Here is a 71,747-nt window from a genome sequence, read left to right as displayed (position 1 = left end):
AGGGACAGAGCACCGATTTGGAAGGTGGGGGGCAAGCAACTGCACGCTATACTAGGTTTGGCATGGAACGCAGACTAGGTATTGTTTTGAAATACTCAGGGCTCCCCGGGCACCATGCCCAGTCCTAAAGACTGCCCTGCATTCTCATGAAATATGAGCAAGCCAGGAAGGCATCTGAATTTGGTGTTTAAAGTAAGTCAACGGGGCCTGCACTATCCATATTGTTGTGGGGTTTCGGAGTCCGCCTGGGTGATACCCCTTCCCAGCCTTGGGGACCTGTACCCAGGGAGGGTTAATAATCTAATGGAGGAAATTTCTAAACAAGTCAGACAAGTTTATTGGTAAGACAAAGATTTTGGCTGGCACGTTAGTGCTCTCATCTGCATCCTGAATGAATGAGCAATGTAGTCTTGGAAGCAGGCTGGAAGCTGGAGACACAGAGGCATGCTTACTCTGTGCAGGATCCAAAGCTAGAGAAGCAGGATCTGCTGAGGTGTCCCTCCATCTTATGCTCAGGTTGCATATATGTGTAAATAAAACCATAGATCCTAAAGACACCACAGTCTCCTTTATTCCAAGGAAACTGAACCCTGGGTAAGAGCTTGGAACCCCTGGAGCAGGGGTCAGCAACCTTTTTCAGCTGTGGGCTGGACTATATATTTTTTTTTGGGGGGGATGAATGCATTCCTATGCCCCACAAATAACCCAGAGATGCATTTTAAATAAAAGCACACATTCTACTCATGTAAAAACACCAGGCAGGCCCCAGAAATAACCCAGAGATGCATTTTAAATAAGAGGACACATTCTACTCATGTAAAAACACGCTGATTCCCGGACCGTCCATGGGCCAGATTGAGAAGGCAAATGGGCCGCATCCAGCCCCCGGGCCTTAGGTTGCCTACCCCTTCCCTGGAGTCTCTCAGCCCATGGAAATTGAGGTGGCATGTAACCCCATTTTGTACCAGTTTTCGGACTTCCCAAGCTGGCGCATGTGATCTTTGGGACCCAGGGCCCAAGCCCGTCTCCTCAGCAGTAAACTTCCCACTGACTTTTAAAGGGAGCTCGCTTCCGTCTTAGTACGCTAAGGGTCACAAGTTTTGATCGCCAAGCCTTCCGATTTGCATATAGATTACACACACATATGTATGTATATCTCAAGGATTCACGTTGCACACTCTTAATGCTGGGCTATATATTTGTCTCTGTTGATAGACAAGCAAAACGGGCGCAGCATGGCAAATCAGTATTCCGCGTCGGGTCTGGGGATCATCGCAGGCTGTATTGTCACTAAAGCTCAGCAAGTGTGAAGCTGATCGGTGCCTGGTTGGGAAAATACCAAGCACTCCACAGGAGCTTTTTAAAGGAAGCATAATCAAGCTCTGTTTTATACACTCATAACCGTAAACACTTTCTCCCAGTGTGGATATTAATGTAGCCCAAACAGTGGCACCCATTCACTGACAGAGGGCACCAGCAGTCTGGAGGCAAACCCGACATTTTGCAGAAGTACACAAGAATCTTGGGGTGCGGAGCATAAAACCCTAAGGGAGGGGGGCCAAAACAGTTCAATAAGGACTGGGCATGCTCCATGGGAACAGCATGCTAGCTTATCTCTTGAGAGGATGGGAAGCCTGAGGGCTCCTGGATGGCTCAGTTGGTTAGAGTATGGCGCTGGTAATGCCCAAGATTCAGGTTTGATCCCCATATGCAACAGCTGCATAGTCCCTGTTTGATTATTGAAATATACTCTGAGTCGAGTGTGGATTTCATGCTCTTTATTCAGCTCATAGTAGTGAGGAATGAATGTTCCCCCCAAATATCTGCTTTAGATACATTATTTACATAATGGGCCGCACGTGATTGGATAATTCTGGGATTCTCCCGTGGGCCAATCAGGCTGCGTATTCACTTCCACCTGGAGCTGGATAGGGTGGCTCCTGTGGACCAATCAGACTGCTGCATTGTTCTAGGACCAATCAGACTGCTGCATTCTGAATCCTATTGTTCTAGGACCAATCAGACTGCTGCCTTTTGGATCCTATTCAACTCAGTACATAACAGTGATCAATTACTCATTTTGGGGAGCAGCCACAAAACGTGGGGTTTGCGGCACAAAACCTTGGCACTTATTTGTAGTCAATTGGACAAGGTAGGATTTTTTGGCATTAACCTGTGACCCCGATTAGCTGTGTCCATTTGGGGGGGGCATGAAACGTTGGGGTCGCAGCACAAAACAACACTAAACTAGCACTAAACTTTGGCATCAGTTTTGGGGTGGTGATCCAGAATTTCGGGCTCACACATTAATGAAGGTCCAGTTAGGGAAGCTGCTGGCCCCTCTGACACTCTCCGATGGCCCCTTTGCCTTTGCGTCTGAAAATTATGATTGCTGCAGGACAGGCTTCCTCAAACTTGACCCTCCAAATGTTTTTGGTCTACAACTCCCATGATCCCTAGCTAGCAGACTAGTGGTCAGGGATGATGGGAACTGTAGTCTCAAAACATCTGGAGAGCCGAGTTTGAATAAGCCCGCTGTAGGGTGTCAGAAAGAGACCTCGCTTCTCCCAAACAGCCAGCCCTGTACCTTTAAAGGGTAAGGCCAGCTACCCCACTTTTAGCTGTTGCTTGCTGATGTGCTGCAACAAAACTGTCAGGTCCGGGATGTGTGTGGAAAGCCTCCCTGTGGCCTGCAGCTGGCAGCTGGCCCCCTCGAAACTGATTGAAAGTCTGACTGACTCAGCACACACCGGCATGCATTCCTGCAGCTCGGGCACGAAAACCCAGCATCTGTTCTCCAAGCTGCCACAGAAAGCAAGGGCTGGGATGTTGCCATGCAAATGGAATGACATGAGGCTCTCAGCGGAAAGGCCACCTGCCCCATCAGAGGCGGCACCTTGGAAATGCAGTCGTAAAGCAGGGCTGGGGAAGGAGAGAGGAGGTTGCCTTCCTTTATTCCAGTGCTCCTTTATTCCACAGAGCACAAATTTGGAGCTTCAGACAGATGCAGTAAGAAGGTGCCTTATAATGAGTTGAACCATTGGTCCATCAAGCTCAGTGTAAATGTCGGTGGAGTCGCTTCAGTAACACAGATGGAGTCCAGGGAGAAAAGAAATTGATAATACTTTACTGGGTAAACTGTACCAAAAATGTATATAATTCGAGGGTTTTGTCTTTTAGGGCTGGCCTTGTTTGTAGCAGGGAGATATTCAGCAACACGTACAGGGGGAAATGACCTGAAAAACAGCCAGTCATGGAGGGAGTTACCTTGCCAAGGATCATGCCAGCCTGACTAGTTGCTAGGTAACAACTCCTCTACTACTTGGCTGTCTGGCTGTCAACAGGATTAACCCTTAGATGGCTAACTGAATGATCCCTGCTATTGTACTTCCAACAATACCTTCCTATTGTCTCTCAGTGGTTCTGAATCTGTGAGACTGTGTTTGTTATTAGAGTAAATAATGCTTACATTTTCTCAGCGCAGGTATGGTGCAATGGTTAGAGTGTGAGAGTAGACTGGAGAAAGCCACTTACTTCGGTCAGCATGAAACTCTCTGGTCTCTTTGGCTCCGTCATTGCGCTTTTCTTTCTTAGAGGAAGAACAGGGTACAAAGGTAGATAGATAGATGATAGATAGATAGATAGATAGATAGATAGATAGATAGATAGAGATAGATGATAGATTTGAGAATCTAGGCCAGGATAGTCTTGCAAAGAAGGACTATGGAGGAAAATACTCTAGGAATGACACCCCTTTACACACACACACACTTCATTGAATGACAAATTATAGCAAAAACAGATATTATCACATTGATGCAAAGAATGATCTCCATTATATTGATGCGTCAATCTGCATTATACTGATGTGTCAATCCAACTAGACCCATTCAATCCCTGCATTTCATTATCAAGATAATAAAAACAACAATTAATTACAACTTCAAAATGTTGCTCTCAATCTACCGGAATGCTCCATTGTTCTCTTCAAAGTGTTAATATTTCCAAAGGTACCTTTGTGATTAAATTTGAGAAGGCTGTGAATCAGTTCCAATTTTCATAATATGTTCTTAGCTTATTTAGACTTCCCTTCCTTTGTGAAATCATCCTACCAAATAAATAAGCTATACCATATTAGGAGGGTTCCAGGAGGCTGCCACAGAGAAGATAGAGCAAGCTTGTTCTGGGCTACACCAGAGGGGAGGACTCAAACTAATGGACTCAAATGACAAGGAGATTCCAACACAACATTAGGAAGAACTTTCTGACAGTAACAGCTGTTTGACAGAGGCAACGGACTCCCTTGAAAGATGATGGGACTCACCTTCCTTGGAGGTTAGATGGCCATCTGCCATGGATGCTTTAGTAGTTATTCCTGCCTTGCAGGGCATTGGGATAGATGACTCTCTGGGGTCCCTTCCAACTCTAAAATTCAATGATTCTATGAGATATGGTTTTATTTACACATTTATATACAGGCTAAGCCTAAAATGAGAGGACTCACAGCATTAACACTCCAACAGACCTCGTTCCTCCATTAGCTTTGTAGGGTCAAAACCATAGCCTTGCATTCAGTACAAGTCAGGCTAGGGACATGGGTGGCGCTGTGGTCTAAACCACTGAGCCTCTTGGGCTTGCTGATCAGGAGGTCAGCGGTTCGAATCCCCACGATGGGGTGAGCTCCCATTGCTCTGACCCAGCTTCTGCCAACCTAGAAGTTCAAAAGCACAGTAGTGCAAGTAGATAAACAAGTACCACTGTGATGGGAAGGTAAAAGCTGTTTCGGTGTGCTCTGGCTTCTGTCATGGTCCTCCATGCACTGCAGGGGGTGAATTAGATGACCCTCTACAATTCATGCTGGGTACATGACCCGGAAAGCTGTCTGTAGACAAACGCCGGCTCCCTCGACCTGAAAAGCAAGATGAGTGCAACAACCGCATAGTCGCCTTTGACTTGACTTAACCATCCAGGGGTCCTTTACTTTTTACCTTACCTTACAAGCCAAGCTTCTTTGCCTCTTCTCAGCCCCAGCTAAGAGGACCCCTGATCAATTGCTCTTTTACACTCATATTTACATGCACTTCCAGTCAAGGGAGGGCGGGAAAACCTCCCCCCTTTCGCCTAAGTTAGCTGGCTCCAGCTAGTACTTTCTGGAGCAATCCGTCACCTACACAGTCATGTGAAGAGATGCTTAACACACCTTTGGCTGGAGACACTAACTTAACAAGGAGATGAGTCTGACTACTGTTGCAGACTTTTTCTCGACAGACTCTTATCTTACTGATATGAAATCACATGCATGGAAGGGACCCGAAAAAAGTCAAGAATGCTACCATTTAACCATATAAGAATATTATTGGATAAGCCAAAACCCACCCCTACCCCAATTCTATGGGCTGTGGAAGTTCATAGAATTGTAGAGTTGAAGGGGACCACGGGGGTCATCTAGTTCAACCCCCTGCAATGAAGGAATCATTTGCCCAGAGTGGGGCTTGAACCCCCATACCCGAGATTAAGAGTCTTATGCTCTACCGACTGAGTTAAGTGGGACCAGGGAAGTTTCCTTAAGCTGTTTGCTTATGTATTTCATACCATTTCCAGATACTGTGGTACCTCGGGTTACATATGCTTCAGGTTACATATGCTTCAGGTTACAGACTCTACTAACCCAGAAATAGGTTAAGAACTTTGGTTCAGGATGAGAACAGAAATTGTGCTCCGGCGGCAAGGCAGCAGCAGGAGGCCCCATTAGCTAAAGTGGTGCTTCAGGTTAAGAACAGTTTCAGGTTAAGTACAGACCTCCGGAACAAATTAAGTACTTAATCCGAGGTAAATTGATTCACAACTTACATCTAAAATACATACTAGGGTTGGAATTGGTGATCCTGGACTCCCGGCTCCAGAAGGTGGCCACACAGAGAGAAAGCTGCAGATGGACCCAAGGTGATGGTTGATAGGTTAAGGTGCCCACTGACCCACAAAACCACCCCATTCATTGATCTGAGGACCCATCGTTCTTTCGACTTCACCCTTTGAAGCTGGGATGGTTGCATCCTTAATGAGATGCTAACCCAGCTTCACTTGGGCTCTGAAGTTAACGCAAGCTGTCAAACAAATCCTTCTCGGAGCCATTTCGGTTTATAGCGGCATGAATGCAGGCGGGTGATGGAAGCCCTCCATCGCTCTTCCACGACAGCACCCATTTCCCCCCACATCGCGAAGATCTTAATACAATTAGTGCATCCATTTTCAATTAGGAGGCCATAATGCAGCTCATCTCCATCTATTTGATGCATGGTAATGCAGATTCTCGAGAGACAATGCCGCCACTTTACGGAGTGCCTGCGAATGAAAAGGGAACATTAATTGAATATTCTGTTGAAACCACCTTCAATTAGTGCCTCGGAATTTTTGCGCGACACATTCATCATTGCGGCAATTCCAGACCTGCGCGCAGTATGTTTTGGGGGCTCTGCGGTGTGCACGCATCCCATTCGCACGCATCATTACTCTGAATGCAGCAAATTTATTTGCTAATGAGGCATTAGCATTGTTCAAGGAACCGAGATCTGCAAAGATGGGCCGTAGAATTACAATGCAAAAACAGGGGAGTGAGTGAGGCACTGTGGTCTGATTTCCCCTTTATCAAAAAATAAATAAAAGTCTGGAAGACTAGCAGTGATAATAATCATAGCTTAGTGGCATTGGGAGACCACGTGATGCAGAAGGGCCCTGTTTCAAGTACCAGCACTGCCTAATAACAACAACAATAATAATAATGGAGCTTGGGCTGTTTCATGCAGGCAGGTGAAAAATACATTTGTTTATTTATTTATTCAGTTTGTGTCCCGCCTTTCCCCTAAGGAGCTCAAGGTGCTGTACATAGTTCCCCTCCTCCCCATTTTATCCACACAACAACCCTGTTAAGAAGGCTAGGCTGAGTGAGTGAGTGAGTGACTTGCCCAGTGAGTTTCCTGGCTGAGTGGGGATTTGAACCCTAGTCTTCCAGGTCCTAGTCCAACACTCTCACCACTACCCCACATTTCCACTTTGTGGCAATGGAAAGTTTCCCAGGAAGACACTGGTCTCTCTTCTGAACGTGGGCTACGGTGAATTGAAATGCAGTTGGTGGGTCTTTGTTGTTGTTGTTGTTTTAAAAAAAGAACACCACCTAAACAAAACGATGCTTGCACTTCTATTTCCTCTCTGTTGTGCCTCAATTGCTTTTTAACCTAGCAGGCCTCCACTCTTCGAGGCTCATGTCACAGTTTATTAAACCATAAACCCTTCACGAGAGGGGATTAGTAGCACAGGATCTGATCAACGAAATGTGGTTATGCCCCTGCTGCTATTATGATCTGCATAATTCTCCATTCACTGGGCTAATGAATTGCAAGCGGGTGCATTGCTGGCAAACTTGAACACAGAGGAGCTCTCCAGAAGCCAAAATCTGACACAGAGGCTGCCATTACTATTCATTGCTTTCGTTATTGATTGCGTGGGAAGAGAGATACATATAAACACACACACAAACACACGCACCAGCACAAAAACAGAATATGGCATAACACCATTATGAGATTAGGGGAATTACTCTGAATAAAAACCCTGGCCTGTTGTGCAGGCTGCAGCAGATGCGTACATGGGGGTTTCTGTTTGCAAATAACATCTAAGGAACACACTCCTAATCCCCAGCTCAGGGTTATCAATGGGGCTGAAGTGCCTCTCAGCTAGTCAGCTGGGAAACATCCTCTGCACCCCCAGAATCCATAGGGGTGGATTTCACTTCCCATCCCAATTAAGATTGCTTTGTAAATTAACCATTTTCAAAGCAGTAGGGATGCTAGTCTCTTTGCTGCAAGAAGCGACCAAGAGTCTTGTAAGGTGGAGTGTTTAGCCTGGAGAAGAGAAGACTAAGAGGTGATAGGATATCTGTTAAGTTGTGGGCGTACATATCAGACGACACAGTGATTCTTCAAACAGCTCTTGTTTATTCACAGGCCAGAACAGAACTGGGCTGAAGGGTTCAGCCAACCTGCTTATATAGAGCTCAACTACAAGCAACAGTAACAACTTTCTGTAACGATCCCATTACTGAACGTCACTTTCAATTCCTTATTTGCATATGTGGACCTGAGTGAAAACTATCTACAGTATCCCAGGGTGAGAACTTCAGTACATAACAATATCCATCTTCAAATACTCAAAGGGCTGCCACATGGAAGACAGAGCAAGCTTGTTTTCCGCTGCTTCCGAGAGGAGGGTCCAAGCCAACAGATTAAAATTACAAGAAAGGAGATTCCAACTAAACTTTAGGAAGAACTTCCAACTGACTCCCCGCACCCCCAATTGAGTGCAAGCCTGCAGGCATGAAAGCTGTGCCTTTAAAGATCTCCATCCATCTCCAGGGGCAGGGAGAATCTGGGATATGAAGGCTCAGTTCTGCTCCAGGTGTTAATCATAGAACTGTAGAGTTCGAAGGGACCTCAAGGGTTATCTAGTGCAACCCCCTGCAATGTAGGAATCAAGGATGGAACAAGCTGGGTCCAATTGTTCTAGGGGGAGGGTTAAAGCTCAGTAGCAGAGCTTCTGCTTTGCATCCAAAAGGCCCCAAGTTTGATTCCAGCCATCTCCAGTTAGGGATAAGGGGGGGGTGACGTTAACATATGAGAGTGCTGGAGGTGAAATAGTTAAACAGGTTACCCAATCAGAACCCGGGGGTGGAGTCAGAGGGACTATAAAACCAGCTCTGGGAGGGGCGGAGGAGAAAGTTCTTTGGGAGGTTGGTTGGAGTTAGTGTAGCAAAATAAGCTGAGTCAGGAACAGTTAGGGGCTAGGAAAACAAGTAAATGGTAGTTTAGTGAGTGAGAGCAGGCAGCAAAAGTTATAGATATGGATAAGCAACCCATGATTGTAATGGACCGATACCCTTTATGAAACCACGCACTTGTTAAACTGCAATAAATAAACAGAAGTTTATGTTCCAATTTAACCCTGACTGGACTCAGTATTGTACCAGGTAGGGCCTGGGTGGTGGCAGCGGGAAATAAAGTGATGGCACAGGGATCAATAGACTGTGAGACGTCCGGGGACCCTGTGTGATCACCACAGGGGGCTCCCATCTAAAATCCTGGAGATGCTGCCCTTAAATATAGACCGGGGATGAGGAACCTTTTGAGCAAGGAGAGGGGGGTCCACATTTCCTTTTGGGCAACTTTCTGGGTCCACATGCCAGTGGTGAGTAGGGTTTGAAGCAAAAGTAGGAGGAGCAAAAAAAAATGTGAATGTTACCATTGGATAGTAGTTTCTACATAATGCTCCTCTCTAGCCTCCACTCAGGAAAGCAGAAAGCAAGTTCAGGAACATATCCGAGATAAGCAGAAACTCTCAAGGAGGGTGCAAAGCGGGCTTGGTGAAGGGTATGGCCTAGGGGGAGTCTCAAGGGCCAAAAAGACAGACCTGAAGCGCCATATTTACCTTCCAGTTGTGGATCTGTCCCAATTCACTATTCCTGTTGCTTTCAGTCTGCAAATGATACCCAACCGCATTGTGTTTCCTTTGCATCATAATGAATGGCCTTTGCTGTGCAGTGAACAGGGTGGAATGACAACCTAATGTACGAGTTACAGAGAGGTAGCCGTGTTGGTCTGCCATAGTCAAAATAAAAAAATTCGTTCCAGTAGCACCTTAAAGACCAACTAAGTTAGTTCTTGGTATGAGCTTTCGTGTGCATGCACACATGCACACATATGTGTATCTGAAGAAGTGTGCATGCACACAAAAGCTCATACCAAGAACTAACTTAGTTGGTCTTTAAGGTGCTACTGGAAGGAATTTTTTTATTTTAACCTAATGTACGGTAATTAATTGTGCAAAATTTTGCTACAGCACTAAGCAAGAAACAGTGAAGGATTTTGTGTGTGCAGAAAATGAACTGCAGCAGAATGGAAGCAGGACTGCATGTGATGTGGGGTTTAATTAAGTGTGGGGTTTTCCCCCACCTTCATCTACTGAAAGCAAAGTTTCCATCAAACTTCCCGCAGAGTTCTCCTTTCTATTTGCTTCCTTTCCTTTTTGCCAGACTCCGTTCTGCAGCCCGGCAGACATAGCTGTGCTTAACTAAGGATGGTGTCAATATTTAAATAGCCCATTAATTCCTACATCCAATGCTGATTGCCTGTTCCCATTCACTATTTAGTATGTCTGGGATTCACAAGTTTGCTTTTTCATCTTGCGGCGAGTTGCTGTGATTTGAGCCCCAGTTCCCACTCGCTTTGCTTAACTGTCTCCCCAGTGCTCCATAAAGAAGTCTCTTTTCATTAATACCCAAACTCACCGCATCATCGTTATTATTTTTAATCAGAGCCCCATCTCTGGGGAGTGTGATTTGTCAGCATGGAGCCTGCGGCTTTGGCAAGCAGCCTGTCATCTTCGTTTGATAAGCCAACTTCTAGAAATCAATCAGTGCTCATTTGGAAACTGGGGGGAAAACACTTTCCATGGAATCCAAAAGGGTAGCAACAAGCCAGCTGGTACCTAAGGCAGAAGCAGCCCAAGTGGTTCCCTCTAGAAGTTGTTGGACCACAACTCCAATCAGTCCAAGCCAATACAACCAATGGCCAGAGATGATGGGAACTGTAATTTCCAGTCAGCCCAAGCCAATATAACCAGTGACCAGGGCCAAAGGAAGTCACTGTCCAAGAAAACCTGGAGTGCACCACACTGGCTGATGTAAGATCAGAAGCTGGCAACCCAGAAACACCAACTCTTGTTCAGGATCATCTCATGCTGCCTGCAGCACTCTCCCCAACTGCAAGGTCCCTCCTGACCCCAGTGAATTTCTCGGTTGCTTTGTCCCCTGTGAATTCAGGCAGAGGATAAGCCCCCTTTGAGACCCACCCTGGTGTAGCGGTGGCAGCAGCAAAAGTGGGGAACCTGTAACCCTCTAAATGCTAGAACTCTTAACTCCCATCACCACTGAACACAGGGCCATGATGGCTGTGCCTTCATGGTCCTGATGAGGCCAATCACACATCCCTGGAGAGGGAGTTGTGTAAGCAAGTGGTGGCCATTGACAAGGCCTGACAACCTAACTGATCTTAAGGGCACGCAAACAAGCAGATGCAATCCAAGCACTGTTGCCAAGCTTAAGGAGCTCAAGCTGATGTGTATGGTAAGTTCCCTCCTCATTTTTCCTCACAGATGTTAGATGTGCAGCAGCATGGATCATTCCATTTGCAACCAATGGAGCCAGTTCTGTTCCCAGGGTATTCAGCCACCCAAAAGACGGTTGGTAGAGGTGTTGCTTAGCAACCACTCAGAATGGCATGATCTTTGCTGAGGTAGAATGTGGTCTGATTGGCTGTATAGTTCTGATGGAAATTTTCTATCTATATATCTTTGGTTGAAGGTCTTCCTGCTGCGTACAAAGCTTGGCCTAAGAAAGACAAATACCTCTCTGTTCCTTTCTCCTCAGCTTATGAGGAGAAATTTGCTTGGTAGCAGGTTTCTTTTCTCTCTGGACTTCCTGTGTTATTTAAGTGACTTTGCTAAGAACAACCCAGTGAGGTGGATTAGGTCGAAAGGTAGTGGCTGGCCCAAGCTCACACACTGACCTTCTTATCTGAACTCTTGTTTCCCAGGTCCTAATTGAACACTCTAACCACTAAAGCATGCTGCCTCTTAAATTGGCCTGATAGTGGCTATATATGTCGTATCTCGCCTGTGCCAGTAAACCAGGTGTTCCTCAGCTGACATAGCACTCTCAACACAGAACAGCTCCCCGCTTATTAATTCATAACCAGATGTCAACTTTGTGGTTTGCCATGGTTACATATTAATCTCTCTTTAATTGGCCTGATTTCCAGACACTTGTACAACTGATGGCTCCCAGCAGGTTTTTGAAACTTCGTTCTGGCATGGGGGTGGGGGGGAGAAACAAAGTCGCCTTGCGATTAACTAATCCACCATCTTCTTCCACTCCTTCCTCTTCTCTCTCATCCAGCAGTTAAAAACATTTGAGCCTCCTCCTGAGTACAAAAATGAAGTCATTTGTCAGTTCAGGTGTCAAGAGCAAAATGACTTTTCAAATCTCTTGGCATTTGATTCCACGTCCTTCTGTTCTCTCTGGCTGAAATAACTTTTAACATGAGAAACGGCTGCTCAGTCAATGTATTAAAAAAAAAAACAAAAAACGAGACATGCAGAAGCTCACCTCTCCTTGCAAGAGACATTTCTTTTAAAATAAAATAGCTCCGGGGAGAATGATGGTTGAGACATGCCATCCATCGAGGATCCCTTGTGGCGCTCCAATCCACTCCGAAGAGCTTCTGGTGGTGTCAGATTCCCTCTCTCTGAGATATATAGCTCTGGCACCACAACCTCCCCTCCCCGTCCCCCCCCCGTACTTCTCCGTAATCTTTGGGGTAATCGCTGCAGAGTCTCCGAAAACATTTTGCACCCCTCCTCTGGATCCCATTGACAAGGCAGTTAAACACCCAGACAGTTCCATTCATTACTGCCAAGATATCCTCAGCTTCCCACCTAGGTGCAAGCAGAACTGAATGAAGCCCTCTGTGTACTCCTTCCCTCCAGATCTAGTAATTTTGAGGTCCAACAGGCGCTGGAACCACTTTGCATTTCAGCTTCCTTGAAAAGGATGAGCCGCCAGGACAAATGAAGGAGAGAGTCTTCAAGTCCAGAACGATGCGATGGAGATGAGGAGGAGCTGCATTGGTGATTCGTAACACAAATGTAGAAACCCTCAGGCTCTGTGGGCTAAAGGCGGCCCCCAAAGCCTCTTCATCTGACCCTCAGGACTGCTCCCCCAGGCCATTCATCCTCCCTAGCCACATCCATTCCCAACCCTGCTTTGCAGCCTCATTGAGTGCTTTTGCTTGGCTGGGATGGGATGTGTGCTTTAACTCCTGACCTACACATAAGAACATGAGAAGAGCCTCCTGGATGGATCAGGCCAACCAGATAGCCTTTATAGCAACCCACAAACAGGAATGGAGCAATTCTCCCCTTCTGCGGTTTTCAGCAACGGGCACTTCCAATGAATGGTTGAGCCTCGCAATATGAACAGCATTAAGAGGCATTTAGAGATTTATAGTGGCACTAAAACTTGCCCACAAGTCCCAAGAGGAGGCTTGATGCTGTTCTGTGTTACCTTCGCCATCAAGAGAGCATCTCTATATTCATAAAGCTTTTTTCAAAGTACACAGGGAAATGTGACATTTTCAAACCTTATCCATTGTTGTTCATCTTTGTCCTTTGACTGGCCTGATCCAATAATAATAATAATAATAATAATAATAATAATAATTAATTAATAATAATTAATAATAATAGTTTATTATTTATACCCCCACCCATCTGGCTGGGTTTCCCCAGCCACTCTGGGCAGCTCCCAACAGAATATTAAAAACACAATAAAACAACAAACATTAAAAGCTGCCCTAAACAGGGCTGCCTTCAGATGTCTTCTGAAAACCAGACAGTTGTTTATTTCCTTGACATATGATGAGAGGGTGTTCCACAGGGCGGGCGTTACAACCGAGAAGGCCCTTTGTTTGGTTCCCTGTAGCTTCACTTCTCACAGTGAGGGAACCGCCAGAAGGCCCTTGGAGCTGGACCTCAGTGTCTGGGCTGAATGATGGGGTGGAGATGCTCCTTCAGTAAAACCAAGCCAAACCATGGCTTAATGCTAAGTCAAACCAAAAGTTGTGCCTGCTTCACTCCTGCTTCTGTCCTGTTTATGCTGCACTGCCCGCAGCTAAAGCTATGCTTTGGTGTGGTGTTACCTCCAAACCTGGGATCATGGTTTGTCTCACTCCAGAGAGAAACCATGTGCTATAGCCAGGGTTCGTTCTTGGCTTAACACTTGTGGGTTGTCGGTGGGGCAGATATTATGCAAACCGGGTCACCAGGTCTGTTCCTCTTTGGAGGAAAGGAGAAACAGAACTGTAATAAATAAACTGGGTGAAAAATTCTGTGCTGGACACAAGCTTGAAAGTGCCACACATTTTGTACTTGCCTTGTAGAGATTCTCCCAAGCCATCTTTGCTCAGAGCAAAGGGCAGCTGCTGTCTTTCGGGAAGTGTAAATGCTACCAGGAGAGGAGCTATATCACATCTCAAACTCCCAACATGAGTAGCATTAACACCTCCTGGAAAGAAAAGAGGACCTTTCCCTCCTTTGTTCCCTTGGGCCTTGCAGAGGTTTAGAGTGGGAAACAACTTTGCGTCTTTATTTCGATGGCACAGCAACCATTCCTGGAGTCAGTGAGTGTTGACAGAAATGGGCAAATCTGTCATTTTAGGTTTCCCCAGTGCTTTTTTTCTTTAAAAATGTTTAGGGGTACTCTCATTTTGACTCAAGAAAACCAGCATTTCATAGTTCAGATTGGGAAAAATAAATACAGTAAATGGACAAAAGTACAAAGATTCACAAAATGTTTAGGGGTATGCGTCCCCCTGCATCCCCCCAGAAAAAAACAACACTGGGTTTCCCTCATTGTATTGCCCCCCCAATCTTAAGTGCAGTTCTCCACATTTTCCTAAGTTCTCCACATCAGTTTGTGATTTATTTTTAAAAGACCTCATGAAAACTGTTGAGCATTTCAGCACAAATTTCTCCTACTACACGGATGGGGGGGCAATTTTGCCTAAAATACCCATTTCTGCAGGGACACGGGTGGCGCTGTGGGTTAAACCACAGAGCCTAGGACTTGCTGATCAGAAGGTTGGCGGTTTGAATCCCCGAGACGGGGATTCAGCTCCTGCTCGGTCTCAGCTCCTGCCAACCTAGCAGTTTGAAAGCACGTCAAAGTGCAAGTAGATAAATAGGTACCACTCCGGTGGGAAGGTAAACGGCATTTCCATGCGCTGCTCTGGTTTGCAACATCTGGAGAAGTACAACATGCTAAAGGACAACTGTGCTTTGGTTTTGTTTGTGAGTTGCGTTGGACAGTGCAAATCAGGTTCAGTTTGCCTTTCGACATGAACTGAATCACATCCCTAAGTGCAAACAATACCGAGCTGTTTGGACTAGTGGTCTAACTTAGAATCAGGCCTTCATTCTTATGCTCAAGAGGCAAATTCCTTCTGTTTAACTGCAGGGGAAGCTGCCTAGGCTGAGTCCAGTTGTTGTTCCATCCAGCTCAGGAATGCCTACATAGACTGGCAGCAATGGCAATCCAGGGTTTCAGGAAATGGATATTATCAACTCTACCTGGAGATGCCTGTTGGGATGTGAATAGAGGAGAGGATATCTATCTTTATTAGATACTAGCCTTCCCTACGTTTTTGAGTTCAGCAGAGTGCTATCCCTTTGCAGCTTAAAAGGGAAGCTTAGACAGGCTGGTTTTAGCCTTTTATTTTCTGTAATCCAGGATGCTTTAAGGCAGACTGAATTCGCCTGTTATTTCCACCTTTTAAACCATAATCACACAAACAGTCTTGTAAAAGGTAAAAAAGATAGCATTTACACACTCAGAATACTTGTGGAAGAGTAACAGATACAGCAGCTTTGTTCAGGCAGGCTTAAAAGAAGGAGAAGGAGAAGAATTTATTTCTACCCCGCCCATCGGGCTGGGTTTTTAAATGGTAATTCATTTACAAATACGTACTTAAATCTAGTTTAAGATGGAACGGCTGTCCTACCTCGCAGGGTCGGTGCTACCCCAGGAACCTCCTGACTCTGGGCAGAGTTGGAAAGCCATAATGGTGGAATGCTTATGTTGGTTCTGGGTGGGCATCTGACCTGTGCTTCTGGAACCGCATCAGCTTCCTCAATGCCAGGGCCTGAACCTGCAACCTTCTGCATGCAAAGCCGATGCACTCCCACCGAGCTGTGGCCCATTCCCAAGAAAATGTACAGTACCTTTTCCCAGGCAGAACAGCACAGGTTCTTGTTCTTCTGTCCCTAGTCTAATAGTGCTGGGGTGATTTTTCCTGATGTTCTTTTGGTGCTTAGAATCCTTCCTGGAACTGCCCGTCAGTGCGCTGCATACAGCGATGTGGAAACCCTGAGACAGCTTTAATAGGTGCAAACCATTAAAAAAAAATCCCCCTGGAAATCCCCTTCTTGCCCCTGAGTAACAAAAGTGCCCTCTTTAACTCCATCCCTCTACCCCACCCCAATTCCAGCCTTCTTTCCTAAAATTCACAGGTAGTTTTCCAGCAAAAGGAAAGGGCTTTCCCCCCTCCTGGCTAGGAATAGCCTCCCTTGGGGAGGATGAGGCTGGGGGATTTTCACACTTGATGTGCTCTGGCACTGACTTTCCAGGGAGTTTCCGCACAAGATTGTATAACACGTTCAGCTGAATTGCTGTTGCTAGCTCCCACCCCCGGCCACCCAAAAATAAAATAAAATAATCATCTTAACAAGCTCCTAGGAGAGGCAGTGGCGGTCTGTGCAGCATTTTGGAGCAGGAGTGATAAGTCTGGAAGTCCCCAGTCTCAAATCTCACCCCAGCTGCATCATTAAAGGGCCTTAAGGAAGTTTGCGGCAGGTGCAACTTCTCATGCGCAGCCAAGCGAGATTCGCTCTTGCTGGATCTGCAACTTGCAAAGAAGCCGACATTCGGGCAGGAAGCTGTGTCCTCGTGTCTCAAGGCACAATAAGTCAAAGGCTGTGGCTGCTCACGGGAGAAGGCGCTCTGTACATGCTCAAGGGTGCTTTTTAAATCAACGCTTCCTCGTTTATAAGGACTGAACTCTGCAACTCAAAATGGGCTGGGACACGACCAGATAAGATGGTGGGAATGCCTGGGTTTTCTAAGGGGATAAAGGCAAGGGCTGTCCTCTGCTTTAGATCAGTGCTGCTGTGTTCAAGGACAAAGGGGAGTGAAACAGCCAGAGGACCACCAAATCCAGCATTGGCCCAAGACACCAGGTGCTTGGAAGGTCCCCTCGCTGCCCTGACCTGGCCATACCACCATTCACTGCCAGGCCTCCCTCCAGAGGCTTTTCATGTCTGGCTCATTTAAGACTCTATAGAATCTTTATTCCCAATACAGTACTGATGATGGGACTAATTGATTGGAGAATACTTTTATTTATTTATTAAGTCTTATTATTTGTAAAGGGAACCTTTGTATGAATTAATACTATATTATCCCTCTGGATCTGTGCTGTATCTTTGTACTTTTGTCCTTCCAGGCTGCTGCGCTTTTTTACATTTTTTATTAGTTGTTTCCTTTCTTTTGTTACACTTGCACTTTATTGTTGATGTTAGCAAATCAATAAAATACTTCCAGGCTGTGATGCTATATGGTTTAATTTTTTAATTCTTTGTTTTTGTTATGTTTGCACGTTTTGTTCCTTTGTTAACAAATCAGTAAAAGGTGGTGCTTTTCTTGTAATGATCTCTGTTTTAATAGATCCCACCCACCCATCCTCTCGCATTGCTTTGATTACTCTTACAGTGGTACCTCGGGTTAAGAACTTAATTCATTATGGATGTCTGTTCTTAACCTGAAACTGTTCTTAACCTGAAGCACCACTTTAGCTAATGGGGCCTCCTGCTGCCGCTGCGCCACTGGAGCACGATTTCTGTTCTCATCCTGAAGCAAAGTTCTTAACCCGAGGTACTATTTCTGGGTTAGCGGAGTCTGTAACCTGAAGTGTATGTAACCTGAAGCGTATGTAACCCGAGGTACCACTGTAATGTATTTTAAAGATTCCACACACACACACCTCAATGTTTTTAGAAGTTTCTATCTTATATGTGAGCCGCATTGAGTCTTGCAAGGGAAAAGGTGTGATATATGCATGGGTGAGGCCAGGATTTTGGGTGGGGGGGGCAGGCATTATGTTGAGGGGGAGGAAGAACCGAGTTATCTGCAACACAATTGGTCAGTTAGTTAAGTATTTATATTTTTTTTTACTTGATGGGGGGGGAAGCACCTGCCTACACACATATCCCAGCTGGGATAGCTCACTCTGTAGAGCATGAGATTCTTAATCTCAGGGTCTTGGGTTAGAGCCCCACCTGGGTGTGAAAGATTCATGCACTGCAGGGGGTGAATTAGATGACCCTCTACAATTCATGCTGGCCACATGACCCGGGAAGCTGTCCGTGGACAAACGCCACTTCCCTCGGCCTGAAAAGCAAGATGAGTGCCACAACCCCATAGTCGCCTTTGACTGGACTTAACCGTCCAGGAGTCCTTTACCTTACCTAACAAGCCAAGCTTCTTTGCCTCTTCTCAGCCCCAGCTAAGAGGATCCCTGGTTTATTGCTCTTTTATACTCATATTTACATGCACCTCCAGTCAAGGGAGGGCAAAAAACCTGCCCCCTTTTGCCTAACTTAGCTGACTCCAGCTAGTACTCTCTGGGGCAACCCGTCACCTCCTGCACTCTTTAGTCTTGCAAAGAGATGCTTAACACACCTTTGGTTGGAAACACTAACTTAACAAGGAGATGAGCCTCACTACTTTTGCAGGCTCTTTCTCAACAGAATCTCATCTTACCGATATGAAATTAAATGCATATAATATTATATATGCAATTTTACAATTCACACACACACAAAAAAGTCTTCTATTCTTTTTTCTTTTCTTTTTTCTTCCCCCCCCCCCGCCCCTCTTCTATTCTATTCTAAGCCGAAGGACAGGTCTCCTCCAAACCATCCATATTTATGGATACACACACGCGCGTGCGCGCGCGTACAGTATTTGAATGAAAAATGTGGCTGGTTTGGAGCGGACCTTCCCAGCGTCGGGCGTCGGTCGCCAGATGGCACTGCTGCCGCCTCCGCCGTGGCTCTGCCGCTCCGCCTCGCTGTCCGGACGCCTCTTTAGCAGCGAGACCCAGGAAGCGCCCGGAAGCCCGGCCGGGACTCGGAGCCTTCCTGCGCCGCCCTGCCTGCGCCGCCTTGACCCGGGCGGGCCGGCGCGGCGAGAAGCTGGGCGCGCGCTTTGGGGAGCCCCCGGGACTGACCTGCCGCGCGCCAGGGACAGGCTCTGCGCGCTGCAAAGCGAAGCGGGGAGGGAGAGGCGGCGTTGAACGTCTAGCTGCGCAGGAAAGCAGCCTCGTCGGTCTTCGCGAAAACCAGCAGCCCTCCCATCGCCACCTTCCCCGGGGTTGCTTCAAGGGGGGAAAGAAGTTCGGGGATTTCTTTCTACCAGAGCCGTTTACTACCTCGCAAATACCGAGCGCGGGAGAGGACGCTTTGCATTTGCAGCTTGCGTGCTTCTTCTTGTCCTTTTTCTTTGCCTTGCAACTTTCCCCCGTGCTCCGATTGGCTTGTCAGCCTTTCCAGGCAGCTTAAATAAGGCTTTGCCCTGAAGCCGGATGGCACTTGCAGGCTCCCTGCTGCTTTAAATCTATTAGCGAATATAACAACAATAATAATCGAAAGAAATGCTTCTTTAAATCCAGCTTGGGTGAGCTTTCTTTGATAGCAATGCTTTATTCACTGGAAAGAAGTGGCTGAACTAATAAGCCTTTGCTCTGGCAATCGCAGCATCCATGCTGCTGTAAATATGTGAGCACTAATGTTGAAAATAATAAGCATGCCTATTTCAATCCAAGCCTTCGCTAGCCAAGAGAGAGCCATGCTATTTTATTAAATAGGAAGAAGTTGGGGGTGAGACAGAAAATGCTAAGGATCCGCGATCCGGGTGCTGGCTTAGGCGACATGACGGGCAGCCGGAAGCTGCTAGCCGTGGGGGCCGTTCTGGGATGGCTGCTGGTCGTCCACTTGCTGGTCAATGTCTGGTTGCTTTGCATCCTCTCGGGGCTGCTGGCGGTGCTGGGTGGCTGGCTGGGCTCCCAGGCGGTGATTGGGACCACCAGCAGAGTCCACCTGGAGAGGTTCCTCCTCCTCGAGAGCAGCCCTCCGAACCCCGACGCAGAGCAGCAGCTGGACAAGGAGATTGAGGGCATGATTGGGAAGATCGTTCGGGATTTCGTGTCCTCCTGGTATCGGTCGGTGACCAGCGAGCGGGGCTTCGAGGACGAGGTGAAAAAGGCCATGATGGGCCTGGCTGTGGAGCTCAAGAGGCGGATGGCCTTGATAGACAAACAGGCTCTGACCCAGAAGCTGCTCCTGCTTGGAGGTTGCCACCTTCAGACTTACAAGAAAGCCCGGGAGAAAGTGGAGATGGGGCAGAGCTCTGGAGACCCTGCCCAGAGGGCCGATCACCTATGGCGAGCGTATTCAGAACTGTCAGACCCCCACATGGCTGTCCAGAGCCCCGCCAGCGAGGTGGATTATGCTCGGCGCATCGTGGACTTGCTCCTGCGTGTTCTGGTGCCTGAGCCGCACCTGGAGACCAGGACTGGGCGCTTTGTGGTGGTGGAGCTGGTGACTTGCAACGTGCTGCTGCCCATGATCAACAAGATGGCGGACCCTGACTGGCTCAACCTGCTGCTGATTGGGATTTTCTCCAAGATCAAAGCCGCGGGAGGGAATGAGAAGCCGGAGACAGCGCCAGCCCTTTCTTCATGCCAGCCTGCGGTACCCAGTTCATTGCCACTGGCCTTTCTGTCGGAAGCCACCCCAGAGAACAGGGCAGTTTCCCCGAGGAATTCCGAGCCGTCGATCGGAGACGCGCTTGACGGCTTGGAGTGGAGGGAGCCTTTCAGCAGAGAGCTGAGTGCTGACTTGGATAGTAGGAGAGTTAGCACCTCTTCCGTGCCCTGCCTCCAGCCTGATACCCTGGAGTCCTTCTTCCCCTGCGAAGACCTGGAAGTTGAGTCTCCAGTGTCGGAAGTAGGAAAGGACTCTGCAGGGCTCATGCCCCGGGAGGAATTCCTTGTGGAGTCCCTTGCTGCCCTGGAGGGACCTGAGAGCTTGTTTCAAGACGATGGCCTGGGCGCCAAGGGCAGGTACTCAGAGTATGCTGCCGGATCCAGCTCCGAAATGAGGCCCCGAATCCCCTCCTTGAGCCCCTGCCCCGATATCCAGATCGAGGCTGCCGAGGAGAAGGAGGAGACCTTGGCTTCGCTGACGGCTCTTTTGGAGGACTCGGAGAAGACCTTCCTCAGGCGGCCGACCTACCTGAACAAGGAGCTGGTGGCGTCTGAAAGCCTGGCCCACAGCCCTCAAGACCTTGCCCAGCTGCCGGGGCTGCTGTCTTCATCCCCCACCGCCCCCTTGGGCACCTTCAGCTTTGAGCCACTCAGCAGCCCCGATGGGCCTGTCGTCATCCAAAACCTGCGCATAACTGGCACCATCACTACCCGAGAGCACAGCGGGACAGGATTCCACCCCTACACCTTGTATACTGTGAAGGTAACTCAGTCGCTCCTCTCTTCGTGGTATCATACAATCCTAAGAGTTGGAAGGGAACCACGAGGGTCATCTAGTCCAACCCCCTGCAATGCAGGAATCTTTGGGCCAAGATTAAGAGTCTCCTGGTGTACTGACTGAGCTGTTCCACAGAGCCAGTAAACCGAATCTGATGCACCTGCATGCTGGTCGCAAGCATTATTCTAATGTTTTTGTAAGTCTTGAAAGGTCTGTTCTCTAGAGCAGGCCTTGCGTTCCCTGATGTTGTTGGGCTCATAGCTCCCATTGTCCATCCCGCCTGGGAACAGTGGAGGCCGTAGTCCAAGAACATATGGGGAACCAAGATTGGAGAGAGCTGAAAGAGGAAAAGTTGCTTTATCCAGGGACATTGGTAAGCCTATTCCTACCTCTTTTTTCTCAACGGTGACACAGACTATTCATAACTCTGAGCAGGGCAGTGGGGTGGGATAAGTGAAGACAAGCTGCAATAATTATAGTGTTCTTCGCTGCTCCTCTAATGAGCCATTTGGGGTCTAGCTTACATATCTGAGTTTCTAACACTGATGGGGAGTTGGGGGGGGGGAATACAGATTGGGTTGTTTGGATCCAGCTCGCCACCCCTGCTTTCCTTCTGGACCCTCATGTCTCCTGTGTTTTCATGTAGAAAGTATCCAGTGGCATGAAAATTCTTACGTCTAGTCTTTGGCTACGTGTGGTTTCCTTTGGTGACGTGTGGTCTTCTCTTTCCCCCGCAGTATGAGACGACTTTGGACAGTGAAAATGCCAGTGGCCTCCAGCAGGTAGCTTACCACACCGTGAACCGGAGATATCGAGAGTTCTTGAACCTACAAACGAGGCTGGAGGAGAAGCCAGACCTGCGGAAGTTCATTAAAAGTTAGTGCTGAGTCTTGCTTTCTGCAGGAGCTCTTTCATAGGGTGGCCCTAGGCAAGTCTCCTGTTTAATTTCAGTTGAGTGCATATAACGTTGCGGCCTTGACCTGCGCCTCCATGGACAGCTGTGAGTCCAAAATGACTCCCAAGCTCCTAATGAGGACCCACCAACCTTTTCTGGTCACTGAAACATTCTTATTTCTGCTTTGTGCTTTGGGACCAGCAGGGATTGGTCACCACTCCTGTACCAATCTGCTACTCAAAGGCATGCACAAAGTGTTATTGCTGACCATCCTTTTACTTAGGAAACTGTCCTATGCTGAGTCCATCTAGCTCAATAATCTTTTGCAATTCTCTTCTCCTGGAGACTCTCCAGAGCCTGATTCTGTGTATCTTCTAGAAGGCGGTATAGCACCTAAAAATAATAATCAAGCTGTCTCGTGATAACAAGGGATAAAGTAGTACAATTAGCATCATGTTATCCACCCAAGGTGTTGAAATGTGGCAGGATGTAAGTTCAAATGGAGAAAATAAATTCTGCACTTCTGCAAAATCTCATGTCACGGACTGAGAGTGATGGATAATGTTAATTAACCACCAAAGATGGAATTTGAACTCTCGCCCGCAAAACTCACACATACCAGTTGCCTGCCACACCTCTCTTCCTCCCTTCACTGTTTCCCCCCTCCCCAAAAGAAAATAACCAGCTTCCTTATTTATCTTTACTATTAGTAACCAGAGCTGTAAGGCCTTTGCTTGATAAAACTTCTTTTGGTATCGTTTTTTGGTTTTTTTGTGGCTGTTCCTCTGTTGTGTTTGAGTTACGTTCTTTAAAATCTTCAGTTGCGTTTTTGTTGTTGTAAATTGCTTTTCCTTGGAAAAGCAGCACACCAATATTTAAATAAATAAATGCAACAAATAAGCTAATAGGATTAATGTTGCATTGCAATAAGGTGTTTTTTCCCCTTCTTCATTTTTTTCCTCTACCTTCCAGATATTAAAGGTCCAAAGAAGATCTTTCCCGACCTTCCTTTTGGTAACATGGACACAGATAAAGTAGAAGCCAGGAAAAGCCTCTTGGAGTCATTCTTGAAGGTGAAGGCTCTTCTCTCCTCTCCTGCCACGTAATTTCTCTTAGCAGGTTTATTTTACTTTTTAAATAAACCTTGCCAAGGAGACTGGGTAGGGTCACGGTTCAGTCATTTTAAACCAGGGGTCAGCAACCTTTTTCATGTCCCTCAGACCATGTGGTGGGCCGGACTATTTTTTTTTGGGGGGGGGGATGAACGAATTCCTATGCCCCACAAATAACCCATTTTAAATAAAAGCACACATTCTACTCACGTAAAACACGCTGATTCCCAGACCGTCCGCAGGCCGGATTGAGAAGGCGATTAGGCCACATCCGGCCCACGGGCCTTAGGTTGCCTACCCCTATTTTAAACAGTGGGGTTTCCAGACCGTTGCTTGGTTCCCACAACATAGTAAGGCAAACCATGGTTTACTGGGGGCCACGCAGAGGGGAACCAAGGTTTGCTCTTCCCCCATCTCATAGTTAGTGAGGAGAGTACCCAGCCACAAGCCTGTATCTGATCTAAACCTTGGCTCAGCTCAGTTTGGCACAGCAGCAAAACTACTAAGGAGGAGCAAAGTGGCCATGATCTCCCTGGGAGCTTGTTCTAAACTATGGTTTGGCTTACTGTGTTGTGCAAACCAGATCATTCAAGCAAGGGTGGTGAGTGGAGTGAGCCCTGCCACCGTAGTAAGGCTAGGAGAGACCTATGACTGCGGCTGCTTTCACACGGCAGTTTATTCAATTTCCCAACATTTCCCAAACTTTCCGCATCATGTTATATCCACACGGCGTAAAACCCACTTACAAAAACCTAATGGAACATAGCACATGCTAATGGCTCATTTCCATGTTGTCGGATTCCAAAAAAAATCTGTTCACAGCCCCTTTAGCCTGGAAAACCATGGCAAAGTGTCAGAGTTTGGGGTTGTACACCAGCATGCAGCTTTCCCCTGTTGTTTTCATGGGGTCATCATGGTGGAAAAACAAGCAGGCATTTGTGGAAAGGGTTAGGGGGCCAGGGACGTGGCCTGCGTAAATGAAATTTAGCACAGTGTGCCAGTGTATCGGCGAAAAAGCCACAATTCCAAGATGCAACAGGTCCTGCAGTGGCATGTTTTCAAACAGAGGTTGGATGGCCATCTGCCAGGGATTCTTCAGCCGTGATTTCTGCATTTGCAGGGGGTTGCACTAGATGACCTTTGGGGGTCCCTTCCATCTCTACAATTCTATGGAAAGAGCATTAGGAAACGGGGTAAAAGCGCACTAGCATTACAGTCAGGAAAGCTAGTGCAATATTCCCACATGTAAACCAGGTAGTGTAGGACTGAGGCACCATCTGCTGTTTTACATTACATTTACAATAGAGCAGTGTTTAGGGACCTTCTACTTGTTTCCAGCGCTGGTTGTGGCTATGGCTAACCCTGGTTAAAGCCCAAGCGTGCTTCTAAACTGACCGCGAGAGCGTTCTTCTTCTTCTTCCAGCAACTGTGCGCTATTCCTGAGATTGCCAACAGCGAGGAAATGCAAGAATTCCTGGCCCTGAACACAGACGCCAGGATCGCCTTCGTTAAAAAGCCCTTTGTGGTCTCCAGGATTGACAAGGTAAGGGTGCTCAAAGCACATGCAAAACATTAAAAAGAGCAATAAATCCCGTTCAAATAACCCAAGATTGGCTCCATACATTTAAACCAGGGCTCAGCAAACTTTTTCAGCAGGGGGCCAGTCCACTGCCCCTCAGACCTTGTGGGGAGCGGGACTATATTTTGAAAAAAATATGAACGAATTCCTATGCCCCACAAATAACCCAGAGATGCATTTTAGATAAAAGCACACATTCTACTCGTGTAAAAACACCAGGCAGGCCCCACAAATAACCCAGAGACACATTTTAAATAAAAGGACACATTCTACTGATGTAAAAGCATGCTGATTCCTGGACTGTCTGCGGGCCAGATTTAGAAGGCGATTGGCCCGGATCCAGCCCCCAGGCCTTAGTTTGCCAACCTATGATTTAAACCATTTTGTGTGAAAATGGAGAGAGCAGAACTTTGGCCCTGGCAATGTCGAAAGGTCTCCTGCAATCCCTTTTTTAGCTGAATGCCCCTCTCCTCTTTTCCCCACCCTTCTTGCAGATTGTGATGAACGCCATTGTGGACACTTTGAAAACGGCCTTCCCCCGGTCTGAGCCGCAGAGCCCGACAGAAGAGCTCAGTGAAGCAGAGGTGGACGGGAAGCCCCAGAACGAAGGGAAGAAGGCTAGCAAGTAAGGGTGCCACTGGGGGGCCAATCCTCCCATTAGCTTTGAACATTGACCTTCTTTCTGAGTGGATATTCCTTTAGTCGCTCCTTTAGATGTCACTAGATAAGCACGACCAAGAGAGTTCGTGTGAGAAAACTGCTAAGCATTTTCAAGTTCATCTCTAGTTTTAACACTTCAGACCACAGAGGTATGGGGTGGAATTGCCTGCATGGGAACTCGAGGAGAAAGCAGGCCCCAGAGATGAGATGATGCCCCCAGAATTTTTAGGTCACACATCATACTGAGCCAAACCATGGAGTGGACCATATAACACCGGTCCTGAGAGATCTGCATTGGCTCCCAGGACGTTTCCGAGCACAATTCAAAGTGTTGGTGCTGACCTTTAAAGCCCTAAATGGCCTCAGTCCTGTATACCTGAAGGAGCGTCTCCACCCCCATCGTTCAGCCCGGACACTGAGATCCAGCGCCGATGGCCTTCTGGCGGTTCCCTCATTGCGAGAAGTGAGGCTACAGGGAACCAGACAGAGGGCCTTCTCGGTAGTGGCGCCCACCCTGTGGAATGCCCTCCCTTCAGATGTGAAAGAAATAAGTAGCTATCTCATCTTTAAAAGACATCTGAAGACAGCCCTGTTTAGGGAAGTTTTTAATATTTAATGCTGTATTATTTTTAACACTCGATTGGGAGCCACCCAGAGTGGCTGGGGAAACTCAGCCAGATGGGCGGGGTATAAATAAATTATTATTATTATTATTATTATTATTATTATTATTATTATTATTATTATTGTTGTTGTTGTTGTTGTTGTTGTTATTGTTATTGTTATTATTGTTATTATTGTTATTATTGTTATTATTGTTATTATTGTTATTTAGGGTGGACTCCCTTGGGATGGGAGCCAGTTTGCTCCCCTGCAGCCATTGTGCTGCTTTGCCACCCCAAGGGAAACCGTAGCTTGGCCTAGCATGCCGTCTGAACCTGGACTTGCAGCTTAGTTCCATAAGGTACCGAAAAGAGTATGTCCACCCCCACAGCCCTCCCTCCCTCAGTCCCAAAGCTGTCCCAAAGTGCTCACTAGGCTTTGGGAAGAAGGCTGGAGGACTCTGGGACACTGTTAGAGGCCTCATGCTTCCTTCCCAAAGCCAAGTACCACTTTAAACCAGCTTTAGGAAAACAGTGGAAGGGCTGGGGGGCTGCATCAAATGTTGCCCAAGGCCACCAGAAAGACACTGAGGGCCGCATATAGTCCTTGGGCCACGCATTGGACCACCCTGCATCCAGGAATGTCTTTAGCACTTGACTTGGCTGAATGATTAAACTGGCACTTGTTGAGTGCAGAAACCAAGCTGTGCAAGGTTATATTTTTGGCCACACAAAAGGATCCTATCCTGAGTTTTCCACCGAGCGCCACATGTTGTTCGGAGGCAACCAGTCGTGAAAGCCAGCGGACACTCGGCTCCTTTATCTGGAGGAGTAGCTGGTTAGTTGGCAGTCAGTGTTTGCCGTTACTGAACACGTGCAGGTCGATTGAGGCCGTCTCTGAGCCTTTGCTGGAATTAGGAGTGTTGTCATCCCTGTGCTGGTATCTGTAGCATTTTTTTATTCCTGGAAAGAGATTTCGCTTCAGGAAAGCAATCCAATGGGGAGAATTGCATTCTTCCAAAACTAGAGAAATCTTGGCAGGAAAGAACATTCCTTAGCAATCATCAGACTTCTTGCTTTGTCTAGGAAGCCAGTAGACCCCTTCCAAATAAATCAAGTTTCCCCACAGCCATAGACTTGACAGCAGATTTTGCAGTTATCAGATGTGTGTCTGGGTGTTTGGGAATCCTGTTTTTAAATTGCCCTTCCAAAAGCTGTGCAGTGTGTATAATTCAGTGTCATTGGGAAGGAGCTCCCACCTGTATATCTGCTGTATTTTGAATGAAGCTCTGGACACCCCCATACCAGAAAGCATATTTCGCAGATGGAAACAGGTGCAGAAAATGCAAAATGAATATATCAGGGGGCTGAAATTGTTTCCTTGCAGATTGCAGTGTTAGCTAGGCTGGTTCTGGGTCCACACAAAAGCCTTATGTTTGAAGGCAGCACCTGTTTCAAAATCTTTCCAGTTTAGTTTAAAGATAACCCTGAAAACAGAGAGTTTTCAAGAATGGTTATGATAGTGTGCTGAGTTCCGTTTTCTATCTTTTAAACTATTGTAAGTCACCTTGGGGCTATTTTGGGGTCTGCTAAATTAAATCTATCATAGTTGGGAATTTGCTCATCTGGTGCTAGTACCTGAACAGCAGATTGAGCAAGCAGGTCATGGGTCATGCAAAAAACTATTTTGAATAATACTTTTTATAAGGTAGGGTAGGGGGCACTGGGAATGAGTTTATGGAACCAAAGGTCCCTGGAAAAACTACTGATTTAAATTATAGTAAAGATTTCAGCTACGTTTTCCTCTGTACATATCAATCAGTGTCCTATTGCTTGTTTGTTTTGGTGGTGCTTGTATGTATGTTTGTTTGTTTGTTTTGGTGACCACCCTACATGATGCCACAATTGGGAATAGACCCTATTTTTCTGGCCTTTGGTCAATACCCCCGGCTTGTTCCTGTTGCTGCCTTTTGCAGGTGCCTCGCTAACATTTCGTTAGCAGGGTTTTTCTATGATTCTTGAAGGTTCAGCTCAATAGTAATGAGGTGTATGTACCTTTTCCCTAGAGCACATCAATGTAAGTGCACACATATGACTGCTCAATTTGCCAATCTTGTGGTTGTGTCCTTATAAAACGCATTAAAATCCTTAGGCGCTGTACACAGATTTTTTAAAGAAAACCAAATCAGTCTTTGTTTTTGGACCTACAATCTAGGAGACATAATCAAATCACAGAACTGTCAAGTTGGAAGGGACCCTAAGGATCATTTAGTCCAACCCCCTGCAATGCTGGAATACGCAGCTGTCCCATAGGGGGATCGAACCCGCAACCTTGGTATTATCAGCACCACACTCTAAGCAGCTAAACTATCCATGCCGTACTAGAACTTGGGATTGCCCAATGAAATTAATTGCTAGGAGATTCAGGACAGGTAAAGCATTCCTTCACTCAGGGCATGTGGAAATATTTGTGTGAAAGTGAATGTTGTTGGTCACTGGGTTAAATGACTTAAAAAGGGGACTAAGTGCATTGGAATATATTTTATGCTAGTCATTCTTTTTTAAAGCTTTATTATTATTATCTTGTATTTTTGCGCCTCTTGCCTTTATGACGTTATGTAAAATAACTTTGGGTACAGTGGAGTTCACGCATTCAGCTACCAATAGTTAAGTCAAGGAACCTGCCTGTGTGAGCCAGCCTTGAGCTCTTTGGGGGGAAAACAGGTTATAACAGGTAAATAACAATTCTGGGGTTTTCTCTTTCGCAGGCCTAGGCTGAGATTTGCATCCAGCAAAATTGCTCCGGTCCTGAACGTGCCTGGAACGCAGGAGAAGATTGCATATTCTTTCAAGGAAGGCACCGCTGTAAGTGTGCACACATGCCCGAGAAAATCTGAATCATAGAAGGGTAGAGTTTAGAAGGGACCCTAGGGATCGTCCAATCCAACCCCTTGCAATGCAGGAATACGCAGTTGTCCCTTACGCAGATCGAACCTGCAACCTTGGTGTTATCAGCACCATGCTGTAACCAACTGAGCTATCCATGAATCCGGGCTCCCCGCAGGAGCCACCCCACTGAGTTGCTTCAGCAGGCAGTCCAGGACTGAGTTGTTCCCATTGTTCTTCATTTAATTTACAATGGTACCTCGGGTTAAGTACTTAATTCATTCCGGAGGTCGGTACTTAACCTGAAACTGTTCTTAACCTGAAGCACCACTTTAGCTAATGGGGCCTCCTGCTGCTGCCATGCTGCCGGAGCACGATTTCTGTTCTCATCCTGAAGCAAAGTTCTTAACCTGAAGCACTATTTCTGGATTAGCAGAGACTGTAACATGAAGCATATGTAACCTGAAGCGTATGTAACCCGAGGTACCACTGTATTTTTATTTACTTAATTTCAATGTTTGGTAATTTTATTGAGTTTTCCATTTTAATAGTCCAATAAGAACCACATTAAAACATTCCAAATTACAATAAAAAAACCCGGATATGTTGCCAAATTATATATCTTTGGGTGACTTCCCATGCTCTGAATTTTGCGGAGTGCTAACCATCTAATATCACATTGCATTTCTTAATTAGTCAATAAACCATTCCGATGTTAATCCTTCACCTAATTTTCATTTATGTTTACAACCACTGGTCTGTTCAAACTTTTGTCTTCATAGTTCTGTGTGAAATATTTCCCCCTGTTGCTATCCACATTCCAGCAATTTCATTTTCGATTTCTATCCTGCCCTGACTCTCAAAGGAGCCCCGTTGTTATGATTTGCTACATTTCTCTCCTGCCTTCCCCCTAAGGAGCTCCAAGTGGGGCATGTGGTTCACTCCTTCCTGTGTTTATCCTCACAACAACCCTGAGAGGTAGGCAGAGAGGCAGCGACGCTGGCAGTGACCTTCTCCTTCTTCTCTCAGGTCTCAGAGTTCCTGTCTCTGGCAAGGATGGAGTCCTTCATCCAGAAGCAGGAGAAGCTGATGGAGGCCGTGTTTGACGAGAGCCCAGAGGGTGAGGGAGACCGAGATCCTAATGCCTTTAGACGTGCATCCAGTTTGGACATTGGGAAGCCCATGAAGGCGCCACAGCAGCCAGCAGAGGGCAGCAGCAATCCTGGTAAAAATTCTAACCTGTGCGCTGTTCCTGTTTCGCCTCTTACTATTGTTAACCAGCCACCCCAATCCCTGCCAAGCTATGCATGGCATTCTAGTAATCTTGACCCTCCGCCAAGGTCTGTGCTGCTTTGCAGTGAAGACTTGTAGCTTTAAGAAATATGATTTATTCACCTATTTACACCTTCAGTCTGCATGGAGGGTGTTCAAATCTTGCAGCACGGTCGTCTCAAGCAGGGCTTATTCCCCACGGCAGTGCAGCTGGACTGGGAGTCCAAGGCATCACAAACACCTTGCCTTCGGCCAGCCTGCCCAAGATGGATCTCAGTCTTTTTTCCTCTCCCCTCTTCTTCCCAGCACAACTTACTAAAGAATCTCTTTTCCTGTTACTTCACATCCAGTTACCTTGGTAACCTTCTGTCTGCTCAGGCCCAAGAATTCCTCTCAGATGGGTCATCAACACCTTTAATCATTTTAATGCCTCTATTCCAGGTGAGGCCCAGGCTTGGAAAGGAAACTTAGCCTGTCTTTTTCCACTGGCCTGTAATCTTCCCTTCAATACTCCAATTAATCAAAATCCTACCATTTAATAATTTCTAGGGTTTAGAGGATCCCCCCCCCCAACTTAGAACACTATTATTACTGAATTGCTTTCCAGGCAATGTACAAATTACAAAAAAACAGCTTTAACAACACAAAAAATGACAACAGATACATTTAAAAACCATGTGAAGCGGACACCCATGGCAGAGGCCCATTCATCTGGCTGGGAAATCCTGTCAGAGCAAAAATGTCCTCAGTTGTTTGCAGAAGCAACGGAGAGCAGGGACCTGTTGTATATCTCAACAGGGATGCTGTTCCGCAGAACAGGGGCAGCCACATTAAAGGCCCTGCTCTCCTGAGTTAAAAGTGGAGCATGTAAGAATCATAAAATTGTAGAGTTGGAAGGGACCCTGAGAGTTATCTAGTCCAGGCCCCCTACAATGCAAGAATCTCAACTAAAGCACCTGGGACACATGGCCATCCAAGCTTTGCTTAGAGACCTACAAGGAAGGAGAGTCCACAACATTCCATGGGAGTCCGTTCCCCTGACAAACAGGTCATCAGGGTTAGAATATTCTGGAGGGGAAGGCTCTTCTGGAGAAATGCCTGGGATGTGGTTTTCCAGAGATGTCCGGAATGTGAACCTGTTTTCTGCTGACCTTTTGGAGTGGCCTAGTGGGCGGGGGAGAGGAGAGTCAATGCAGGGTAATTGAAGCCAAAACGTAGAGATGGATCCCAGTTGGACGCTGCTTCTCGGGAGGCCTGGCCTTCTGTTCCTCCAACATTCAACCATTTCCCCAAATCCCTTCCCATCCTGAAATCGACTTACGCTGTGATGAGCAACAGAGTCATTAAAACAGAGCTGTTTGCTCTGTGGATGATGGTCTCCACTGCTGACTCAGGATGCTACCACAAGGTGGCAGTGGACCACCATGAATTAAAGGAACAGAGGCAATGGGGAATAGGCAGCCATAGCAAATTAATGGCATAGTTTGAACAGTGACTTAAGGCTGCTCAATAGCCAGTCCCCCTGTCCCTCCAAGAAATGCTGGGAGCTGTAGTCATGCCCCTCATTGGCCCTGCTCCATATCCTCCTCCTGGCTGGAATGTGCCCTTGAGCTGTGATGGGGCTGCTTGCTGGAGTGGATGGATGGAGAGGGGAAATTTCTTTCATTTGCATGGTTGCAATGGGTAGATAAGCATTGGATCTGTTGCGCTGCTCACCTTTGCTTCTGGGTCCACCCGTTGCTGACAGGTGACTCACAATAGCCTGAGAGCTGGTACAGAGCTGTCCTGATGGTGGCTTACTTAGAGTCTGGCCATTGGTCCATCTAGCTCAATATTGTCTACACTGGCTGGCCGCCCCCAGAAGGTTGCCCCCGAGAGGTGTACACACACACCTCGCCTGTGAGAAGGGGAACACAAAGATGCATATCCTTGGTTGGGCTCGATAAAAAAATGCTTCTCCACTCCTGCACTGAAGCATAATTTAGCTTGATGAGAGCAAGTTTGTGTGAGCTGCAGTCTCCCTATGGCCATAGCTAAAAGTGGTTCAGAAGCTTTCACTTGCAGTTTCAGCTAGCCATGGTTTACTGCGTTGTCCCAATCCTGAAAGGTACTGAACGTTAACTATGATTTGTCGAAACAAGCTAGGTTCATATCAACTAGGTCAACTTGTTTCGGGCATAGTTAAGTCAGGTTTGGACAACACAAAAGCTGGCCTTAACTCAAACTGGAAGTTTATGAAGTTCCCCCAGCTGAGCAGAAGTGAGGGGAAGGGAGTGTTAAAGCTGGACACTTGCTGCAGCTGATACTTGTCACAGTAAACTGTGGTTTAGCACAGGGATGGGGAACCTATGGCCCTCTAGATGTTGTTGGACTCCCAGCTCCCAACAAGTCCCACCAGCTTGGCCATTGGTTGGGGATGAGGGGAGTTGTAGCCCTGCAGTACCTGGAGGGCCACAGGTTTCCCCATCCCTAGTCTGGATGGGTGGACAAACGACCTCACCTGGTGCAAGGCAGTTTCCTTACCTTACCTTTGTGTCACCTTGACTTTGGCAGAGTCGGAGACAATACTGGCGGATGTTGCCTTGGACCTCCTCCACCTGGTTATGGTGGATCACTGGAGCTGGCTGTGCACGGAGAACATGCAGAAGGTCCTGCAACTGCTCTTTGGGAGCCTGGTCCAGAGGTAAGTCATGCAACTGGAGGAGGAGGATTTGAACTCGGTGCTGAGAGTGGTCAGGCCATTCAGCTCTCTGTAGGCTTTGCCTGTAGAACAGGAGTGGGGCTGCCATCATCCCTGATGGCTGGAACACATGGGGACTTGGAGCCAACAACATCTGAGGGTGCAGAAGGTTCTCCACCCCTTGCCTACGCGTTTCTGCATTATATAGTAGAGTCCTCTCCACAAAGTCAGCTATTTCGACCAGGCATATGGAACCCAGGCTTTTCCAGGTGTTACTGGAGTACAGCTCTGATTGTTGGCCATGATAGTTGGATCTGGCAAGAGCCCAGCATCAACCGAAAGGCCACAGGTTGCCCATCCCTGCTGATAAGAGTCAGATGCGCACTGTTAGCCGGCCATGAATCTCCATCCAGGAGTAATCATAGCTTTATGAAAGAGACTTCAGCCTGGTCTACTTCACGGGGTTGTTGTGAGAATATAGACAGGGAAGAGAAGCACATATGCCACCTGGAGCTCTGTAGAGGAAAGGAGAAATAAAAATGTAAGGAATAATAAAAGAGACTGATGTTTAAGAAAACCTTTCTTGGTTGTTCTTACATTACAGTGGTACCTCGGGTTACGTACACTTCAGGTTACATATGCTTCAGGTTACAGACTCCGCTAACCCAGAAATAGTGCTTCAGGTTAAGAACTTTGCTTCAGGATGAGAACAGAAATCGCGCTCTGGCAGCGCGGCAACAGCAGGAGGCCCCATTAGGTAAAGTGGTGCTTCAGGTTAAGAGCAGTTTCAGGTTAAGTACGGACCTCCGGAACAAGCTAAGTTCTTAACCTGAGGTACCACTTTACACAGATTCTTAAGTGTGATGCAGGCCATCTTGTTCCAGTCTGTACAGATTAAGTAAATTCAAGCACACTTGTGATGGAATGACAGTCTGAATTGAATGTAAGCAGTACTTAACCCGAGGTACCACTGTATAAGCAACAACACCTTGTCCCAATGCTGAAAAGATCTGAGTTTAGAGGCCCTTGGGAGAGAATTCCATCAAAGTGAGAGACCCTACAGAGAAGGCCTTTTCCCCAGATGAAACATCCCTGCCCTAAGGTATCTGACCTAGCTAGGGATGATGGGAGTTGTGGTCCAAAAGCAGCTGGAGAAGCACGTTTGGGAAGCACTGGTGCCGGCAGTACTGAGCTGGACGGACCGATAGTCTGGCGCAGGAACATAAGCTGCATTTTCCTGTGTGCATTCACTGGATCAATCAACACAAGCTTTAGTTGATTCGCCTACTGTTTGGGCCTTGGGCGCTGGACCTTCTCTGATGCTCAGCGACCCACCAGCCCTCCTCCTGCAGCAGACAGCCCCAGAGGACAACTGTCTGGGGTAGACGAAGGACAGCGTGTTAGCGGTCTGGCTTATTTGAGCTCCTTTGAGGCGTAGGTTGCCAAGAACCGCAGAGGTCAAGGGGATGCTGACAGGTGCTGGAATGCCCGTTTTCTTTTTAAAGAAAATCGGGTCAGGAAGAGTGAGTCGCATCTCCTAAATGGGCTTCTTAAAAGTAGATGGACCAGGCTGGAAACTGATACCCAGAGAGAGACGAGGCACAAGGGCTTTGAGAGGAATGTCATTGCCTGCTAATACGCTGGGTAGCCTGGGGCTCAGGTCATGTGGACTTGGTATTTATTTATTTTTTAAGAGAGAAGGAGTCACACGCTAAGTTCCTGCCTCGGCTTGGAATCTCAAGGGGGGCTCAGCAGAGAAAATGTCCCTTGCGAGGCCGTATTAGGCAAGGAACTGCAAAGCCAGCAGCCTTTGGTTTCTGCAGCTGCGAAACGGGTCGGGAGCAGGGTGGCACTTTTTCCAGCATGGTTTGGGTGCTCAACTTGGGTGCTTTTTGCAGCATGGTTTGGGTGCCCACCAGCACCTCTGCTTTTCACCTGCAACATGGAACTTGAATGATAGGAGAGTTGCAGAGGGAAGGGTGTGCGTGAAAAGGCAGGGGTGGAATTTTGCCGCAGTTCCCACTTGTTGCTTATAGAGCACCTCAGAATCTTCCAGGCTCTCTCCGCAAGAAAGTTTTGAACAGGTGAGACACTCTGTTCACAGTCTGAAGAGAAGAAGGTGGCAGGATGCTGGGAGGGGGCTTTGATGCAGAGAGATGTTCAGAACAGGATCGGGTGAGAAGGGTAGCTTGGCAGGTATTGTGCGTGAGTCAAGGCAGGAGGATTGCTGCGGCTTCTCTCAGGAACTCGCCGCAACTTGGAGACCTTTCGAACTGAGCTGCAATTTTTTTTAAGCCTTCGATGATAACCTCTCTACCCGAAAGCTGCAGCTGCTGCCTCATACAACAGTACAGTCATACCTCGGGTTGAATGTGCTTCAGGTTGAGCACTTTTAGGTTGCGCTCTGTGGCAACCCAGAAGTAACGGAGTGTGTTACTTCCGGTTTTCGCCACTTGTGCATGCGCAGACACTCAAAATGACGTCACCTGCATGCATGGAAGCGGCAAAACGCGACCCGTGCATGCGCAGACGTGCCGTCGCATCTTATGTTCTATTCAGGATGTGAACGGGGCTCTGGAACGGATCCCATTCGCATCCCGAGGTACCACTGTATATAAATGAAGAAATAACAAAACAAATAGCCATGATAGGCCCTGGCATTGAATGACGACACCCTCTTGCCCTGCAGGGAACATTTTCTATCCTACATTTTTTCCCCCTCCAAGGATCTCAAGGTAGCATATGTAGTTCCCCATCTCATCATTTAATCCCCACGACAACCCTGTGAGGTAGACCAAGCCGGGAAGCAGTGACTGGACCCCCCAAGGTCATTCCCAGTGAGCTTTGTGGCCGAGTGGGGGATTTGAACTCCGGTCTCTCAGGTCCTAGTCCTCATTTAACCCCCACAACAACCCTGCGAGGTAGGCTAGGCTGGGAGGCAGCAACTGGCCCCCCAGGTCATAACAGTGAGGGGGATTCGAACCCAGGTCCTAGTCTGGCACCCCAACCCACGGCACCACCACCACCGTCTCTCTCGCCTCTCACTTTCGTCTTCCTTCCCAATGTTGGGAAGGGAATCTTGCCTTCTAAATTTCTCCTGGTGATTAGTTTTGTGTCGGTGGCCGAGGGAGAAGAAAACTAGATGCCCGAAAAAGGTATTGCTCAGGAAGGCAAGCAGCCCCCACCTCCACCCCTGCCCAAAGCGTGTGTGAGGCTGATCCAATTATGCAACGGTGGAACGAGCCTTTTTTTGGTGGCTGGACGGGGAGATGGGGGGGGGGTCGGCTAAGAGATGAGATCATCCGGAGCTGAGAAAAGATTCCCCGCTTGGGTGGTCTCTTAAACTCAGCCCGTAAACAAATCCCTTCGGGACCAATGCAGGCATTTCAGTACTACGGCTAGCAAAGCATGTTTGTGTAAGAATCTGCTGTAAAAAGAGCAGCCGAGGGGGGTGGGAGCAAAGCGGGAAGGGACCGCAGAGGGTCATCTAGAGCAGCCCCCTGCAATGCAGGAATTGCACCTTCAGAACTCCTGTGGGGTCCCCTCCCCACACAACAGTTTGCCCCTTTTTCTTCCTTCCTGGAAGTCAGCTATGGATGTGCTAGCAAGACACCATTGGGGTGCGTGAATGGGCTAAGCCTCCTGAATAGCTCAATTGGTTAGAGCGTGGTGCTGATATCTCCAGGGCTGCAGGTTTGATCCCTGTATGGGGCAGCTGGATATTCCTGCATTGCAACAGGTTGCACTTGATCAGTGTTTCCCCAACTTGGGTCTCCAGCTGTTTTTGAACTACAATTCCCATCATCCCTTACCGCTGGTCTTGCTAGGTAGGGAGGATGGGAGTTGTAGTCCCAAAACAGCTGGGGACCCAAGTTTGGGGAACACTGGTGCTGGCAGTTTGGAAAACACCAGAGTAGATGATCCTGAGGGTTCTATCCAACTCTACTATCCTATGATCCTGACAGTTAAGATGCAAGCCCTCTTTTCATGGTGCATCTGCATAAACCCACCCCTCAATCTGCATATCTTTTACCCTGGATTCCACGTCCTGGATGCAGTGCTGGGAATGCATGTGATGCACACACTCCCAGTGGCAGCCGGCGTTGCATTACCCCCAAATGTGCTTGGACTCCCAATATGCGTCAGTTCCAGCCAGCATGACTATAGGAACATAAGGAGCCTGGCTGCTGGATCAGACCAGTGGCCCATTCGCCCAGCATCCTGCTCTCACAGCGGCCGATCAGATGCCCACTGGGGAGGCAGAGTATAGCCATTGCGGCTAGTAGCCATCAATAGCCTTAACCTCCAGGCCCAGGGTTTGAATGTGCCCCCAAACCTCCCTCTCTGGCCCTCTTTTGCTTGGCCCTGCTTCATGTCCTCCTTGAGTGTTTCTGCCTGCCTGGAAAGTGTCCTTGGACTCCAGTAAGGTTTCTTGCTTCTATGGATTAGAGCAACGTTTCCCAAACTTGTGTCTCCAGCTGTTGTTGGACTACAACTCCCATTGTCCCTAGCTAGCAGGACCAGTGGTCAGGGATGATGGGAACTGTAGTCCCAAAACAGCTGGAGACCCAAGATGGGGAACACTGGGTTATAGAAGGTAGAAAGGCGTGTAGCAGTGTCTGTAAAAACGTGACTATTGTACAGAGGTAGAATTGGCACCGTTGCCCCAGCCACCTTTGCCTCTGGGCCCAATCCACCACCGGTCAGTGGCCCTCGGAAGATTGCCCTGAGAGGAGTACGGCCCTCTGGTTGACAAAAGGTTCCCTCTCCCTGGTGCAGAAAGTGAGAGCATTATCCTTCTCCGCTAGCGTTTTGTAGGATATTCTTCTCTTTGCATTGGCGAAAGGACTGATAGTTTTGGGAAGGGCGGGGGGCTGAAATTCAAGGACTTTGAGAGAGAGCTGCCTGCGAAGGAGGAACGAGCAACAGTGTGTCCTGGCTATTAATGGCTTTTGGTGTCATTAGGTGAGAGGACAGTGAGCATCCCAGCTATCTTGATCCCTTTCTTTGATCCTGTGAGTCAGCGGTGGGATAAAAATACGGCGCGAGACATCTGCACCCTGCCCTCAGGCTGTCCTCTTTGGCACTGGGTGCTAGTGTGTCAGAGGGACAGGTAATGCTAGCCCGTCAGTTGGTGTCGAGCACCAAGACAAAATGATGTTTTTGGCCCACCTGGCTTCTGCCAAAGCAGACCTGTTGAGATGCACAGAATCACAGAGTTGCAGAGGATTGTCTAGTCCAAACCCCCTGCAATGCAGGAATCTTTTTCCCAATGTGGGGCTCGAACCCTTGGCCCTGAGATTAAGAATCTCAGGCTCTACCTGCTGAGCTGCCCCACCTTTTGTTGAGGTGGTATGTGGATTCCCACGCGGATGAATCCAGACCCATAGAAGGCAGCCCTGTGGAACTCGAGGGGCAGCCCACAGAAGCCCAACTGATAAAGCAGACCGAGACGTGATTTGGAGAGGGAGGAGGAATCATGGGTGGGGATATGTGTAAGTCTGTGAGGAACACGACACCAATTGGCAGGTCTCTTTGAAGGCCAGAGATAGGGCTTTGGAGCTGAGGGCACGGCTCGGCCGCATCCCTTGGCACAATGCCTCCACAGTCCTGCGAGGCGACTGCTCTTGAGAACTAGCCACTTTAAATAGGCTTCCCGGAAGAATAAACATTCCTGACAGGCTGTGGGGGGAAAGGCACTAATCCCATTTTTGGAGAAACTTGCTTGTGACTATCAGTTACATTTGCGCAGTCTGGAGGAGAGGGAGTGTAGCTCAGTGAGAGAGCATGTACCTGGACTGCAAAAGGGAGCCAGGTCCAGCCGCTGCCTTTTCCAGTTTTAAAAAAACACAAAAACACATAGCTGGAGATGAGGAAGAGCATCTTCCAAAGATGATGGGGAGCCCTTGCCAATCAGAGCAGGCAGCACTAGACCAGGTGGACAAAAAGCATCACCTGGTAGAAGTCACTTTCTTAGATTCCATAGAATTGTAGACTTGGAAGGGACCCAAAGGGTCATCTTGGGTAGAAGGGGGGAAACCCCTGAGTGTATTGCTTGATTGCCAGTTTCCAAGCTTTTCTGGATGCCCATAAAACCCTGGACCAAAGATAGCAAGGCAGATGTAGAATTGTAGAGTTGGAAGTGATCTAGCTGCATTGGAGGATGTTGGACCAGATGAGCCTTGGCGATCCTTAGATTCCATGGTTCTAATACAGTGATATGCAGCTGTCCCATACAGGGATCGAACCTGCAACCTTGGCATGACCAGCACCACACTATAACAGTGTAACTGCACTCCAGCTGCCATCAGCCCCAGCCATCATGGTCAGGGGCGATGACAGTTGTACTTCAGCCACATCAGGAAGGCACCATATTGGCTACCCCGACTTAGGAGGTAAGAAGAACTCTATAAGTAGGCAGCCAAAGGGAAGCCCCCAAGGAGGAGCTGAGTGCCAGACCACTCCTCATCAGCAGCTGGTTCTCAGAGGCTATCATATACTATCATGGCTACTGTATGCAGATACGTATTTGTCTGATCCCCTTTGAAGACCATCAAAGTTTGTGGCCATTACCACATAGCCTAGCAGCAAATTCCACAGTTCTATTTGCTCCGTGAAAGAACTAGGAGCCCCTCTAAACTCTGTTCCCATAGTAGGGAACAGCCGCAAAGACTTCTAGAGCCCTGGCATTGCCTTCTGTTGCAGTAGAAAGTTATGCTTTCATTGGAAGTATAATGAAAGTCCCCTGGGAACTTCTGTGTTGTTGTTGTTTTTCTGTTTCTCACAAATGAATTTGCTTTCTTTCCATTTTTGCTGGAAATTCTTTTTTGAAACCAAGAGCCTTTAAAGATGTTCCTGAGCAGGGTGGCAGCTGCATAGGTGGAGTGGAATGTCTGGTAAAGGTAAAGGGACCCCTGACCATTAGGTCCAGTCGTGACCGACTCTGGGGTTGCGGCGCTCATCTCGCTTTATTGGCCGAGGAAGCCAGAGTACAGCTTCCGGGTCATGTAGCCAGCATGACTAAGCCGCTTCTGGCGAACCAGAGCAGCGCACGGAAACGCCATTTGCCTTCCGGCCGGAGCGGTACCTATTTATCTACTTGCACTTTGACGTGCTTTCGAACTGCTAGATTGGCAGGAGCAGGGACCGAGCAACAGGGATTCGAACCGCCGACCTTCTGATCGGCAAGTCCTAGGCTCTGTGGTTTAACCCACAGCACCACCCGCATCCCGGGGTGTCTGGAATTCAGCCCAAATAAATGTAGGTGGTGGTGGGGAGAGAAATACCACCTTTTCTCCTCTGCAGGCTGCTCTTATGAGATCCCACCTGGGCTCTGCTTCTGCTGTTTGTAAGAGTTCCTTCGAGAGAGGCTGCACCCTTTTTGCAAGTCCACCTCCCTGGTATCATTTGAGACCCACGCTCTGCAAACTGTTAATCCAAAGATAAAGAGAGTGCCTCTCATCGCATCCTGGCTGTCTGTACTTTGGAAACCCAAGCCGGGCTCGAGTGGGGTGGCTTCTGGTACTGGGTGGAGGAGGGCTCGGAGGAGCTCCATGCGCTCTAAAGGGACGTTTAGGCACATGCACCGAGCGAGGTTGGTGTTGGGTTCCAGAGCGGGAGTTAAAATAAATGAGAAGCATCTTCAACTTGGTCACTGGCAAGTTGAGCATCACCTGGCCCTGCCCTGACTCCCTTCCCAAATTCCCACCCTGTGATCCTTTGGTGTGGCACAGGGCAGTATGCAGCCTTGGCACAGAATGATGCAAAGGACTTGCCTCTGTGCCTCTGCAGCTGTGGCACACAGACCTAAAACAGGCCTGGAACCACAGAGCCATCCTTTCCCCCCTTCCAGCAAGGTTTTGTCTTCCTCAGTGGCCATGGTAGAAATCAGCACTTCACACCCACAAAACAGGGCTCAGTGTCCATCTCTACGATTCTACTTTGGCCAGGGCTCCTTCTCATAAAGTAGCAGGTGGGGAAGAAAATAAAGTTTCCCCACTGCAGTCAGTGCTGGAGAAGTCCCCCATCAGGCAGACTCTTTTTTTCCCTGATCCGCTCACATTTTGGCCAATTTGAATTCTGCATTTCACAGAAGAAAAGGATTCTGGCAGGCAGGCAGGCATTTTTTATTCCACCTTTCCCTCCAGGGTTCTCTCCCCTCATTTACACACACAACAGCAACCATGTAAGGTACGGTAGGCCAAGAGGCAATGACCAGCCCAAGGTTACGCCTAGGTCAAGTGGGGGATTTGAACCCTGGTCTCTCTCCCAGGCCCTACTCTTGACACTTTAACCCAGTGCTTCTGAAACTTTGGAGTCCCCAGCTGTTGCTGGACTACAACTCCCATCATCCCTGACTACTGGTCCTGCTAGCTAGAGATGATGAGGGTGGTAGTCCAGCAACAGCTGGGGACCCAAGTTTCAGAAGCGCTGCTCTAACCACTACACTGCCACTGGCTGTCTTAAAGGGGAGATATGTGCCCCTTTTTCAGCTTCTACTGACATGGAAATTCCCACTTCTAGGCACAAGAGGGCACTGCTGGCTACCTTTTCCCCTGCCTTCTCCTCTTCCTCCAGCCGCTGGTTCTAGTTCAGAAGAAGGAGATGTACCAGTGATGCAGCTCAGAGCATCAGAACTGAGGTGCAACCAGAGACTTTAAAAAGAGGCTGCCGGCATGTTTCGCCAGCCGACTCTGGGAAGGAGCGAGCGGACGCTGCTCCACTTCCAGTTCACCCAGTGGTTGGGCTTGGCTTAGTCTTGCTCACTTTGTCTTGGAAGTGGGTCATGCCAGCCCTGAGAGCTGCTATTACTGCTTAAGAGATGTTGCTTTGGATCCTACAGGCTTTGTAGGATACAGGAACACCCCACCCCCTTTTCTTCTCCTTTTGCATCAATACTGGCTTGAGAAATAAGGATCAGGGCCGTTTCCGCCCCAAGCAGCTGCTCTGCATAAGAACGGCAAGCTGGATCAGGCCCATGGCCCTTCAAGTCCAGCATCTTGTCCAGCTCAGGGGCCACTGAGATGCCTGTAGAATACCTGCAACATGAAATTGCCTAATCCTCTTTTGAAGCCTTCCAAGTTGGTGGCCATCACTGCCTCCTGAGGAAGCGAGTTCCGTAGTTTAACTCTGCATGGAGAAGAAGTAGACTCATAGAATTTTACAGCTGGAAGAGTCATCTAGTCCTACCCCTTGCAATTCAGGAATCTCAGCTGAAGCATCCATGACGGATGGGCCACTCAACCTCTGCTTAAAAGCCTCCAATGAAGGAGAGTCCATGACCTCCCAAGGGAGACCATTCCACTGCCTAACACAATTGTCAGAAAGTTCTTTCTGATGTTTAGTTGGAATCTCCTTTCTTGTAACTTGAATCATCTGCCTTGAAATCTTCCGGTGTTGGAAGATGCATCCAAACCAAGCTGCTTTTACTCGGCTCCTTTTCAAATCCCCATGAAAGGTTAGTAATTGTGACTCAGTCGCACCCTTGAGTTTGGCAGGAACTGAGTCCAGCTCGTTGAATTCTGGGTCCAGCCCTATCTGCCATGCCACTCAAAGGTTCGGGGAAGTTTGTTCCAATTCCGAGACTTTTCCAAAGGCAAATGCGAAAGGGAAAACGATACCAAACACGGCCCACTAACAGAAATAGGGTGTTTCCTCCACCCAAATACACCCACTATCTTCAAGTTGCAACCTAAAATCCCAAGACTTGGAGAGGAAGCAAGCACGTTCCCTGCAGGGGGAAAAGGTTATGCAGATTCATGATCCTAACCATGCGAACGGTTTTGATTTATGGAACCCAATTTACTGGCTTTTAATCATTAAGTGCATTGTTAGGGGCAGCGTGCATTGTTACTTTGTCATTTTATAGGGCAATTTTATTAGACTGTGGACACAGGCTCTGCAGGAACTTGGCAGTGGAATGAGAACCATTTGTTCAAGTCCACCACCAATGCTGGGACAGATGCTCCATCCAAAATACAGACTAGCACAGCATTGGAACTGTCAGAAGGGGGAACGAAAAGAATGAGATTAAGGGGGAATAGGGATTGTAGCCCCACCCCCCATTTTTGAACCCTTCCCACATGTACGCCCTCTGTGTGGTGTAGTGGTTAAGAGCGGTGGACTCGTAATCTGGTGAACCAGGTTCAATTCCCCGCTCCTCCACATGCAGCTGCTGGGTGACCTTGAGCTAGTCACACTTCTCTGAAGTCTCAACCTCACTCACCTCACAGAAGGCTTGCTGTGGGGAGGAAGGGAAAGGAGATTGTGAGCCGCTTTGAGACTCCTTAAGGGGAGTGAAAGGCAGGATATCAAATCCAAAATCCAAATCCAAACTCTGCTGGTCTGCCCATAGTTGGGCCCAAGTGTGGCTGGGAGGGGAGAGATGCACTTGAATTGCAGGGGGTTTGACTAGATGCCACTTTGGCTGTCCCTTCCAACTTGGTGATTTGAAGACTCTCACCCTGAAGCACAGGGACATTGTAGCTGTCAGGACTGGAGCCTGTAGTACAGCCTTTCCCAACTGGCCGCCCACGTATTACTGGACTCCCAGCTCCCATCAGCCCCAGCCAGCATGGCCAATAGTCAGGGACAATGGGAGCTGTAGTCCAAAAAGGCCATCAGGTTGGAGAAGGCTGCTGTACCTGGTCTTGAACTCGTGGGGATGGGCTACAGCACAGTGGTAGAACATCTGCTTTGCATGCAGATGGTCCCAGATTCAGTCCCCAGTAGCATCTCCAGGTAGGGCTGGAAGAGACTCCCTACCTGAAACCCTGGAGAGCTGTTGTCAGTCCGTGTGGACAATACTGAGCTAAATGGATCAATACTTTGATCCATTTACTATGTTCCTACAAGGATTTTGCCTGTGTTCCACCATATATTTAAACCCTTGTGATACCACTTTAAACAGTTATGTCTTCCCCCAGAGAATTCTGGGAACCTTTAAGGGTGCTCAGAGTTGTTAGGAGAACTCTTTCTTCTCACCCCAGAGCTACAGTTCCCACTGTGAACTCCTCCCAGGGAACTCTGGGAACGGTAACTCTTGAGAGGGGAACAGGGGCCTCCTAACAACTCTCAGCATCCTTAACAAACTCAGTCTCCCAGGATTCTTTTGGGAAAGCCCTGACGTCAAACACACACTTGTGAATGTGGCCTTACTGGTGATTCCGGCCTACTCGTTTCTCCAACCGAGGTGCCTTTGCAGAACTAGGATTGGCACGTATCATTCTGCAGTCAAAGCTGCATCTAGAAGGCTCCTGGATTCTCAGTGGCCCTGGGGTCAGTGGGAGAGGGGAGTAAGTCGTCCTGCTCCACTCCTCCACCCCAGTTTCTCCCCCTCGACCAGTTTCCACTGCCTCCGTTCATTCCCAGCCCCTCTGTAATCCGCCCTTTGGCCGGGCCTTGATGGAGGTCGCTCCCCACAGAGGTGAAGTCACGGCGGACAATGAGGCTCTCAGTCGCCACGACAACCATCAAATTGCCGTAGCTGCTTCTTCACCCTGTCAGATTTCACACCCTGCGCTCCTTGCCGTGCGGCCGATTGCTCCAGGGGGAGGGGACAGGTGCGAGGGGGAGTCACTATTATTTTTTAAAGCCACCCTGTGTGGCCAGTTTAATTAGCTCCCAACACAGGGACTCTGCAGTGGGGCAGGCTGTTTTGCTGACCCGCTGGTAGATGTCGGATGAGAACAGGAGCAGGAAGCCATTCGCACCAGAATGAGACATTGGGGAGAGAAGGGGGGGCAGTTCCTCCACACTAATTAGTGCAGTGACATCACCGCCTTCAGTCATATCATTATTATCACATAATCTTATCACTGATTTAGTTTATAGCCCCCCCCCCGCCTCCCCAATGGAGGGAGCTGGCAAGTATAAGCAAGTGGTGCATATTAGGGGGGGGGGGGCAAAAGAATATTGATTTTCCACCCAAGCTCATGAGATCAGAGCTGGAGGTGTTGGGCCAGAGTCACAGTAGATAGCGCAATGGTGACGTCGTCTCAAAGGGACAATGGAGTGCACTTCTGGGGGTGAAGCCAAACCACTGCATGAGCAGCACCCAAGGGACCTCACTGAGGTGCAAGCCAGGGCAATGTGTATGGGGGTTTGGGCTGCCCAGATGATAAGGCCACCCCCCCTCGACCTCACCAATGTGGTCCAAAGGAAAGCAGAGCAATGTGTTTGGCGCCAGCTTGGCTGCAGGAGTTGCCAGAAGGGGGCGTACAGTCTTACCACTCCAGATTTGTGTAGGGTTTGCTCTTCAGCCTTTTCTTCTTTTGAAGATACCCTGCAAAGCAGTGGAGACTTAGGACCAAAGTTTTCCTTCTCCTAGATAGGATATCCTTGCCAGGTGGAGGAGCCCCATCTGCCCCTCACTTCCCTCTACAGCACATGGAGGAACCGCCTTCTTGACCTTTAGGCCCACTATTGATCTCATCCGCTCCCATCAGCCGGAACCCCGTCTTCGCATGCAGGGAAAGTCCCTAACTACCAAGAGCTTGAGACCCATCAGTTAGCCTTACCTGGTTTAGCTGGCCGGTCACAGCCGTTCCCAGGGTGTGCATGCTGACAGCTTTTAGGAGCCACAGGTGAGAGCTGAATACAGGATGGGATCCAAAGTTGAACAAACTGCCCCAGAAGGAGCACAGCCTGTCCCCCACCAGAGATACTCCTCATCCCCTAACACCCCATACAAATCCATGGTGCGGGTGCATTTGGAATACAGTGGTACCTCAGGTTACAGGCGCTTCAGGTTACATACGCTTCAGGTTACAGACTCTGCTAACCCAGAAATAGTACCTCGGGTTAAGAACTTTGCTTCAGGATAAGAACAGAAAGCGTGCTCTGGCAGCAGTGGGAGGCCCCATTAGCTAAAGTGGTGCTTCAGGTTAAGAACAGTTTCAGGCGGGGATTTCTTCCTTGCGGAGGATCCTGAGCTTTCCGGAGAAAATAGGGGTTCCACAGGGCGCAGTGGTCCCCTGAAAAGTGTCTGGTGGGTGTCCAGACACACAGGTTCCCGCAGAGCCTAAACGCGGACCTCTCGGCTGTCAGGTAACTCCGTTTTTTCGGAGCGAAGAGCACGGCGGGGGGAGAAGCGGGCAGAGGGAAACCATGGCTGTCTCCGGGAAAAGCGAAGCCCCGTGCCTGTAGGAAAAGGCTGGATTCTCAAAGAAAAAGAAACTCAAGCCTAATAAAGAGAGAAACAGCTTGGATACTATTAAAGAAAAGGCTGGGTAAAAAAGAAGTCGAAAAAGAGCACAATTCTTACCTGGAATCATTTTGAACGCAAGGAATAGGCAAAGCAGAGAGAAATGTGAGTGACGCTAGCGGACAAAGTTCTTCTCTCCTTTCTAATTCCCTTTGTTTGTATGGGAAGATATTAAGTAACTAACAAAAAGAGGAATTTAGAGGGAGAGCAAAGAGATAATATTTTGCTACTTTTGGCTACTTCTTAGCCCTCCTGGTGACGGGGGAAGGAGGTGAAACTTAGTTTCATTTAGGGAGCTCTGCACAACGGAGGTCTCCATTTCGTGAAAGTTTGGTCTCCATTACAAACGCTTTGAATTACCAGCGGAAGGAGGAGAGGAAGAGGATATCTCCTTTGCTAAGTTCTCTGAGTATTTCAGCCAAGTTTAATAACTTTATAAAAGCCTCTATTTGTTGGTGGCAAAACTAAAAAAGAAGCGGTGGGCAAAATTAAAAGAGAAGTTGAACAAACTCTCATCTCTTTCCTCCTTTCTCTCGCTCTTTCCTTCTTCTCTGCCACTCCTCCATTAGTTGGCTATTAGACCCCTGGTGGACAGGGGAGAAACTACAATTGATTCCTTCTTCTCTTTTTTTTTTCTTTTTTTTTTTTTTTCTTGACGATTTGGAATTTTTGGGATTTAGCCCAATTGTGGGCAAGAAGAATAAAAAGTGGACTTAAAATAACTTTTGGAACAAACAATCCCATAAGGAATAGCCCATTTCGGGGCAAGAAGAACTGAGTTGTCCATTTATTAGACCTAAAATAGGGGAAGTCCCCAGAAGGATTATAAATTATACTCTCTCCTCCCTTGACCTCCCTGGACTCTTCTTTCGGTTTGTTGGAATATTATATTTGGTGGAATAGCCTAATTGGTGGCAACTGGACTCTTATTTAAATTTGTACTAAGTGTATGGAACTTTAAAGAACTGGAAGGTACCAATAGGCTTGATATTGTGCGATACTGTTTTGAGCTTTGGAAAATACTGTAAAACTGATTGAAACGTTCAGATTGGAGAAGGGTAATTTGGTTATTGTAATAAGTTTCTTACCTCATTTAATTGACGTAGTAAGACAAATCGGTATAAAATGTCGCATGTATCAAAGAAAGGCGGGAACGGGGGGACACCAGTGGAAAGGAAGGGGTCTAAGCAAGAAACAGATTTTAGATCTGAAATATTAAAGATGTTCACAGAGATTAGGCAAAGTGAAAAAAATCTGGAAACAAAAATTGAGCAGGTGGATTTAAAGATTGGGAAAATGGATAAGAAAATAGATGAAACTGTGAGTGAGCTGAAAGGACAAATTAAAGAGGTATCTAAAAGAACCCAGGTGTTAGAAGAAGGAATGAAAAGGACAAAACTGGAAATGAAGGAGCTAAAGCGTGAGGATGATAAAATTAGAGTAGGACTTGTGGAAACTAACAAAACACAAGAGGAAATGTGGGACGCGATCTCCATGAATGAACTTCGGCAGCGGGAAGTTAATTTAAGACTGAGGGGGGTACCAGAGAATCAAGGAGAGAATATTAGGCAAAAACTAATAATAGAACTGGCACAATGGCTGGAGTTGCAAGCAGAGGAGGTCGCGAGTACAATACAGAATGTCTTTAGATTAAAAGTGAAGACGACTAAGGCAAGGAAATTTCCAGGGGATTGTCTTATAGCCTTCAAGGATAGAGATATGAGAAATATGGTGTTACAAAAAAATAAGGAAAAAAGATTATGTATCGATGGTAGTTACATAATCATCTTTAAAGATATACCAATTAGGCTGTTGAAACGGAGAGACCCCTATAAGCCACAGGTGCAAATTCTCAAAAAGAATAATATAGAATTCAAATGGGAGTTCCCGGAAGGAATCTCGTTCACTTATAAAAATAAAAGGCATAGACTAACCAGCCCAGAGGAAATAGGTAAATTCCAAAGAAAATATAAAGAGTTACTAACGGAAGAGGAAGAAGAGCTTAGAGGAGCAGTAGGAGGGGTGGAGGTGAAGGGACTGAAAGATGTGGGGGAGAGAAGGAAGGCCGGGGAAGGATTAGAGGAGGAGGGGGAGGAGGAGGAGGAAGAGGAGGAAGAGGAGGGATTATAAGGAATTTAACTAAAGAAAAAGGTACTCTTACTAACTGAAAACAAAAAAACAAAAAAGAAGACAAGATGGCATTAAAATTATGGAACTGGAATATAAATGGACTGAATGATAAAAAAAAGGAATAAGGTGGAACAATTTCTAAAGAAAAAAACTTAGATATCATCTGTCTGCAAGAAACGCATGTGGCAAAACGGCATAGGAGAATTTTGATAAACAAAAGGCTTGGAAACGAATTTATATCTTCAGACAAGGGAAAGAAAAGGGGAGTAATTTTATATATAAAAAACAAAATAGAAGCGCATCAAATCTTTAAGGATGAAGAAGGAAGAATTATTGCAGTCCAAATTAATTGGCAAGGTGAAAAAATAATAATTGTTGGAATTTATGCACCTAATGGGAATAAAGCTGATTTTTATAAAAACTTGGAGGAAAAATTGATGGAATATGTGGATCAAAAAATAATCATGATGGGAGATATGAATGGGGTGGTCTCAATCGAAATGGATAGGTTGAGGGATAGTGGATCAAAAGAAGGGAAACTACCTAAATCATTTTTTGAAATGATCAAAAATTGTAACCTAGTAGACATATGGAGATTAAGACACCCACAGGAAAAACAATTCACATATCATTCAGAGCCAAATCAATCTATGTCGAGAATTGACCAAATTTGGGTCTCAAACGAGTTAAGCCTAAGAATCCTCCAGATAGAAATAGAACCAAGAGTAATCTCAGACCATAGTCCGATTAAATTGGAGATTAAAGGCCTGGAAGAAAGAACGTTTAGATGGAGGATGAATGATAGCCTTTTTGATGATCAAAAATTTGTACAACAGGCACAGAAGAAAATGAATGAATACTTCATGGATAACTGTAATAAGGGTACGAAAATGAGTATAGTGTGGGATGCAAGCAAGGCGGTGATGCGTGGTCTTTATATACAACAAAATTCAATTAAAAGGAAGAATAGAGAGAAAGAGAAGAAAGAAATCCTAAAACAAATTATGGAATATGAGCAAAAGTTAATTAAAAACCCGAATAATATGAAAGTTAGACAAAGTATCAAGGCCTTGCAAACCCAATTTGCTATGATAATAAACAAGGAGGTGGAATGGAATATTAAAAGATTAAGACAAAAGGATTTTGAATTTGCGAATAAATCCGGAAAATGGCTGGCCTGGCAGACTAAAAAAAGGAAAGAACAGAGTACAATAAATAAGATTAGAGTGAAGGACGAAGAGATAACCAGCCCTAAAGGCATTAGGAAAGGATTCTTGGACTATTATAGTCAACTGTATAGGAAAAAAGAAAAGAATAACATAAGGAAAATAGAGAGATATCTAAAAGAGAAAAAGGTGCAAAAGATCCCAGCAGAAGCAAGAGATAAGCTAAACGCCCCGATAGACGAAGAGGAAATCAAGATGGTTATATCAGAGTTGAAAAACGGGAAGGCCCCAGGACCAGATGGTTTCACAGCAAGGTACTACAAAGAACTGAAACCAATTCTGATAACACCGCTGAAAGAAACAATGAATAATATCTTAAAAGAGAGGGAGATTCCAGAGACCTGGAAGGAAGCATATATAACCTTTATTCCAAAAGAAGGTACGGATTTAACACAAGTAAAGAATTATAGACCAATTTCTTTGCTAAACACCGATTACAAAATCTTCGCAGGAATAATAGCAAAGAGATTAAAAAAGGTTTTGCAAGGAATCATCCACGAAGACCAGACAGGCTTCCTTCCACGAAGACAGATGAGAGACAATGTGAGAAATATAATAAACATCTTGGAGTACCTGACAGCGAGCAATGAGAGAAGAGCAATGTTAATGTTTGTCGACGCCGAAAAGGCATTCGACAATATATCATGGGATTTTATGCTAAAAAATATGGAATACATGGAGATGGGAAATGACTTCTTTAATGGAATAAGGGCAATATACATGGATCAAAGGGCAAAACTGTTAGTAAATAATGTGACAACAGAAGAAATTAAAATATCAAAGGGCACAAGACAGGGCTGCCCGCTCTCGCCACTGCTGTTCATCATGGTGCTGGAGATTCTTCTGAATTCAATTAGAGAAAATAAAAAGATAAAGGGGGTGACAGTAGGCCGCAATGAATATAAAGTTAGAGCCTTTGCGGACGATTTGGTTATAATGGTGGAGGAACCGACGGATAATGCAACTGAGGTGATAGAGGAAATTGAAAAATTTGGTGAGGTGGCCGGCTTTATGTTAAATAGGGGGAAGACAAAGATCTTAACAAAAAATATGGACCAAACAATGCGAGAGATATTACAACAACAAATAGGTATCGAAATTGTCAGGAAGGTGAAATACTTGGGCATATGGATAACAACTAAAAATATTGACCTATTTCAAAATAATTATGTACCGGTATGGCATGGAATTAAGAAAGACCTGGAGAGTTGGGGAAGGCTAAAACTATCCTTTTGGGGTAGAATAGCAATGATCAAAATGAATGTGTTGCCAAAGATGATATTCTTGTTTCAGATGATCCCAGTATTAAGAGGAGTGAAGATCTTTAAGGAATGGCAAAGATTGATATCAAGATATATCTGGCAGGGCAAAAAACCAAGAATCAAATATAAATTGTTGACGGATGCAAAGGAAAGAGGAGGTTTTGCCCTGCCAGATTTGAAGTTATATTATGAGGCATCATGTCTTTGCTGGGTAAAAGAATGGATAAAATTGAAAGATACAAAGCTATTGGATTTAGAGGGATTTGATATTAGATTCGGGTGGCACGTGTATTTATGGAAAGAGAAGAAAAAGGGTCACAAATCGTTTGAAAACCATATCTTCCGGAAATCGTTAATTGAAGTATGGGACAGATATAAAAACATATTAGAAAGGGGAGTTCCACATTGGTTCTCTCCGGTAGAGGCTATAGCTATCAAGAAAACTAATATGGGGTGTAATTGGATAACGTATAGTGATTTGGTCATGAAAGAAGGGGATAAATGGAGGATAAAACCATACAAACAAGTAAAAGAATATGTTTATGACTGGCTGCAATACCTTCAGATAAGTGAAATGTTTAAAAAGGAGATAAAAGAGAGACGATATAATGAAAAAGACTCGAAATTCCAAACAGAGATCATTGATAACGATTATAAGATAATATCTAAAATGTACAAAATTTTATTGGAATGCGAAACAATGGACGAAGAGGTGAAAGAGGTAATGATTCACTGGGCCAGGGATTTGGGATATAGTATAGAATTAGAGGAATGGCAAAAAATATGGATTGAAAACTTGAACTTCACGGCATGTATCACGTTGAAAGAAAACACTATGAAGATGGTATACAGATGGTATATGACACCGGCTAGGCTTGCAAAGATGTACAAAACTTGTAATAAATGTTGGAGGTGCAAAGAGAAGGAGGGTACATTTATGCACATGTGGTGGGAATGCAGAAAGGTAAAGGGGTTCTGGGAAACAATATATGGTGAGTTAAAGAAAATGTTGAAGTATAATTTTGTAAAGAGACCAGAATTTTTTTTGCTAGGAGTAACTAGGAATGCAATAAATAAGAGGGATAGAAAACTTTTTCAATATGCAACAACGGCAGCGAGAACCCTACTGGCCCAGAGATGGAAACAAGAGGAGACACCGACTTTGGAAGAATGGAGAGCAAAACTAACAGATTATGCGGAACTGGACAAGTTAACGGGAAAGATCAGATTTCAAAGAGACCACAAGTTTTTGGAGGACTGGGGAAAATTTAGGGAGTATTTGGAAACTGTATGTGAGGATCATACAACGCTAGTATGTTTTAAAGAAGCTTTGTGAAAAAAATAAGGAATATTGCAAGAAAGAAAAGGTAGATAGGAAAACTTATTTAAAGGTGATATAATAATTAGGAATGCGTAGATGAAGAAATAATTACGGATGATTAACAGGAGAATTGAGGGAGGTCCAATAAGTGAACTATGTGATGTGTAAATGGAATGTTTTGAGATCATAAGAAAAAACCTTTAATAAAAATTATAAAGAAAAAAAAAAGAACAGTTTCAGGTTAAGAATGGACCTCCGGAACAAATTAAGTACTTAACCAAAGGTACCACTGTACTTTAAATTCACTGCTTGCAAAATTGCTTGATTTATTATTTTAGGATTATTATTATTTTTGCAGCATTTTGAAAAGGATATTGTAGAGTTGGAAAAGGTTCAGAAAAAGACAGCCAAAATGCTCAATGGGATGGAACAAATCCCTATGAAGAAAGGATGCAGCATTTGGGACTTTTTTTTTTTTTTGGTTTAGAGAAAAGGCAAGAAAAAGGCAGCATGGAAGAAGTTTATAGAACTATGAATGTCATGCAGAAAGCAGATGGGGACGGGAATCTCCCTTTCTCATTACACTAATATATCCAGTGAAGCTGAATGTTGGAAGATTAATGACAGATAGAATAAAGTCCTTCTTCATGAGGATTCTACAGAACTCCCTCCGACAGGAAGGCAGCGATGGCCACCAACTTGGATGGCTTTAAAAGAGGATTCAGTACTTGGAAGAGAAGAGGGCTATCAGTGGCTCCTAACCACGATGGCTGTGCTCTGTCCTCCACAGCCGGAGGCAGCAGTGCTTCCTAATAACCTGTGGTAGATGCCGCAGGAGGGGAAAGTGTTTTTGTGCTCGGATCCTGCTGGCAGGTTTCCCTTCGGGGCATCTGGTTGACCACTGAGAACAGGATCCTGAACCAGGTGGAGCATTCTCCTGATCCAGTGCAGCTGTTCTTATGTTCTTAGAAGCCCGAGGCAATAGACATAGAATTTTAAATTTAAAAATCAACAGCAGCTAAAAACAGTTTAAAATATAGCCAAAACATTCTTAATCAGTGATCTTGGGGTTGCTTGGAAGACTCTTTCAGCTATCAAATGTCTGTGTAAACAGGAGTGTTTTAAAAGTCAGTAATGAGTCAGGAAAGTCAGTGAATTCAACCTGTCCTTCAGGAGAGAAGATCTGATAAGGGCTTGTATTATTTACTTCATTTATACCCCCCCCCCCCCGAAGGAGCCCAGGGCAGCCCTACGAGGTGATTCAGGAGCGGTTGTGCCTTGGAGAGCAGCCTTAGCCCTGTGGCTGGATTGTCTCTCTTTCCTTGGGTGGGGTGGAGGAAAGCACAAATTGAAAAGGCTGCCATGGACGCAGCCAAGCCACTAGGCCCCTCTGCAATTCCAAGCAGCGCTTGCAGAGTTTGTGTGCCAGAGAAGCTGGCGAAAATAAAAGACTTTGGCAAGGCCCGAGTTCCTCGCATGCTTTTTTATTATTACTACAAAGTGCCACAAGTCTGAAACGCTGCCTGGGGTGCCTCTGAGCCACCCGCCTGGGAGTGTGTCCATGCAGCTGGGCCAGAGCTAGGCGCTTTCCCAAGGCACCTGCTCCCACCAGCCCTGTGACTGCCGAGAACAGATGCCTGGGGCAGGTGAGTCAGCCGTCCTTCTGCCAGGGCCATCTGGGGAGCTCAGCATCCTGCTGGGGAGATTGGATTTGGGCTCCATTTACCTGTCTGCCCATCCTCCTTTCAGGTGACTCCTTCTGGTCAGTAGCTGCAGTCATGGAATCATAGAATTGTAGAAAGAAGGGACCCAAAGGACCATCTAGTCCAACCCCTGGCAATGCAGTCTAAGGTCATGTTTCCAACCCACCAAACTACGGTTTGGAGGATCAAGAAACAATCTATATGTTCGTGCCCTCCCCTGCCCTATTCCCTCTCAGTGCTTGAGGTCTGGGAGGAGGGTCTGACCTTACCTTTTGCGATGCCCACCCAGCTACTGTTTTTAAAATGAGAGTAGCACGTAGTTCGACAAAAATTGGGATGGAGTCAGGGTGGGGCTTAAGGATTTCATTAACCCCTCCCCCAATGCACCCTTCACACACACACACACACACACACATCCCTTTACATTGTGCTCATCTTTACATTTTTTGACTAAACCACAGTTTGCTGTTTAGTCCAAACTGGCAAACCATGGTTTGAGCAATCCTTTAAAAACCAGTTTGGTCCTGGTTTCCAATCCTGGTTTAGATGGATTCCTCAAACCTGCTCGTGAATAGAATGGGACACACTTCCAAGTAGCTTGGGGTCACTTCCTATCCTACAAATCTTTGATTCTCAGATTCTGTGAAACATTCAGGGGACTTACTTTCCGCCTCCAGACATCAGCTCTCCTTGGGATCAGAGGAAGGCAGAAGGAGGCGAAGCATATTGAAATCTGGCCTTCGGACACCCCAGGTTTCGGTTGCTATAGTGCCTCCGAAATGCCTGGCAGGATCTTCCAGCAGCCACAAGCCAAGGACGTCAATGCTCCTTTAAACGAGCCTGGCTCCTGTGCAATGGCAGATGTAACCCATCAGCTATCACGGCCTGGTTCTTTTTTATTACAGAAGCTATAATGTTCTGGGCAAAGAGGGCTTCTCGCCACTAAGTACGAGAGCAGCTGCCTGGCTGCCCTCCTTCCAATTCAGTGCTGTTCCAGTTGTGCTCTGTTATTCACATTGGCAGCTTGGTGGCTTGCGGTGGCCAGAGGTGTGCCTGCTTGCCAGGGGGTGGGGACCATGGTGCCCATTTATGAAACACGAGGGAGAGCTTTACTTAAGACAGACTAGTAGCAGGACACATGAATGGTTCCTTGGGCTTAAGCATTTGCTGTAAGCAATTTCCACAGCTGATTTACAGCTCATGACCCCAAAGCCAGGTCCTCCCCTTCCCTTGAGGGAGCATCAATTGACCCACTTCCATGGGCCAGCTCAGAAGCAAGAGAGATAAGAGAGATAATAAATGGGGAGGGTGTGGTGGAATTAGTCCATGGATGCAGGACAAAAAAGAGCCCTTTCACCGCAGATAAAACAGGCAGCTAAGTTTAAAGATAATGTGGTTAAACTACCCTTTGACTAATGCATTCCTATTGTTCAGGAAAGGGGTTTTATTTTTATAAAAAATGCAAGCAGAAAAGGAAAGCCCTGCACCATCACCCTCCATTGACCTTGGAATAGAGTTGTTAACCTCCAGCCCTTTAGATGCTGCTGGAATACAGCTCCCATCAATTCCGATTATAGGCCATGTTTGCCAGGACTGATACGAGTTGGAGTCTGACAACATCTGGAGGATCACAGTGTAGCCACCTTCCCCAGGATAAAGTGATTTGAGTGTTTGCATTCGTAGTGTGCATTCATGTGATTGGTCTTTATTCCACCCTGCCTTCTATAAATGAAACGCCAGAGCCATCCAGCGACTCAATGGCTGGCTAGGTTTTGAACAACAGCCTTCCCAGGCAGACCCAGTAACTCCTTAGTAAAGTTGCACAAAGTGTTCTGCAAGACTTTTGAACTGAATTCAGTGCATTGGCCTTTGGTTTGTTCAAAGCTCACCCTAAGAATCTTTCCCAGAGGGGTGGGGTGGGGGGCAGGAATGAGTTTGTAATTGTTTATCTATTTGAAGAAGCCTCAGTAACCATAAAGCAGCAAAAAAACAACAATAACCCCTCAATTAAAATGCAACATCAAGTTTCAACTTTGCTGAAATAAGAGGATAAAGAGAGGCCCTGCTAAAAATACATGTTTCTTATCAGGAAGTCACTCGAAGCCATTTTAGTGGCTTTCAAGCACTTTTCCAAAATATGTAAGCGTGCTTTGGCAGGCCTCTTCTGGCAGCATTTTTGGTTAGGCAGGGGGGTCACAAACAAGAAGGCTTTGCTGCATTCCCCAGTCCTCACATGCGTCCTTATCTTGTTTGCTCAATGTGGAGAGAAGGAATGTTAAGCAGAGCATGTTGTGCTGATCTTAACAGGGGCTGGACTCTTGAGCAAGTTTCTTATTCGTTTGTCTATTTTCTACTATTTTGAATTAGGAACATACACTGAGTCAGTCTAGCTCAGCGTTGCCTACACTGGCTTGCAGCAGCTCTCTCCAGAGTTTCAGGCAGGGAGCCTGCCCCCTGCCCCACCTGGAGACGCTGCTGTGGATTGAGGCTGGGACCTTCTGCATTCAAAGCAGGTGCTCTGCCGCTGAACTAGGGCTGTTCCTCCCACATTCTGAGATATACTGCCTTGGACCACTGAGGCTCCCTCTGTCTCCAGATGTTCACTGCCTTAAGGGGAAGCTGGGCCTGGGCTTGAGACGTTTGCTCCTTCTACCAGACACATCTGGGAGCCTGCTGCACTCCTCTCCCATCCCTCCGGGGTCAGGAAGGATCACAGCTCTGCTAAACAAACACTTCATCAAACTGTCCTCCGGCCAGGGGTACAGAACACATTGTTCACAGTTTATACCGTTGTAAACTTTTACAGGGTAGGCGAGGAGAACATTTCCAGTAAAATACCGAGCCACTCTCTTCTATTCTTGGCCAGCCCTTAAGAAGGGCTCTTGAGTGCTTTGTAGCCGCTGATTTACTGGCGATTTCGGGGTTTTTGTTCTCTTCCTCGCACACTATTTAGCAACTTGCTCGACGTAGATCAGTCTGGTCTCCAGCAAGCAGGGACTATTGCAGCACTGGCAGATGACTGAGAGGAGATATTGCAGAGGTGAAACGACTACCTTTGCAGAAACCGGGGTAATCTCCATAAAGGATTAGGGTGGCCCTTCTGAGCTTTATTTATCTCTCTTTTTGTGGATTCCTTGAGAATTGCTGGCGAGGGCTGGTGAATGCTTAATAAACTTCCTTTTCCAGAACCCTCAGTGTGGTGTAGTGGTTAGAGTGTTGGACTAGGACCTGGGAGAGATCAGGGTTCAAATCCCCACTTGGGCCATGAAGCTCACTGGGTGTGGTGTTGGGCGCTGGTCACACTGCCTCTCAGCCTCTCCTATCTCAACGGGGTGGTTGTGGGAATTAATTTCTGGTCTATGACTGTAATAAATCCATTCGTTCATTCATTCGTTGCAGTGATTAAATGAGGGGGAAGGGGAGCCATGTACATAACTGTTTGGCCAAAAGTTTTGCCAGTCCATCTGCTGGTGATAATAATGGGATGTGGAAGGTGGGGCCTCCTTTTTCTGTTGCTGTCCTCTCAGTGTTGGCTCCAATAGGGACTACCTCCTTGCCTTGTGGACTTTGGCTCTGCGCCCAGTCCACACCACTGTCCAAAAGAAGAGGTGAAGGCAGGTGGAGGCTTCTGCAACTCCATGCTCAGCGCTTGGACATGTCATCATAAGAAGAGTCCAGTTGGATCAGGCCAACGGCCCATCTTGTCCAGCATCCTGTTCTCACAGTGGCCAACCAGATTCCCTGTGGGAAACCCACAAGCAGAACCCAAGTGCAAGAGCTCTCCCCTCCTGTAGCTTCTGGCAGCTGCTGATTCAGAAGCCCTGCTGCCTCCAGCTGTGGAAGCAGAGCATAGCCAACATAGCTAGTAGCCACGAAGGCAGCAACAGCAAATATGGGCCACAGACACAAGGGGTCTGCGGTTGGCACCCTGCCAGGGTGTGGCCCCCCAGCAGTTGCGTAACAACACCAAATGCTTGGCACTGGCCCTGCCTCCCATCACCGTGAGCTCTGGTCTTAGAGCAGCTCTCCCTTTAGCAACGGGCTCATCCTCCGTCCGTGTCTGTTTCAAATGCAGAAGCCATGACGGCATGCACAAGTTATGTGTCTCCAAATGGGAAGCCGACACCCCTTGCCTTTGCTATCTCCATCTCTTTTTTTATACTGTCTGGCTCAAAGCTGCTCTGGTCCGGCACGGTCCGTTTCTCTTTTGAAGTACAGGTCATGCCTCAGTCATGGGTTGGTTATCTTTTTATATTCACAATCGAGATATCTTTGCGCAAAATCCTGGCGCAGAAATCCTTTCTCGAGCACCCCGGATGAAAAAACTCCTGTGTTTGGGTCGGTCGGCGTCTTTATTTTTAGCCCCTTTGCTGTCTGTGTGGTGTTCCTATTGTGAAGCATCAGGTTTTTAAAATAGCAGCACAAGCACCAGCATAGTAAACTTGCTCCCCAATCTCTTCTTTTCTTCCTTTTTTTCTTGGTTACAGGTGGCTGGAAGTTCAGGTGGACAATCTGACCTGCACTCAGCGCTGGGTACAATACCTTAGGTTGCTCCAGGAATCAATATGGCCTGGTGGGGTCTTGCCTGCAGCCCCCAAACCACTCAGAACAGAGGAACAGAAGGCTGCAGCAGAAAGGCAGGCCTTACAGATTCTCATGGGGATTCTGCCTGGTGAGTGAGTTGATTTCCCCCCAACCCTCCTTGCGGGTGAAACAAGAGTCTTAAGAGTCTGGGTCAAGATGATCAAGGGTCTGGAAACCAAGCCTTATAGGAACAGTTGAGGGGAGCTGGGTATGTTTGGCCTGGAGAAGAGGAGACTGAGAGGTGATGTGATAGCCATCTTCAGATATCTGAAGGGCTTCCACATGGAAGTTGGAGCAAGCTTGTTTCCTGCTGCTCCCATGAACCAATGGATTCGAGTTACAAGAAAAGAGTTGATAAGAGCCATTCAATAATGGAACAGACTCCATAGGAAGTTGCTGGACTCTCCTTCATTGGAGGATTTTCAACAGAGCTTGGGTGGCCACCTGTTGGGGATTCTTAAGCTGTGATTCCAGCCTTGCAGTGGGCTGGACCACATGAACCTTGCAGTCCCTTCCAGTTCTGTGATTCTATAATGAACTGGTGCTGCAAGCATGGTGGTGTAGAACTCCCAAGCCCATCTTAAGCTAGGTTTTCCTTTGCTTTATGTATTGAGCATGATGGAATAGGTCTGTTGGATCAGAGGTACTGGGTGGATACCAGTTTTCACCTGGCCATCATGGGTGGGTCCAGTTTTTACCTAGTTGCATCAGAGGGAGAGTTGAGACAGCAAGGCTGTCTTCACCAACCTGGCTAAGTCTCATGCCCTAGGGGTTCCGTCTTTGTCAGAATTGCCTCTTTCAGCAGCCATTCCATCTGGCTGCATCTGAGGGAGGGGCAAGACAACGAAAAGGTAAAAAAGGTAAAGGAACCCTGGATGGTTCAGTCAAAGGTGACTATGGGGTGCAGCACTCATCTCGCTTTTCAGGCCAAGGGAGCTGGCGTTTGTCCACAGACAGCTTTCCAAGGCCAGCATGACTAAACCACTTCTGGTGCAACCGGACATGTGACGAGTGCCACTGCGCACGGAAACACTGTTTACCTTCCCGCCACTGTAGTACCTATTATCTACTCGCACTGGCGTGCTTTTGAATTGCTAGGTTGGCAGGAGCTGGGACAGAGCAACGAGAGCTCACCCCGTCACGCAGATTCGAACCACCAACCTTCTGATCACCAAGCTCAAGAGAATCAGTGATTTAGACCACAGTGCCATCCGCTCCGTAGTGCAAGACAACAAAGCTCCTCATGTCAGACGAGACCAATTGCCATTTGGCTTCTGACTTCTCAGAACTTCCTCTTCCAACGACCATTTCACATGGTCATCGCTTAACTTCACTATGCAACAGCGTGAAAGAGTTGAATTTATCTGAATTTGCTTTCCCCCAACCCTGTTCGTTTCTTCCACCTCAATATCATATATTTTTTATGGCAAGTCACCTTTAGTAGAACCATGACCTCTACAACCCTGATCTGATCTTTGATCTAGGGACATTAGACAGTGCTTCATCCAACCCCAACTGGGTCCCTCCAGGTATTTTGAACTAAACTTGCATCATCCCTGACCATTTGCCATATTGTCTGGGGCTGATGGGAAATGTAATCCAAAGCAGAAAGCCAATGGTAGTGTAACAGGACCTGGAAGCCAGTGTAGGATCTGGAAAAGACCAGGGTTCAAATCTCCCCACTCAACCATGTAGCTCAGGGGGTGACCTTCCACCTGTCACTGCCTCCCAGCCTAACGTCACAGGGTTGTTGATGTGGGGATTAAATGAGGAGGAAGAGAACCGTGTATGCCACCTTGGGCTCCTTGGAGGAAAAGCTGGGATATAAATGCAATAAACCAGCAGTAGAACATCTGGAAGGTATCTGGATGGAGAAAGCTGGTATAGTCACTCAAGAGGCATTTGTCTCCTGGTGATATTTATTCAGTTCTAAACATATTTTTGGTATCCAAAGAATTAATGCTCGCTGCATACTCCTCCATGTATTGCACCTTGTATTGTACTGCAAGATCCACATTGTACTTGGGAATTCATGCCAACCTCTGATGTCAACAGAATTAATCCTGGAAATCCTTGGGACCAGTAAATGTCGACAGAGTTGGAGCCTAGTCCTGGAGTCCATGCAACATCCTATCATAAACAGGTAACCTTGGCAACATGGCATCATTGCAGATGAATAAAGACATGTGTACAGTGGGTAGCTTAAGAAAAACCAAAAACCTTGCATCAAATTGCCCAGGGATCATATGGAATGCTTTGCTTTAGCAATACTCTGAGATGTGCCAAGCTGACCCCTGGTGCGTCTTAGGTGCTGGTGGGGGGACAATCAGATTAATCTAACAAAAGAACAAGAGAAGAGCCTGCTGGCTCAAGCCAGTGGCCCATCTAATCTAGGATCCTCTTATCACAGGGGCCAATCTGGTGGCCCTGTGAGAAACCCTCAAACAGGACATAAGCGCAACAGAATATTTGAGAGAGAAAAGGAACATGTGTGAGCGCCTTTTTGCTATGTATTGTGGGCACTAAACTTAGCTATCCTCCACGCTCTGGATCATCCATAGCTGCCATGGGTATACTTTGTGGTGTAGTGGTTAAGAGCAGTGGACTCGTAATCTGGTGAACTGGGTTCGAGTCTCCGCTCCCCCACCTGCAGCTGCTGGGTGACCTTGGGCCAGTCACACTTCTCTGAAGTCTCTCAGCCCCACTCACCTCACAGAGTGTCTGTTGTGGGGGAGGAAGGGAAAGGAGAATGTTAGCTGCTTTGAGACTCCTTCGGGTAGTGATAAAGCGGGATATCAAATCCAAACTCTTCTTATTCTGTACTGTTGCAATAGCTGAGCATCTCATGTTTTCCCCAAAACAAAAACAAAAACTGCAATTTATAGTGTTCTGCCAAGTTGATTTGCAGATCAGACCAAGGGAGCTGGCAATATCATCTCTCTCCTAGGAAGGAGCTAGTTCTGTTTGAGGTGGGAACTGGTTTCTTCTTTATAAGACCTGGGGGAGATGGGGAGGGGGTTCCTTTCTCCACAAGACCTCACCTTATGGACAGCACTTCTCTATGGCTCCTCTGTATGCACTGCTGTGCTTGGCAGCTCATTGATAGGACGTACAGATAGGAAGAAGGGGGAAATAGCCCTTCTAGGTCTTACTTTAGGGCAAAGAAGGACTTGACCATTGGCCCACCTAGCTCAGTACTGTCTACACTGATTGACAGCAGCCCTCCAGGGTTCCAAGCAAGTGTTTTTCTTAGCAGTCCTACCTGGAGATGCCAAAGATTGAACCGAGGACATTTTGCAGGTGACATGTGTGCTCTCGAGCTCAGTGGTGGCTATTCCCCAAACCAGCCGATTCAGCAGTATCCCTCACTAGGGCACAAGTCATCCAGTACTTCTCCCTCTTCATTGTAGTCTATATTGAGCTCAGGCTGTCGCCTTTTCACCAGCACAGGCCTTCATGCATGGAATATCCCTTAGGCTTTCCAAGCCCCCTTAAAGTCCTGTGTTTTTCTTTCAGGCACATGGTTTACTGCCTCGCAGACATCCTCCTGGAATTTTTGATCCCCGATTCCCAAGTGGATGAATCCAAAGCAACATCTGCCATAGGCACTCCTGCCTGTGGAGTGACTGAGAGAGCGGGACCTTCAACTCACTAACTCAGAATGGCTTTGCTAGCAGTGGAGGAGAAGAGTGTGTGTGTGTGTAGAGGTGAATCCCTAGGCATCAATTCTTGGCATTTCATTTCTGTTGGACTGAGCCATGGGCCTCTGCTGATGAAGGTGCACAAGACTGGCTGCTGAAACTAAGATGAGCGGTCCAAAGGTGTTTACTTGTACTGTAAAAATAGTGTCCATTCCATAACTCAGGAGAGCTCAGGAGCAGCTCTTGATTAGAAGGTATCCTCTTCTTATAGAGGTGAATAAGCTTGAGAATAGGACAAGACCTCACTGGCATTCCTGGATAGATGTGATTTCACTTCTTGCATGTTGTTTTTTTAAGCTATGTTCAAGCTAGTAAGCTTCGACACTCCCAAGACTACATGCAGATATATGGGCATTCCATTTCATGATCTCTCCCCATTTTCCTTTACACAACATTATGCTCAAGAGTCGGAAATCAAATGTTTAGTAAATAAAATAAAATAAAACTATCCTTTATTTGGTGTCTATTGTCCTTGAGATTCATGTTGTCTCTTAAAGCACAAAACTACCCAAGGAAAAGTTATTTTTCTGTCCAGAATGGTTGGAATCAACTTGAATCAGTGGTTTCTGCCAGGCGGTTTCCAAAACTCAGGGAGAAGCTGGAACATGGGTAGGCAAACTAAGGCCCGGGGGCCGGATGTGGCCCAGTCGCCTTCTCAATCCGGCCCACGGACGGTCCAGGAATCAGCGCATTTTTACATGAGTAGAATGTGTCCTTTTATTTAAAATGCATCTCTGGGTTATTTGTGGGGCCTGCCTGGTGTTTTTACATGAGCAGAATGTGTGCTTTTATTTAAAATGCATCTCTGAGTTATTTGTGGGGCATAGGAATTTGTTCATTTTCTCTTTTTTTCCAGCCCCCCACAAGGTCTGAGGGACAGTGGACCGCCCCCCTGCTGAAAAAGTTTGCTGACCCCTGAACTAGAACCTTAGCAAAATCCTTGACTCCGTCACTGGCTTGCTTGAAACAAGATGATGCCATTCCTTTCATAGCTAATTGGGGTGGTTCTTCCTACTTTCCTATGAAGGTCTGCTGCAAGGCTGGGATCAAAGCTGTTGTTGTTTTATTTATACCCTGCCCATCTGTCTGGGTTTCCCCAGCCACTCTGGGGTGCTAGTGGGTCTGGATCCATCGTACACAGGTGTACCCAAGCAAGCCTGGGAACGAGTCCCAATACCTCCCTATACACAGATTCTTAAGTGTGGTGCAGGCCATCTTGTTCCTGTCTGTACCGATCAAGTAAATTCAAGCACACTTGTGATGGAATGACAGTCTGAACTGAATGTAAGCAGTATCCTGGGGGAAATGGGAGTTGGTGTGTACCGAAGGATGTGATGTGCAAATGGATCATTAATAGACAATACAGTAGTTGGATTGTTAAAACAGCTGGTCAACACCAAGGAGGCCCTGTCACAAGTCACCACCTACTGGACAACCCCCACTGGCAGCACCACCAACAGAGACTCCTGCCAATCATAGAGCTCAAGATGTTTGATACTGGGGAAGATGCTGTTTTAGGTACAAATTGCAGCTGCAGGGGCCCAATCAGGAGCAGGCCAAGCAGTTAAAGCTCCCAACCCCTGATGGGGCCATGACTCCTGCACCTGCAGTTTACATTTTAGAAACCATGTAGGTGATGACTAATGTGTTGCCTAGTGATTGACAGGAGTCAGGCTTGTGTTCTAGGCCAGCTAGAGCTTCTGACTAATCTTCAAGGCAGAACCACATAAAGCACATTGCAATAACCCAGCCTGCGGCCAGGGTTTGATCACTGGGGAAGGACTGGCTAGGTAGCGCAACACAAGAGGGGCTGCATTTTATTTCAGAAAGTTTGAGCCAAGAATTAAAACAATATTAATTTTATTTTAAATTGAGGGGGAACCCGATACGGCAAAGTGCTTGGGTCATATATTATTCCAGATTAGACATGCCACAGAAAGATCCCAGATGCTGTCGGAAATCCATTACCTGCAACTAAAGTGAACATTTGTGCAACACATGATGTGGTATTAGCTGTGAAGGCCAAGTTCCCTTCACTAATATCCACCCCAGGCTAGACTGGGCCGTTTCCAGTGTCAACAGCTCTAAGATTAAGCACTTATCCATGCACAGAATGCTGTGTAATTAGTACCAGAGCAAACTGGGAATTTTGCACCAAAGAGGGAAATTGGCACCACTGCTGTGTCTCTGAGATATATATATATATATATATATATATATATATATATATATATATATATATATATATATAAAATAGATCATGTGTAGGCCTAATAAGATTTCCCAACATCTCCATACCGGGAGGCTTAGCTTTGCTAAGATAAATGAACACCAATCAATGATACAGTAAAATAGCACCTACGTTTTAATTGTACCTCTGTGCTGCCCCTCTTGTTCTTGAGGTTGCTAGTTTGCAGTCCAAAGACTGTTTGTGGGTTGGTTCACAGTGTACAGCTTGCGTGCGACAGATGAACAAGAACGCATTCTCCGGTCCACTGGGAATGACAGCAACCAGACCTACATGACCATCATGCAATAATAGTTACCTATGCCCTATACATGGGAAGTCTATATTTTATTATATTTTTATCTTACCCTTCCTCCAAGGAGGTTAGATGAGTACATACCCTCCAAGTGTCGCTATTTTCCAGGGACAGTCCTGGATTTGCAGAAGGTGTCCCGGTTTCTGATTGGATCCTGGAATGTCCCACTTTTACTTAGGACGTCCCCGCAAGACGAATGCCTCGCAAGACGAAAAACTCACTAGACGAAAGGGTTTTCCGTTTTTGCGTTTCTTCGCTAGACGAATTTCCCTATGGGCTTGCTTCGCAAGACGAAAACATCTTGCACTTTTTTTTTAAAGCCACTTGAAGAGGCGCAGTTGCGACGGACCGTGCTTCGCAAGATGAAAAACATCGCAAGACGAAAAGACTCACAGAATGAATTCTTTTCGTCTTGCGAGGCACCACTGTATTTCCATTGGACAAATGTTGGAGGGAATGGAGTTATGCGACCCCTGAGCCAAGGAGACACAATGTTTAGAAGACATCCGAAGGCAGCTCTGTATAGGGAAGTTTTTATATGTTTAATGTTTTTATTTATGTTGGAAGCTGCCCAGAGTAGCTCAGGCAACCCAGTCAGATGGGTGGGGTATAAATGTTGTTATTGAATAGAACATCCTTATTTTCATCAGAGAAATGTTGAAGGGTATATGTGAGTGTACAGAACATCTGCCCCCTGCACACATCCCATCAACAATCTCTGAGATGGATTAGAGCATGCAACATGCAAGGACACCCAGTGAGTTTTTGAGCTAAGCAGAGATCTCACTCCAAACCCAGTTACATGCACACAACGATGGTATTGGCTCCAAGTGCCCCATTCTTTTTGCTGAGGGTGCAGTCCCACATCAGATGCATTTTCCATGTGTAAGCCTTAAGCAAAAATTGTGTCTATCACGTGGCCATTGGGTAGGCCTGGAGAAGGTCTCCTGTGGTTTTGGTATTCAGAAGTATTCCTGCCCCCAACCATGGAGGCAGAGTATAGCCATCACGGCTAGTAGCCATTGATAACCTTCTCCTCCATGAAATCGTCCAATCCTATCTTAAAGTCATGCAAGGTAATGCCCATCACTGCCTCCTGTGGGAGTAGCTGGGACTACTTACTTTTATCTGTCCTGAATCTTCCAACATTCTGCTTAATTGGATGTCCACAAATTCTAGTGTTCTAAGAAGAGGCAGAAAAAGCTTTCTCCCTCCACTTTCTCCAAGCCCAATATAATTTTATAAACTTCTAGCATGTTGCCACTTTCTGTCAGATTCCTTCTATCCCCATCTCATTTCACGGCAAAAGAGCCGTCAAGTATCACTTGGCCAAATCCATCTTCCTTCCTGTTCCCAAGGCTCTCTTGGGTCGAACGGAAAAGAGGGGCACTCGACACCTGTTTTTGAAGAGGGCGAAAGTGGTGAGGATCAAAGACCATAAACTTCTTTATTTAAAACCCCTTTTTAGCAAAGCGTGCATATTTTCTCTCAAGTGCCGTGGCTCTTATAGAACCTCCTTGGCCATCCTTCAGCTTTCAAAATCAACAGAACTTAGCAAAGGAGACTACCTTGACCAAAGATGGCAGAAGGAAGTGGATGGGTGTTTAGCAGAAAGGATAAAAGTCAAAGCTGTTTGCTCTCCAAGGCTACTTTTCAATGCAAACCACTTCAGATTTCATACAAGACAAGCTGCGGCTCTCAAAACCTCAGCACTCTATTTGGGGGCTTTTAACTCTCCACGCCCACACACAGTCCCTATTCTTTCCACCTCTAGATTGCACACATGCCCCCTTCTCCTAATAATAATAATAATGTGCACCTGTGAAAAAGTTGTTTTAATCCCCTTGTATTGCAGACTGTCTATTATAGCTGCCCACCCGACGCCAAAACGGACATTTTCTCAAGGGAGGTTCACAGCCAGAAACTTTCAAGTAGTTTCCAAGGTCTCTGTTCCTGCTTTTATTTGCTGAATGCTAAATGTCCACATGGGATCACTTCCCTACCCAAGGGTGTGTGGAACCTGACCATGTAGAATCAGTGGTGGACCTACATTTGGGGGGCCCTGAAGCTTGCACTGTCACGGGTGGCCCTTAGCAACCAGCAACTGAGGTCTGAGTAACCACTGTTAACTTCTTCACTGGGGTTGTTCCATGACAGATCACCATACCTTTACAACACATGTGCTACTAAAACTAGGGAATTGTTGAAATACAACAAGAAATCAATCAATTTAAGACATGTGACTCAAATTGGGTGTACTAGACCAAACATTTTTAAGCAATGTGGACTAAAGTCCTCTGGTATTAGAGGCCCTGAGGCTTAAGCTTCATTAGTTTCATAGCCAATGGCCCATCTAGTGCAACATCCTGTTCTTGCAGTTGCCAACCAGATACCTGTCAGAAACCAACAAGCAGGACCCGAGTGCAAGAGCACTCTCCCCTAATGTGGTTCCCAGCAACTGAAAGCTTGTGAAATGTAACTCTTAAGCCATAGGCTATTAAAAGCCAGGTGAAAATGAACACGACAAAGGGGGGGGGAGAGAGAAATGGGCTAAATTCTACAATTAGTGCCTAGGGTCTGAATCCCAAAATTCTAGGATCCACATTTGATGAGAGTTTGCATTTGTAAGAGCCGTGGAAGGTGTTTCAATCCAACAGATAGTTCAGCTACTGCCGAAATGCAAAGTCTTGCTGTATTTGATCTTTTTGGTAGTCCAGTACCAAGGATTCCTAGCAGTGCCCTTGATTTTCTTCGTATGACTGTCTCTAGAATCTGGAGGGCCATTTTCATTCCTCATTTGAGAACATCAAGAATGAAAGCAATGACCTTGCCCAGTTGTTCTCCTCCGCACTGCTTCCCACATGGACAACACACTGGGGGTGAGGGAAGGGAGTTCTCCCAGCCCCATATTTTCCATTTGAAGCTTGTGATGGCAGTAAGGAGATGTCTAAGGTTCTCAGTGAATCAAGGTCTCACTAGGAGGGCAAGTTCCCACTGAGCTCTTGATTGAAACACTGGATGAGGATTGGGACAGTACTAAATCAATGCAAATTCATCACAGTTAATCTAAAATGGAGCCAATATGGTTTCAGAAAGACCTTGTTGAAGCTATCTGAAGTCCAATATTCTTGATCGTTTATTCCAAAATGGGTTGAAGGTATTTAAACCTATTAATCGGATGGATGGAAGTTTTCTGTTACTGGCTACCCAGAGTAGCAGTTTGGTGTGTCTTTTATTTGCTCGCTGTAATCTAAAGACACACATTGGAGTATTCAAAACATATCACAGTGATTCTGTCCACTTTTGATCGGAGGAAATCATTGAGAGAAAGTTTTGCTACAATACTTTAAACACTTACTTCGGAGTTAAGTCCTGTGAATTTGGTGAGGAGCTTACTCCCAAGTAGGCTTATTCCCAAGTAAGTATACACACATATGATCGGGCTAATAGCATTTTGATGATGGTTCTGTGGGAAGGACCACATCTTGGCAACAGAGCATAGTCATGTCCAATAGATATATGAATAATTTTTAAAAAATCAGTTCCTTTTCTCTTTCTTTTAAAAAAAAATCTCATTAGCTTTATTTTTTGAAAATACATACAGTGTAACAAACAATTTCCATATAACCTCACTCCCAGGAAACTTTCCATGCATATACTACGTAAATAATATACAGTCAAACTTCAAGTTTGTAAATAGTTGAGAGTTGGTTGCATTAGGTCTCTTCTACTCGCCATCTTAACAGATTGTCCTAGATTGAGCCATGGATAGTTGACAGAATATGCGCAGCTTGCAGACTTAACATATAGAATAAGAGAACAAGAAGAGCAAACGTTTAGAGGAGATTGGAAAACGTTTATTGACTATATGGGAAGTAACTGTGTACAGCTGAAAACGCTGGCAGCATTAATATAAATTCAACAGCATAAACAAGTTTTGCTGGATGTAATAATGGAATGCTGAATGGTATAGTTTTTTGTAAAATATGCAGGGATTTATGATATGTAAAATGAACCGTGGGAAGAAAAGAAGGGAAGTCATTGATATCTGAAGGATGTAAAATGAGTATTTTAAAATGTAAAACAGAAAACGTAATAAAAATTATATACAAAAAGAGAGAGAGAGTTGGTTGCATAAGGTATCTTCTACTCTCCATCTTAACAGACTGTCCTAGAGTGAGCAACATTGTCCAACATATGTCATAACACAGTTTTGAAATCGCCTTTGGGCTCCTCCATTACTTTCTCCATAATGGCTATATTCTATGTTTACTCTATCCCACCATGCCTCTGGAGCTAAGGAAACCGGGTTTTTTGCGACCATTGGTTCCCCAGCTCGTGAGGCCTTTCGTTCTCATTGTGTGGGCTGAAGCCACCCCTCCTTCCCGCTGCCCTCCGCTCCTCTCCCCACGTTCGCATTATGAGGGAGGATGTTTATAATGAAAAATAAGTAGAACACAAAAGCAGGCTAAGGGGCAGGCCCCTCCGGTGGGGGATATTAGAAGCGTTAGGCTCCGACCTCCATTTAGGTCTAGTGTCTGAAGAAAGGCAGCCATTGAAGCCACACGGAGGGCTGGTTTCATAGATACAGCAGGGCCTCCGTCAAACTTGTGACTGTATGAAGGGCCAGTCTCCCCAGCAACCATGTCTCTAATGAGTTTTGAGGCTCGCTGTCTAATCTGAAGTAAAAATGTCACCACAAGTCGGCCCCGGGCTGGCAGCTTCCAGCTATGGCCTATCTAGAAACCACATATCCAACTCACGCCTTCTGGTTGCTGGGGTGAAAAGGCCTCTTTATTCTCCACAGGGAGAGGTAGATGAGGGTTTGAGCTCAAACAAGGGGCCTGCCTTTTTTTGTATGTGTGTCTTCCCCCCTGCCCGAAGCTACGTTTCCCTCCTCTTGTTAAAGGACCCCTTTATTATGACTTTAATCTTGGAAGTTGGAGGGAGCAATAAGCCCGGAGAAATTGGAAAAAAGGCCCCTCTCAGTGGGGAAAGGCCCCAGTCAATGGTGTGTGAAAAGAGAAGGCAGCAAAGGGGATTAGAAATGTCAGCTTCATGGGAAATACTTGATATTTAATAGCGTTAATTGATTAGCGCAGTCACTGACATCCACATCCTCCACGGGGCGAGCGGAGCCCCATCCAGCACGCTTGTTGCATGGAATTATTGGGTCTTGTTAGAGCACAGGTCTATTCAGAGCTACATGAAAAAATCTTGCATATGGCGGTGGTTGAAGTTCTCCAAAATGTACATGTTGGCAAAAGTGGCATCTATAGAGATACAGGGTTGACATCTCTCCAGGGAGAAGAGGGCAAGCAACCAACAGGGACCAGCATACCTTAACATATCAAATATAGTATATATACAGAAACTCTTAAATTTGCTCAGAAGTTGCTGGCATTGAGGTTTATGGATGCCCTAGTCCAGTGTTTCTTCCCAAGGTGTCCGGCTGTTTTTGGACTACAGTTCCCATCATCCCTGACCACTGGTCATGCCAGCTAGGGATGATGGGAGTTGTAGTCCAACAACAGCTGGAGACCCAAGTTTGGGAAACATTGCTCTAATCCATAAAAGCAAGAAACCTGCCCTAACTGAAGGAAGCATCTGTATTTCATATGATGTCCTGGATGCATCCTAGTGCCCATAAACCAAGAGCAGAGAACCTTTTCCAGCCGTAGGGCCACATTTCATTCTGGGCAACCTTTCAAGGGCCACATGCCAGTGGTGGGTGGGTCCAGAGGCAAATGTAGGCATGGCAATTAATAGAAATGTGATCTTCGTGTGGTAGGCTTGCTTCTAAGCATACATACAGATCCCTCTTTATCCTGCATATAGACAAGCAAAAGGCATTCTTAGCTCAAGGGCAAATTCAAGCCAGGCAATAAAACCCCAGGATGCAAAGGAAGGCCAGGGAAGGGTGTGGCCTGGGGAGAGTTCTAGGGGCCAGCTAGAGAGGCCCAAAGGGCCACATTTGACCCCCAGGCCTGAGGTTCCCCACCCCTATCATAACCAATAGTCTGATGAGGTTGTAAAACTTTATGCAGTAAACCATCATAAACTGTAACAGAGAGACAGCATGGCTTCAGCTTGATATATTCCTCCATGTAGAAAATAAGATGTCCAGAGGAAGAGGCTAGCTTAGTCTTTTCCCTGCAACTTGGGCAAATCAAACCCGTAATGCTTTTTATTATTATTATTATTCTGCTGTACCTGCTCCGTTCTAAAGGAATTTGAAATAAATTGTTTCCCCAGTTATAGCCCTCTAAAACGGCCATTTTCTAAAATGGTTTCAGAATATAGCTTCCAAAGATGGTTCCATTTGATTAAAAATCCTGAGAGAACAATATGTGCTGAATGAAGTTGCTGGGAAATAGTTTTAGCTTATCTTTATCAAATGTCAACAGGTTAACTGTGTTGATCTGTTGCAGTAAACAGTTCAGCGGTACCTTAAAGATTTATTGGGGCAAAAGCTTTCATAACAAGAGCGCACATTGTCAGATGCATGAAGCAGATATACATGAGTATAAAGTAGTAGTAGCAGCAGCAGCAGTAGTAGTAATAATAATAATAATATTAATAATAGCAAGCAATGCAGCCATGCACCCATGAAATAAAATGTAAGAGGAAGCAGAAGTAGATGCAAAAAGGCTGTAAAATTATTCCACCATCGCTTCACAACTTTGACTAAATTTGATTCTTAGAACCACTTCATGAGACGGTTTTGCAATCAGCTGAACATTTTAGGAGCTTCACTGTAACAGAATGTGCAAAAAGGGGGGAAATTGGCAAAAACACATAGAAGGACAGAGGCTAAGAAATGGAAAGATGGGGTGTAGACCTCACTCATGGAATAATAATGGGATATCTGTGCTTTTGAGGTGCAAAGTTCTCACTAAGTTATCCTGGGGGTAGAGAACTCTGTTCTAAAATAATCAAATAATATAATATTATGTTAGACTAGATGGAACTCTGGCCTGATCCAGCTGGGCTCTTCTTATGAGGGGGCATTTTAGCTTTTTTAGTGAGCATTCAGTTCATTATTACATTTTTATCCTGCCCTTCCGCAACAGAGCCCAAGGCAGCGTACATGGTCTCCTGCCACCCATTTTATCCTCAGTAC

At 46.5% G+C, this 71,747-nt stretch overlaps 1 protein-coding gene across 1 annotated transcript; it reads left to right on the top strand.

Moving 5' to 3' along the window:
- Window positions 1-18,828: 18,828 nt before the first annotated feature.
- On the top strand, window positions 18,829-62,529 carry SNX19 (sorting nexin 19). Its single transcript, XM_082201381.1, has 11 exons — window positions 18,829-21,249; window positions 22,002-22,140; window positions 23,132-23,232; window positions 24,695-24,814; window positions 25,345-25,475; window positions 28,881-28,977; window positions 30,028-30,223; window positions 32,824-32,953; window positions 58,284-58,468; window positions 60,436-60,523; window positions 61,897-62,529. Exons 1-11 carry the CDS (start codon window positions 19,612-19,614, stop codon window positions 62,033-62,035), a joined length of 2,964 nt encoding a protein of 987 aa, XP_082057507.1. The 5' UTR covers window positions 18,829-19,611; the 3' UTR covers window positions 62,036-62,529.
- Window positions 62,530-71,747: the final 9,218 nt, after the last annotated feature.

The sequence above is a fragment of the Podarcis vaucheri genome, assembly GCF_965113315.1.
Source record: "Podarcis vaucheri genome assembly, chromosome: 15".
NCBI lineage: Eukaryota > Metazoa > Chordata > Lepidosauria > Squamata > Lacertidae > Podarcis > Podarcis vaucheri.
Note: the sequence above shows the minus strand (reverse complement) of the source record. Positions and strands in the feature narration are given on the sequence as shown.

What these genes read in the sequence shown, in the direction of transcription:
- SNX19 (XM_082201381.1), top strand. Translation starts at nt 19,612, where the DNA reads ATGCTAAGGATCCGCGATCCGGGTGCTGGCTTAGGCGACATGACGGGC. An exon ending in TCTTGGAGTCATTCTTGAAG is followed by an intron (nt 23,233 to 24,694) that starts GTGAAGGCTCTT and finishes TTCTTCTTCCAG; the next exon opens with CAACTGTGCGCTATTCCTGA. An exon ending in CTTTCAAGGAAGGCACCGCT is followed by an intron (nt 28,978 to 30,027) that starts GTAAGTGTGCAC and finishes TTCTTCTCTCAG; the next exon opens with GTCTCAGAGTTCCTGTCTCT.